This window comes from Schistocerca americana, chromosome 2 (genome assembly GCF_021461395.2).
Source record: "Schistocerca americana isolate TAMUIC-IGC-003095 chromosome 2, iqSchAmer2.1, whole genome shotgun sequence".
NCBI classification, from domain to species: domain Eukaryota; kingdom Metazoa; phylum Arthropoda; class Insecta; order Orthoptera; family Acrididae; genus Schistocerca; species Schistocerca americana.
In genome coordinates, this window is record NC_060120.1 from 522,916,579 (window position 1) to 522,988,667 (window position 72,089).

Below are 72,089 nucleotides of genomic sequence, written 5' to 3' on the forward strand. Positions count from 1 at the left end.
ATCGGTGCGATACAGAAAATACGTCGCCATTCCCTTTATCCAGTTTACGGCGTTTGCCCTAGCGGTGGCAACGTATATTTTGTCCGGGAACAGTAGGTGGTCAGATTTGATTGTAGTATGCGCCGTAGGCAATAAAAGGACCAGCATTTTCCTCGTTGGAAGGCAACAGTTGATTGCCTTGCCACAAAGCAAACGATGCTCATCGGAGTCGACGATTGCGCAGTGGGGGCATATCGGCGTACCGACCAGGTGAAGAGAGTGCAGTCGTTGACGCTTTGGGAATCTACCGTTCACCACTGCTGCCACAACGCACGTACCTCTGTGGGGCAGAGGGAACATTAACAGCTCTCCATACTCTCTGCCACTGTATCGCCAGGTACGTCTGTTCGAGCACACTGCGAGATTATTTCTGAAGGAAGCTTCGATATACGTCTTTCGTTGTGGGCAGTCTGGCGAAATGTACTGGACGTAACTGTAATCGACAAAGAAGTCTCAAAGGTGTGCGAGCGGTGCTGAGGTGTGGCCGACGTTGGGTGGTGGATGCCGTAAATTGTGGGCCACCTCGCTGATCACAGCGCCCATTAAGGTGACGTGCTCGGTTCTCCAATAGCGTTTCCTCGTACTAAGAAATAACGCACGCGCCCAGTTTACGAGTCCGATGCCTCCTCCTCTCGGTGGCAGTGACAATCGTGGTGGATTTTAAAGAAGAGGTCACCACTCACGAAATTTCTGAGCGCCCACTGTAGTCTTGATGCGATCGTGGTGAGCAACGGCACTATGTATGCCAAGTGACTTATTTTTGGTGCCAAATGGACGTTGACATATAATGTACCCGCTGAAACATATCTGTGACGCACAGTGCATTTTGTCGTCCTAACGTGCGAATCTGTTGCAGTAGCCGTCGATAATGATCCGCTGCTGTACCTCGTATGTTTCTATGGAACCTTGGGTACCTTGGTGATGGACACTGTTGCACATGGTGGCAGCCCTCTGCCCACTTCCATACATCGGGTCCTTTGAAGGTTAATGACGCTACTCGCTAATGTTCCATACCGCTGAAGCCATCACAATGTCGCCTGGGTTCACCTCCTGACTTGACCAAAAGAACGATGCCGTCGGCCTATGCGCAGTCTTGGAAAGATGCTGTCCATAGCTGGGCGTCTTCAAGGCGCCGTCGGAGAGAGCGCTGGATCGTGAAAGGTTCTGAGCTAGGGTCGTTCACCAAGACTCTCGAATGTGCGCCATGAATCAGCCTCAAGATCTTGTCCACAAACACACGCAGATTCCCATCTATTCCACGACAGCGCGTAGGAACACGTGGTCCACTCGGTCGAAAGCGTGATCGAAATCCACTGCCACTAAGGCGTCTCGTAATCTAAACGTGGACAATGCTATGACAATCATGTATGCTCCTAGTGCTGAGTGTGCATTTGCTCTTCCAATCTAGACTCATTTGAGCTAAATTTATTTTGTCCTTTATCACCACTTGAAGGCGGGCACTAAGGAGGCGTGGAAAAATTTAATAGTCTCCGTTCACCAACGTGAAAGGCCGGTAGTCTTGTGGTCTAGGACCACCACTGGGTTTTGGAATGTGTATCATGATACCCACTGTGAACTCGGTAGGGACTCGTAAGGTAGGTGTGAAGAGTTCGTTGTACATCTGTACCCACGTCGGTCCCATCAGAGGAGCAAAGGCGCTGTAGAACTCAAGAGGGAACCAATCCGGTCCAGGAAATTTGCTTAACGCACCACATTTTAGGGCAGCTTCTACCTCTGTGCTGATTTCAGCAATAAGGTAGTCTGTCCATTTCAGTGGGATGTTCCGCCGGTGGCATTTCGCGAAGCACGTCTGCAAATCCTGCTCTTTCCATCTGGCCCTCCGCATAGAAACTGCGATAGTGGTGATTAAGTTTGTACAGAGACGTACACGCACCTGGTCAATTTTTTTTGTTCCCACGTCTTAATACTATTACGAGCAAACGTACATTTGGTATGAAGTTCACTACATGCTGCAATACGCAAGTGACTTTCATTGCACGAGAACCGCATATAGCAGATGCACAAACGCCACCTACATCCAGTGTATAAGAAAAGATTACACAGCGAATATCTGATTCAGAAAACGGATTTCAATGTTCGTTGTTTGCGAGTAGGTCCTGCTACACCTCATGTACAAAGCAGACACATCTCCAACATGTTTCAGAAGTCGCTCGTGGGAGGGCGCTGGTCGGTTGTAGCTGCTCGCCGCGTGTTGGGGTGGCACGCCTGCTGTGTGAACGTACGAGGGCGTCCTGAAAAGTAATGCTCCAGAATTTATTATTCTGTTCCCAGTATCGGTCGAGGTATCTCACATGACACGCATATTACTTGGTCGACTTTCCCGCTTCGCTGACGCTAGCTGCAACAGTCTTCCACCAGAGGGTCCCGTATTATAGAGTGTAACAAGGCAATGTGTAACTTAACCGTGTCGGCGCCTGAGAAAGAGCGTGCTATAAACGAGATTGTAACAGCAGAAAGCGTGACTCCAATTTAAATCCGCAGGAGAATGAAAGCTGTGTGTGTGGTGAAGATGGTATTGACATCAGGTATGCTCGACGTGGGGCTGTTGGCGATCGTAATTATGGAAACGGTGGTGCTAACGTCAACGTGTGTGACACAGCACGGAGCGGACGAGCGCGTGCGGCAGCCGACGAGACTCGTCGACATCGGACTGATGAACTCATCAGGGAAAAGCGTTGGGTAACACAGACACAGCTTTCAGGAACTGGGGCTGTCACTGCAAAACAGCGATACGGAAAGCTGTGTGTACGATGTGTTCCAGACCTGATACAGAGAAATGCGTCAACAATTTCTTTTGCGTTATCAACGTGAGAGTGGTGGGTTTCTTGACAACGTCGTGACATGAGATGAAAGCAAGGACTTCACTCTCATAGTGATGAATCGGTTCAAGCAGGGTGGGGTTGTGGTTTTGTTAACAGAGACGGCACCAATAAACTCGTCTCTAGTTGGGAGAGATGTATTCGTCGTGAGGGTGACAGTGTTGAGAAATAACTCTGGCACCTCAAACAAAGAGAATATCAACAGAGTTTCTCTCCAAACGATAACCGACGTCAAAAATATTCAAGATAGTGCCATCAGCACGCAAAATCATGCTCACAGTATTCTGGGATGTTCGAGGTGTGGTTCACTAGGAATTCGTGCCTAAAGGCTCCAAAATGAACTCTTTAAGGTGCAGCGAGGATCTAAGAAAACCGAAATCACAGGTTCCTCTTCAGCATGACAGAGTCAGAAGACACATGAACGCTGTGACAACTGCCACTATCCGACGTCTTGGTTCCACTGTCATCGATCATCCTTCACACAGTCCCGACTTGGCGCCATCAGGTTTTCATCTGTTTCTAAAATATAAAGTGCACTTGTGGTGTCACCGCCAGACACCACACTTGCTAGGTGGTACCCTTTAAATCGGCCGCGGTCCGTTAGTATACGTCGGACCCGCGTGTCGCCACTATCAGTGATTGCAGACCGAGCGCCACCACACGGCAGGTCTAGTCTAGAGAGACTCCCTAGCACTCGCCCCAGTTGTACAGCCGACGTTACTAGCGATGGTTCACTGTCTACATACGCTCTCATTGCAGAAACGACAGTTAAGCATAGCCTTCAGCTACGTCATTTGCTACGACCTAGCAAGGCGCCATATTCAGTTACTAACAGATAATATTGTGAATCATGTACCGCCAAGAGCGACGTTCATCACCGATGGATTAAAGTTAAGTATCAAACTAATTACGTCTGACATCTTCAACTTTTACTTAATGGGAAATACCAACCACCAGAATTGTTTATAGCCTATAGGCACAATGACAAAAATGTAAATAAAATAGCTGACATATGTACATATTACAGGTCACTGATAATGCCTTGCAGAAAATAAAGGCGAAACGCGTATGGCACTAAAATTGTGTTTTATTCAGTTGCTGTCAGACGGTCCATAAGTAAAAATTATCAATATTTTAAACATAGCTGCACAACAGCAACGGTTCCACGTAATAAAATTATAAACACCGGACCAGTTGCAATGGATAAAGAATTCTTTACCTAGGTTTCAACAAATTTAAATTTGTCTTCTTCAGAAGGTGGCAATTTTACATTAGTATGGACTGATGTATCATCGCCGTTTTTACAAATGTCGGCATTAATCCATTTGTCAAAATTAATATGTAGCCCTAGGAATAGGGTTTGTCACGTAAATATAAATTATTACATGGATGTTGCAGAGCTCACAACCGTAATTACGTCTGCTTTCTGAATTCTCATTCCTTGTCATGTTCCAGACCTCACGTCATTATAGTTCTTCCCTCCTTACGCCAGCCTGCGTGAGCTAAAACGCGTGCATTTCGGCCTCCATTCGTAACACGGTGTTGGCTCTTCTGCTAACACAACAACACCTACAAGGACTTCAATTTCATAGTGATGAATCGGTACAAGCAGGGTGGGGTTGTGGTTTTGTTAACAGTGACGGCACCAATAAACTGGTCTCTAGTTGGGAGAGATGTATTCGTCGCGAGGGTGACAGTGTTGAGAAATAAATATATCAACATGGAAATGCTTCAAATGGTTCTGAGCACTATGGGACTTCACGTCTGAGGTCATCAGTCCCCTAGAACGTTGAACTACTTAAATCTAACTAACCTAAGAACATCACACACATACATGCCCGAGGCAGGATTCGAACCTGCGACCGTAGCGGTCGCGCAGTTCCAGGCTGTAGCGCCTAGAACCGCTCGGCCACTTCGGTCGGTGTAAGCATGAAGATTAAAGGTGTAGAATGATAATAAAGTTTGTTCTATCTAAAAATCTGTTAGAATTTCTTCGTGTTGGCGGAACTGCTTTTAAGCGCGGTCCTGTATAATCGATGGGCTGAGGGAGGCAGCACTGCAGAAACTCAACGGGCCCAGGTATCTAGCGGCCGAGGCGGAAGACACACGGTTCGCCAGGCCTTGCAACATCGTCCATCGGCGCCACGTACCTCGCGTCAGGAATGAGGCTCGTGTGCAGCGCGGCGAAGTCCAGAAGACCGCAGAACTGTCAGCACGGAGGCTTCCCTCGATGTGGCGGCAGAGCGAGGCGTGCAGACAGTCGCGCTACCAACGACGACATAGAAAGCAAGAGTGGAGCCACGTCGTTTCTTCCATAAGGGACTCAGGTCTTCATACAGAGCAACAATGGATGTATCCGTGTATGGAGGCTCCAATGAATGCAAACGTTGCAAAGTTTTTCATCGACGGCACATGTACTCAGCATCTAGCGTGACGTTGTGAGGTATCACTGGGTACGCAATACAGTCACCAGTGGTTCTCTTATCTGATGCTGTGGATGCATGCCGTGGTACATCTACATCTACGCGGCTGCTCTGAAAATCACACTTAAGTATCTGATAGAGGGTTAATCGTACTACATTCACAATACTTCTCTTTGTTCTACGCTCGAACATCGAGCGGAAAATATGAACACCTGTATCCGTGCGAGCTCTGATTTCCCTTATTTTATTATGATGCTCGTTCCTGTCTATGTAGGCAGGCATCAACAAAATATTTTTTCCATTCGAAGGAGGAAGTTTGAAAATTCGTGAGAAGATACAGCCGCAACGAGAAACGAGAAACGCCCAAATCTTCTATCATGTCCGTGACGCTCTTTCCCCTATTTCTCAGTAATACAAAATGTACTGCTCTTCTTTGGACTTTCTCGTTGCACTCAGTTAACCTGATCCTACAGAGTGCACCAGTACTCCAAAATAGGTCGGACAAGCGTAGTGTAGAAAGTCTTTTTAATAGATCCTTTGCGTCTTCCAAGTGTTGTGCCAATAAAGCACATCCTTTAGTTCGCCTTCAGCACATTTTCTATGTGTTGTTTCCATTTTAATTACAATGTATTTAGGTGAATTTAAAGCTTTCAGATTTGATTGATTTATCGGATAATCGAAGTTTAACGGTTTCCTTTTATCTCTCATGAGGATGACCTCACCCTTTCAATGGTTTAGGGTCCATTGCTAATTTTAGCTCCATACAGACTTCAAAATTGTTTTTAAATTTTTTTTGAACTCATCATGACTGTGCTGACCGAGAAACGGCAACATCATCTGCAAACAACATAAAATGGCTGCTCAGAATGTCTCCAAAATCGGTTATGTTCAAATGTGTGTGAAATCTTATGAGACTTAACTGCTAAGGTCATCAGCCCCTAAGCTTACACACGACTTAACCTAAATTATCCTAAGGACAAACACACACACCCATGCCCGAGGGAGGATTCGAACCTACGCCGGGATCAGCCGCACAGTCAATGACTGCAGCGCCTTAGATAGCTCGGTTAATCCCGCGCGACCAAATCGGTTATGTACACGAGGTACAACAGAGGGCCTGTTACACCTGAAATCACTTTTATTTCCGTGAGTTACTACGACCCGTGAGAGCTCTGACTGAAAATCCATTCGCATAACAAACGATATTCCACAACCACGCAATTAGATTACAAGCCGCTTGTATGGTACAGTGTCAAAAGCCTTCTGGAAATCTAGAAATGGGGAATCAATTTTAAAATCTTTGTCGGTAACTCTCAACACTTTGTGTTAGTAAAGAGCTAGTTGTGTTTCACACGAACGGTACTTTCTAAATCCACGTCGACTGCGTCACAAAAGACCGTTCGCTTCTAGGTAATTATTAATGTTCGAATACAATGTAAGTTCCAAAATGCAGCTGCATGTTGACGTTGATGATATGCGCATGTACTTCAGTAGATTACTCCTATTCCCGTTCTTGAATACTTGTGTGACTTATGCAACTTGCCAGTCTCTGGGTACGGATCTTTCGTAGAGCGAGCTTTTGTGTATGTTTGTTAAGTATGGAGCTACTGCAACAGCAACTCTGAAAGAAATATAATTGGAATACTGTCTGGACCACAAGACTTGCTTTTGTTGTTCTTGTTGTGGTCTTCAGTCCAGAGACTGGTTTGACGCAGCTTTCCTTGATACTCTATCTTGTGCAAGCTTCTTCATCTCCCGGTACCTACTGCAACCTACAACCTTCTGAATCTGATTAGTGTATTCAACTGTTGGTCTCCCTCTTCGATTTTTACCCTCCACGCTGCCCTCCAATACTAAATTGGTCATCCCTTGATGCCTTAGAATATGCCCAACCAACCGATCCGTTCTTCAAGTAGTGCCTCAAATTTCTCTTCTCTCCACTTCTATTCAGTATCTCCTCATTAGTTATGTGATATACCTATCTAATCTTCAGCATTCTTCTGTAGCACCACATTCCGAAAGCTTCTATTCTCTTCTTGTCTAAAATATTTATCGTGCACGTTTCACATCCATACATGGCTACACTCCATACAATTACTTTCAGAAACGACCTACTGACACTTACATCTATACTCGATGTTAACAAATTTCTCTTATTCAGAAACGCTTTCCTTGTCATTACCAGTCTACATTTTATATCCTCTCTACTTCGACCATCATCAGTTGCATTGCTCCCCAAATAGCAAAACTCATTTACTACTTTAAGCCTCTCATTTCCTACTCTAATTCCCGCAGCATCACCCGATTTCATTCGACTACATTCCATTATCCTCGTCTTGCTTTTGTTGATGTTCATGTTATATCCTTCTTTCAAGACACTGTCCAATCTGTTCAACTGCTCTTCCAAGTCCTTTGCTGTCTCTGACAGAATCACAATGTCGCGGCGAACCTCAAAGTTTTTATTTCTTCTCCATGGATTTTAATACCTACTCCGAATTTTTCATTTGTTTCCTTTGCTGCTTGCTCAATATACAGACTGAATAACATCGTGGAGAGTCTACAAGCCTGTCTCACTCCCTTCCCAACCACTGCTTCCCTTTCATGTCACTCGACTCTCATAACTGCCATCTGGACTCTGTACAAATTTTAAATAGCCTTTCGCTCCCTGTATTTTACCCGTGTCACCTTCAGAATTTTAAATAGAGTATCCCAGTCAACATTGTCAAAAGCTTTCCCTATACAAATGCTAGAAACGTAGGTTTGCCTTTCCTGAATCTAGCTTCTAAGGTAAGTCGTGGGGCAGTATTGCCTCACGTGTACCAACATTTCTACGGAATCCAAACTGATCTTCCCCGACGTCGGCTTCTACCAGTTTTTCCATTCGTTTGTAAAGAATTCGTGTTAGTATTTTGCAGCCGCGGCTTATTAAACTGATAGTTCGGTGATCTTCACATCTGTCTACACCCACGATATTCCCCCTTCCGCAAACCCGCGCACCCAATTCAGTACACTCACTGTGGACGGAAAAAAAAATTTGATGATAATGTTGTTACAATTTCGGAAAAAAATAGTTACTGAACGGATATGTACCTAAAGAGGATATATTATATTTGACAAACGAAATACAGATTTTTATGTGTGTGTGTGTGTGTGTGCGCGCGTGTGCGTTTTGACTTTAAGACTTCTCATTGTTTTCTAACTTACGTGACCTGCAACTGATAGACACAATTTCACATTTCAAGTATTCGGTGGAGTTTTTAGGCCCCATATTTGATTCAAAGAAATCGTGCGGGCCAAAAATGACCCTATGCTACTGCCACAAATTATATCCCATATCTTTCTGTGCTTCAAGTCTAAACTCGATTGCTTCCCTCGGTGGCTCAACCAGTAATGGTAGGGTACGGGTGTGACGTCTCGGGGTTACCTAGCTGGGTGCTCGCTAGCGCCGCGAGTCATCATTTGACATAACTTCTTCGCGTGGCTCAACGACTACAATTGTGCTGAAGGAGGCACGTCGTATGTCACACAAGACGGACATCTCTGTTTAACGGCGCAGCTTGCGAGATGAGTCCTAACCATAAATTTAAACAAAGTAAGAATAAGCAGTCTACAGGCGTGGTACGTTGTCAAGAGTCAGATGAAAGCTGAGGCGACCTCTGAAAGCTTGTCATACGTGAGATCTTCAGCAGAAAATCAGTTTTTTGTCCTGATGGACTTTATCGACCCATCGGTACTTGAGAAAGTAACTTTGTTTTCGTTTCTCAATCTAGCAATTCTCAAAGTGGGTTGTTTGAGCAGAAGAGATAAAAATACCCAAATAAGAAAGGTGAGGTAGATATTGCTTCCAATCAAGTATCTCTAAGAGAATATAACATAAAACATCACTTAATACAGAAAGTTTTTACAGTAATAGAAGATTCGTTTGCTAATTTGTCAGTTTTATATGTATGTAAAGGTTTTAACAGTTTGGATGGTACACGTAAATCTGTTAAACGACGAAGAATGATACTCTTCTTGTCGACACGAAAATAGGTCACCAAGTGCCAAACACGACAGAAAGTACAGAACTTCGAGAACATCCAATACAGGTGGATTTGTACTTAGAAAATTGTTCATTCAATTACAAATATGGTAGTCTAGTGAGACACAATGAACATAGGCACAGAGAAATTGCAGAAAGAATGACTATATTGCGAATGTACGCAATGTAATGACACAAGTTGACAGAGGAAACGGTCACATTTGCGTTGACTTCGGGTATGTCGTTGGGCCATAGTCCTGTGGAGCTGCAGAGAGGAAGAAGTTTACTTCTACAGGCGAATCTATAAGCCATTCCAAGGATATAGTTGCTATTTTTTGCTTACGGGTAATCGTTGATTTCGTGCTAATCAACTAATTGCAGACACAATTTCTGACTCGATGGAAATCTCAACTGGTACTACGACCACGTTATTTTGCACTCCTTCTACCTCGATATTCTGGTTTGACATAATTAACTTGCTTTTACCAAGTTCTGCTTTCACGCTTTGCTGGCTCCCAAATACTATGTGTGGGCTGCTGCTCTTTATAAATACCTCAAATTCGGGGTAATTGTTACAATGCATGTGCGGCTGATTACTAATATGGCGTATCATCGCCTGTCTTAGGCACACAGCACACTGGAGATATGTGTCGCTGCGCTTTCTATGAGTTATTCATGAATTTAATGACAAGATGTTCTATCGTCCAAGGTGACGTCCGGAACATTAGCTTAGTATTGTCCGGTCCACCTAATTTCTCGTCTCTAGTTCTGTTGGTGACTAAATTTTGAACTTTTCCAATCTTTTGCCCTATTTCTATTTTTTTCACGAACGTACAACGAGTATTGCTGATGTACACTACTTCCTCTGTCGGCCTTCAACAAAGTACAATGAAAAGTGTGCCTTGCCTATCATTTTACAATGTTTTACTGTGTCTAGATCTAGGTACAAAGCTAGCAACATATTTACTTCAAAATAAACCACACGGTACTCGTGCTAACATCCGTCCCCCATTAAAATATCTCTTTGCTAAATGTTGAGACTATAGCACATGGAATAATTCTTGTCGCGTTATACAACATAATCCAAACAAAAGAACTCAGTTTCTAAACTTTAGAAAGTTAAAAAATTCAAAAGATTTAAGGGTATAACATGTAATTGGAAAAAGAGAATTAAATATGTGCAGGAAATTGCTTGGAATAGTTTTGGAGAAGATTTCGATGAGTTTTCAATTTCGTATAGTGCTGAATCTTGCATTGTTCACGGGGAGGTAACAATTTGCAGTTTCCCTAGATGGTTTGATTTAACTCATATTCTAACATTCACTTTGGAACACTTTACGAAATATTATACTTAACAGTCCGTGGTTATCATGTCAATCATGAATAGAAACTCTTGTTATTTAAAGTAACGTACCCTTCGATGTAGCTTCACGGAGTCCGTTCGGCTCCCCCCCGTCGGACGTTCGAGTCCTACCTCAGGTATGGGTGTGTGTGTTGTCCATAGCGTAAGTTAGTTTAAGTAGTATGTGGGCTTAGGGACCGATGACTTCAGTAATTTGTCCCATAAGACCTTACCACAAATTTCCAAATTTTATTCCATCTCATTGTAAAAAGACGTGTGTCCTTCACTTCCTTCTCATTCGGCGTCATTGTAGTAGAGCCGCGAAAACAAAAAGTGGGATGTCCTCGTAAGTTAACTGCCATGGCTCACCAACACAGCTGAGTTGACATGTCACACACGTCTTAGGGGTAGTATTTGTTAAATTTGCCGAACAAAAGAGAAAGTGCGAGAAAAAATGTGAGTTCCTACAAATAGCTAATAACCTTCTTTAAAATTAGAACAACACTATTTAGACGCATGCTCGAAATAAAGATAATTTTTCTATCAAAATAGACTCTGATAAAGAAGTGCGGCTCAAATCCTGATGCAAGGAGATCTAGCCATGTCATTGATATTTTCTACTACTTATTTTGCAATCCAAACAGCTTTTCATTTTTAAGGGGAAAGTCTTGTACTTAGAGGAAGGTATCATTTTGCTTGTGACGGGAATGAAACAGCCGCCTTTTCGACGCTTTGCGACGCATGGAAGTCGCGACGACTACTTGCTTCGGCTGAGTCCAACTACACAATCAAACACGAACCTGCAACTACCTGCTGAAACGCCGCAGAAAATGCTAGTGACGACTCTTCGGAGAACAGTTTTATGCAGACTTTAAGTGTCGTATTCAATTGAGCGCTCTAAGAGTTAATGTAGTGCGACATTCGTTTTAACGATATGTGTTAACAGGGACAGTGAAACTCGAAGAATAGCAAGTGCCTGAGCAGCGACAGCATGGCCCTGTCATGCTTGGTGGCCGCGGTGGACACGGGAATGAACGATCGTAAGGAGACTAGGTTCCTGACCATCGTGTTTGGGGTATGGCTGTGGCATCGTACTATATCTGCGTCTGCAGCAACAATTTGGCAGTTTGTATCGCAGTGGTACAACGAACTATTACAAATCAATTACTTTAGAAATAGCACCGAGATAGACACCCTGTAACGTAGATGCCATTGAACCCAAAACACTGTCATTACCGAAATCAGTGGTGTGAAGCAAGTGGTAAATGAATGCTGGATGCAGGTCTGCTACGTTTTCCGATGAAAGCTGGTTGTGCCTAGCTGACGGTGAATGCCGTTGGCAACCTGTATGCGTGCTGAACACACTGGATCTATACTGGGAGTTATGGTCAGGGGTGCGAGTTCGTATGATAGCGGAAGGACTCTCACGATTACCCCATGCATCCTCAATGAAAACTTGTGCGTGATTTGTTGATTCGAGTCGATGTGCTGCCATTAATGAACTGAATTCCATTGTGTGATTTCCAACAGAATAACGCTCACCTACATACCGCTTTTGCACCCTAGCATACTATACATACTGCACCGTTGGCCTGGTCTATCACAAGATCTGTCTCCAATCGAGCACCATCGGACGAGAACTCCAGCTTCATCCACAACCAGCATTAAGTGTCCCTGTACTGAGGGACCAAGTGGAACAGGCATGGAACTCAATCACACATACTCACATACGGCAACTTTACAACACAATTCTTGGCAGTTTGCATGGTCGCATTCAATATTCTAGAGGCTACACCGGTTATTAATGTACCAGCATTTCTTATTTGCATTGCCTTACGTCGCGCTTGTGTTAATCTGTGATCTTACAAAGACAATTGCTTACATATGTTGCCTAGTCAAATGTGGTCCCGAAATTTTATTACTCTGATGTCAGTTATTTTTGGTCCTGCGATTTCTTTCACGCAGTGTATATAATAAACTAGTCAAATAGTAGATCAATGTCTTGTATATACGTTGGAAGAGTGCGGATTCTGTTATTCACTTAAATACAAGTCTTTACCATTCCATTCATGGATGGAGCATAGGCGTATAATTGCTCGCATGTACCTGTGCCAGAAGTCATGAGCATAATTTTATGTTCGTAGTGTCTACCACGATGCATAAAGGGATGAAAGGTTTTCTCAGATTCTGTAGGGAAGTCCTGGTTTCCACGGAATATCTGGCGTCCTTGTAACAACATTTGCTACTGGAGACTTGTCTATGACGTTTAGGAATACCCTGACTATTTACACCACCGTTTCGTTTATGTAGAGCATTCGTTAGACGTCGTTGGGTAGGACGACCTATTCTGAATTCCACAGGCTTCAGCAATATTGTAGTACACACTGCACGAGATTTCTGTGAGCAATGAACAGCGTAGATAACATCGTTCCAGAAACTGTGGTTGCAGCAGATTGACATTCCTTGTACTTGGAAAGCAGTATTATCGTTCGCTCTGTCATATTATCCACGCTATTTCAACAAACGTTGTCAAAAAGACTGGTTATTAAGAGTGGTTATTACAAAACTCCGTTCACTTCTTTCTCCCTGTAGTAGAGCCGAGGAAACGAAAAGAGGGGATCCACATAAGTTAACTGACATGACTCACCAAAACAGTTGAGTTGATATCTCACATACGTCTTAGGTCAGTACTAGTTAAATGTGCAGTGAGAAGAGAATGTTCTAGTAAGAAAGTGAGTACCTACAAATAGTACATAAGGCTTTTTGTAAAAAATTAGTAGAAATAATTTAGGCAGAGGCTGAAATAAAGATTTTCTTTCTATTAACAAAGCCTCTGATAATGCAGTACGGCTCAAATCCTGATGAATGAAAATGTATAAATGCCATTGATTGTTTATACAATTCACCCTGCAGTCCAAATAGTACATCTAGGACCAAGGTGGGGTCAGATATTAAATACATCGACTGAATCGCCGAAGAAACTGGCAGAGGCATATTCAAATAGAGAGATTTGTAAACAGGCAGAATGCAGCACAACACCTATATATGAAAACAAGTGTCTGATGCAGTTGTTAGATCGGTTACTGCTCTTAAAATGGAAGGTTGTCAAGAATTAAGTGAGTTTGTACTTGGTGTTAAAGTCGGCGCACGAACGATGGGACACAGCTTCTCCAAGGTACGAAGATTCCAAGAGTGTACCGTTCATGTCAGGAATCGGCTAAAACATAAAATTTCCGACATCACGGCAGCCGTAAAAGGATCCTGCAATAACGGAACCAATGACGACTGAAGAGACTCTTTCAACGTGACATAATTGCTAAACTTCTACAAATTGCTGCAGATTTCTACGAAGAGCGAGCGAAGCATTCACGCAGCAACATCAATATGGTCTTTCGTAGCTGAAGGCCCATTCGTGTACCCCGATGGCTGCCCTACACAAAGCTTTACTCCTCATCTGGGCCGTCAACACCGAATTTGGGCTGCTGATTACTAGAAACATGTAGCCTGGATGGACAACTCTCGTTGAAGTTGTATCGGGCGTATGGACATGTACGGGTATGGAGACAACCTCCTGCATCCATATGCCCTGCATGTCTGCATGGGACTGTTCAGGCTGTATCTAATATATTTTGGGTCTCATGAACAAATAAAGCTAGTTGGGTCTCACACGATCGCTGTTTTCGGGATCCATGTTGATTCCTACAGAGTAGATTCTGGGTTTCCAGAAATGACACGATATGCGAGAAAAATCATGTTCTAAAACTCCACAACAGATAGATGTCAGAGATATAGGCCTTTAGTTTTGCGCATCTGCTCGACGACAGTTCTTGAAAACTGGAACTACCCGAGCTCTTATCCAATCATTTGGGACCTTCTGTTCCTCTAGAGACTTGCGGTACACTGCTGTTAGAAGGGAGGCAAGCTGTTTCGCGTACTCTGTGTATAATCGAACTGGTATCCCGTCAGGTCCAGTGGACTTTCCACTGTTGAGTGATTTCAGTTGTTTTCCTATTCCTTGGACACTTATTTCGATGTCAGCCTTTTTCGTTTGCGCGAGGATTTAGAGAAGGAACTGCAGTGCGGTCTTCCTCTGTGATACAGCTTTGGAAAAAGGTGTTTAGTATTTCAGCTTTACGCGTGTCATCCTCTGTTTCAATGCCATTATCGTCCCAGAGTGTCTGGATATGCTGTTTCGATCCACTTACTGATTTAACGTTAGACCGGAACTTCCAAGGATTTTATGTCAAGTCGGTACATAGAATTTTACTTTCGACTTCACTGAACGCTGAAAATGCTGAATATAGCAAATCGATGGGCAGAAAAAGTAATTGCAGTTGGTGCGAACAGAGACTCGCATTTGCATAAAGTACAAGCACCAGCAGCCAAGAGGATAGCTGTCTCTGAAGCTGGGACAATTGGTTTCTGGCAGCCGCAAGAATCGATCACGTACTTTGCCGCACTTGCTACAGAGTAATTTCATTCGCAGTTTCACTTATCCGGCCACTCGGACAAACACCTAGTTTTGTTTCCGTGTTCGCGCTTCGATCGGTCTCCAACGCAACCCATCTCCATGCAGGGCACCCAACCACGAACATCAGCCATCATCAGCACACTGTCTTGTGCTCACACTAGCGTAATAGACACAGATTCTGTCTGTAGAGTTTCAATTGACTTTTCGGCAGCCCAAAATTCGGATTGAGGTGTCTTAGAGGTAGCAACCGTAGAACTACTTTGTCTCCGTAGATAAAATCACGATACTGGATCCCAATACCTAATTGTTTATCAATATTATTTATTTGACCTGTTCGCTCTGCTACCCCTTCATGCCGGCACGGTAGCTCAGCGTGTTCGGTCAGAGAGCTGGTTGGTCTCTGTAATAAAAAACTGAGTGGAAGGGTCAACAAAACGAACTTGAACGGATGTCATGTGATGTCCGCAACTACCAAACACAACGATCAACAACGAACAAAATGAAAAGAAAAAAGAAAACAAAAACAAACAGTCCCGTTGTACTACGTACTTGCGAAAACGTCGTTTATATTAGTATACACGATTGTTCCTTATACAAATTCATGACCATTTTCATGTTTCTTTTAAAGGAAATAAATGTAAATGAAACATGGGACTCAGGGAAGGCAGGATTCTGTGTGGACGGGGACTTACTCAGTTAGCGTTGGCTGCTCAGCTTTTTTTTTTTTTTTTCTAAGAAACATCGCTGAACTCAAACGTCCTTGGTCTGATGGACAACAAAGCTGTGGCCCTCGCAACCACAGCCCCTCGATACGGCAATGCCTGCATGGCCCAAGCGGTCCTGGCATGTACTCACGCTGCTTGACCTACCTGCTGCTTCGTCCCAACCGAAGTGGTCACACCTGAGTCGGAAATCACTCACGCCCTTCCAAAGGTAGTACCACGGTACCAGATATTGATAAACGCTGCTGTTGCCACTCATGGAGTGGCAACGCTAGCAAACATAGTTGCACCAGTAAACGCAAGAAGAAAACGTGACGCCACAATCCCTATTACACGATGCCAATCTACCATAGGCACCAACGCGACCCACACATGGCTCATAATTGTAAATTGTTAGGATGGCATTTGTCAGTTAAACAGTCACACAAAACCGAATCATTTCCCTTCATCGTTTTTGGAGGGGAACTTTGAACATTAATTTGACGAATAACACATACCAAATATATGGCCAGTTTCCAAGTGTACTTATAGGTTTGTGAAGTCTGCATGGATCGATGGTAAGGTACTATTACATGTTTGTAATGATTGACTTAAATATTCAATATATATAGGATTGGCTACTACTTTCCCTCCTCCCATCCAGCCATGTTGTTGGTGGGGTGGCTTCCGATTCCAGCAGAACAGATAGCTGTAAATAGGTGCAAAAACACTGAGTCGTTATCTGTTGAAAGGTCAAACGAACCTGTAGTTCCTGAAGAGGGGAAGCAACTTCTTCTATTTTGTAGGGAAAGGGACATTTGGAAAATATTTTAAATCGAACACGTTTTCAGGGGCAAATGTGGACACCGGCCACTAGTTATTAGTTTTGAACTGTAGATTAAAGTGAAGGAAATTGCAAAAAATGAGAAATTTGTGAAGATGGCACCTCAAAATTTCTGAAAGATCCATAGGTTGTTCATAGGATCAGAGGAAGCGTCATATTCAGCATTAGGCAACGGTTGACTAGAACAGAGGAAAGGAATACAGGAGAAGCCGAATGGTTAGCCTTGAGAGATGAAACAATGAAGCTCAGGATACAATAAGTAAAAAGACAATGCAGAAATCCTTAGATAACGAAGAAGTTACTAAATGTATTTGATGAAAGGAGAAAATAAAAAAAAAATGCAGCAAGTGAAGCAGGCGAATTGGAACGCAAATGTCTAAAAAATGAGCATGACAGGAAGTGCAGAATAACTAAGCAGGAATTTCTAGAGGAAAAATGTAAGGACTTACTAGCACGTTTCACTTGGGAGTGACAGATATCGCCTACAAAAAAATTAAAGAGGCCTTTGGAGAACAGGGAAGCATCTGTATTAATATCACGATCTCATATGGAAAACCAGTCACAAACGAAGAAGGGAAACTACGGCGATGGAAGGAGTATAAAGCGGATTAATAGAAGGGGGAAAAACCAGCAGGAAAAATTATAGAATTGGAAGAGGATGTCGATGATGAATTGGGAGATACGATACTGCGACAGTAATTTGACTGAAACTTCAAAGACGTAAATTGAAACAAGGCCTCAGGAGTAGAGGCATTCTGTCAGAATAAGTGATAACCTAGGGAGAGCCAGCAATGACATGAGGCTTCCATGTGGTACGATGCATGCGACAAGTGAGTATACCCAGACTTCAAGAAAAAGACTAACACAAATTTTTTAGAGAAAAATGGAAAAGCCAGTAGAAGCGACTTCTGAGATCAGTTTGTATTCCAGAGCACCGACCCACCGATTTAGAACATAGCTTAATGCAAGGCAGCCTTACTTTTACAGCATATGTAGACTGTGAGAAAGATTTTGCCTATGTTGACTGGAATACAGCAAACAGCTGTTCGCAGCTTGTACAAAAACGAGAGAGCATGTTGAGAGCGCAGTGAGACAGGGTTGCAGCTTATCCTCGATGTTATTCAATCTGTACATTGATCAAGCAATAAAAGGAAACCAAACAAAAGAATAAGAGTAAGGAATTAAAGTTCAAGAAGAAGTAAAAAAAGCTTCGAGATTTGACGATGAGTATGTAACTCTGTCAGTCAACCAAGGACTAAGAAGAGCTGTCGAACAGAATGGACTGTCTCTTGAAAGGTGCATAGAAAAGGAACATCGACAGAAGCAAAACAAAGTAAATTGAATGAATTCGAATTAAATCAGACGATGATAAGGGAATTATATTAGAAAATGAGACAATGTGGTAGATGAGTTTTGCCATTTTAGCAGCAAAATATCTAATGATGTCCAAAATAGAGAGGATATAAAATGTGTACTGGCAACAGAAAGAAAATCTTTTCTGAAGAAGAGAAATTTGTTAACATCCGATGTAGACTTCAGCGTTAGGAAATCTTTCCTGAAAGAATTTGTATGGTGTGTGTCATGTCTCAGAATGTGTCCTATCAACTGAGCCCTTCTTCTAGCCAAATTTTGACACAAATTTCTTTTTTCCCCAATTCTGTTCATCAACTCCTCATAGTTACGTGTTCTACCTCTCAAATTTTCAGCATTCTTCTGTAGTGTCATGCTTCAAAAGCTTCAATTGTCTTATTGTCTAGAATATTTATGGTACATGTTTTACTTCAATACACAACCTGACTAGAAGAGGGAATAATTGATAGGACACATTTGGAGGCATGTAGGGATTACCAATTTAGTACTGGAGGGACTTGTGGAAGTAAAATTGTAGTTGGAGACGAATACAGTAAGCAGATTTTGATTGATGTAAGTTGCAGTAGTTATTGAGATATGAAGAGGCTGGCACAGGATTGGGTAGCATGGGTAGCTGCATCAAATCAGTCTCCGGACTGACGACTACAACAACAGCTTCCACTGAGCAACATTCTTTGTAAGCATTTGGAATACACAGTTACTGTTATTACATACTCGCGATGGTTAACCTCCTTACTGAATATACAGGTTGAAGAAAAAATGTCAGCATGTGAGTCCTCATCCAGATTCATATAAAAAGTGTGTGTATCAGAATCAGACTAGGTGCATTTACAAAACATATGTATGAAAATGGTGAGCTGGCAATACAGTCACATTGTTCAGCGCATCAGAATATTCATAGGAATGTGTATCACACCACAGAAACCGTACCAACCATCGTAGGTCACTGAATACTATGCTGGAACATCAAAACAACATCCATCACAGAGCTATGGTTAGAATCCACACCAGGCTGTTCTTCTTTTATGTTATACATCTGTTCCCTAGTTCTTGTTGTTAAAAAGCAGGACATGATTTGGCACTTGACAATAGCCTACCACTTCGTAGTGGGATCCATTGAAATGTAAGCCTATGTCCACTAACCACACAGTGGCCAACCTTACTGGTCCTGTCAAGTTCATGTAGAGCAGCTTGTCGACTACAGTACACAAACGAAGAATACGTTGTCATAATTTTTTCTTTTTGTTGGCCTCAGCAACACCTTTGGAAAACTGGTACCTTCGTCCATAACTAATGGACAGAGGTCGTCCAGGGACTAAACATATTCTACAAAAAGAGGATGCAATTCTTGAATCCATTCACCAACCACCTGGGAAAAGTACCCTTGATAATGCAAGGTATTTTCAGATGTGTCAAAGACTGGCCTCTGAAGTGTTACATGACAAACTGCTTTCATATCTCAACACATTAATTCAATACCCAGCAACCAAATGACCACTTCGACAAGTGCACTTTTCTGAATGGCATTTGCACCAAGTGGAAGATGATGGACATTTTATTAATCACGTGATATGGTCATTACTGATCGGAATACAGCCTACATGTCGCCTGTGAATGTGGCTTTCAGGCAGAAACCTATTGGCTATAGTCGTGGGAGTATTTCTTTTGGGCCCTTACCTATTGATGGACAAGTTAAATGTGCCCATCTATCGTACAACTTTTTAGAACACACTTCCTGACGAATTTGAAATTTTTCCACTTGGTGTTCGATGACAGGTACGATTTCAGCATAATGATGCACTGCTACACTTTGGAATGAATGTACATAACTACTTAAATGAAAGATTTCCAGGTGAATGTGCTGGTCAGGCAGATCCTATGTTCTAGGCTCCACATTCCCCGGATGTTAATCGAGTAGATTTTTACTAGTATGGACACTTACAGGAACACGTTTCTGGGTGTCGTAGGGTCGAACAAAGTAAGATCCACGGAGTGGTGAAGAGTACGTTATTGCGAGATGGTCGCATTGAACGTTGCTCACGCGTGTACATACTGGCACTGTGAAGATAAGCCTGGATGTCAAATGTACTGAAGAGAGTTATTGTGTCTATCAAAATGTGCAGTCTAGTGTAGCCTGCCTATATTGTTTCCTCTTCCTGATTAATACAGACGACGTTACTGTATCCGCTAATCCTTTGTATTGGCTCTATTTGTTTCATGAACGAAACAAAGCGGTCGTTTGCATTTGTAAGAAGTTGAAGCAAGAAGAATTACAATCGCAATGGTCTTGCTTACTTGGAAAAGAACTTCCGAGGGAATTAGGGTCGTTATCATGCACTGTATCGTTTTAGCATGATTCACGAAGGTTTCCATCTCTGTCAGCGATCGTGTAGGATTCCTTTTGCCCTATCAAACGTAGTTTCTACTCTGTACTTGATGCTTGTCAGAAATTATAGCATATAATTATGGTCATTTTTAACTCCTCCCATTCGGAATTCTTTTTCTAGTGGCTTGTCCACCGGAGCTTTCCTTATACAGGTATGTTTGTATCACTGCGTGCTGTTGGCGTCATGAAGAACCCAGGAAATTTACATGGAGAATATAGACAGTGTTTTAATGAACAGATATACCAATAATTTCATAGTCAACATCTATAAGCAATTCACTTTTATCTCTAATACCTTATATATTTTGATGAAATATACTAATTCCCTCATTACTCGGATACCTAAGCTTTGTCAAAAGTGGTTACTTTGTTAGAGAGACTTCCCTTAAGTAGGAATACCTATCAGCTGACTTCAATCTAAAAAAGGTGCAGCTCTAACACCCACTACAACAGGAATTTTCCCATGAGTGATCCCACCAACCCCACCTATGTTGTCACCTATAAGCTTTGCTAACCTCCCCTTCCCATACCTGTTGAGGTGCAGGCCATGTCTAGTGAAACCCGTGCTGCTGATAGACTCCACCGACACCACTGAAATGCGACCCATGATTTCTGTCATCAGCGCACCCCCAAGTCTCATGTTATTACGCCTGACGGTTGTATTAAGATGAGGCAGCTCGTGACGCAGAAACAGTTCCACAAAATGCACATTCTTGTTGCCAGTCTGAGTGGCATCTATGTCATACTCACCATCCCTATCAATACTATTACGTTAGGTTAGGTTAGGTTAGGTTAGGTTAGGTTAGGTTAGCACCCACTATCACTACCTGATCCTCTTTAGTAAAATCCCTACATAACCCCCCTATGTTAACAGTCACCTGAGCCAATCCTGCATTAGGCTTCACAGTGCTGGTGGCCTGGTACTCACGCCCCAGCACTTCCTGCAACTGCTGGCCTACACCTCTGCCATGAGAACTACCTAACAGCAGAACCTTCTTCTTCCTCTTCGACTTTGCAACTGTTCTAGCCACCGTAACTACTGAGGCCTGCTGCATACTTCCTACATCTACAGCTACTAGAGGTTCCTCTCCACTAGACTCTGGCAGTTGGTCATACCTATTGTAAACACCAATAGTAAAACTATCTGAAAATCTTCTTCTCCTAGCAGATCTCTTGCCAACAGCCAGCTCCCATTCCCCAACCCCCTTCTCCCTCCTCATCCTAACTAGCTCAACTGCACCTGAAGGGCACAGATCTTACGCTCCTGCTCCTCTATTAACTTACTCTTGCTACGTAACCTGCAGTTCCAGGAGAGGATCTCACCAGAATGCCCACTGGCTTCCCCACTGCATTCCCCCCAGTGAAAATACTGCGAACAAGTCTCACACCGCAATCCACTACTCACGAACCTACGGCAAAGCCCACACTTCTCACTCATGGTAAAATTTTTCTTTTCCTACGTTCCGCTACTACAATAAGAAGATGTTAAAAACCTGACTACAATAATTACAAACTTACTCTACAAGGGAAGTAACTACTATTATTAACAGTACTAACAAACAACAAATGTGAATATAACAAAAGACTAATACAGAAAGAGAATCAATGGTCTAATGACACACTAAGGGAGCTGAAAACAGTTCCCAAAAGGTTCTTTGAAATTATTTCACCAGAAAACACTAAAAACACTTGTTGAAGACTACTAAAGTTCCTAAATAAACCACTATACACAAACAATTAATTAGTATGAAACTTCCTGGCACATTAAAACTGTGTGCTACCAACTGAGCTACCGAAGCACGACTCACGCCCTGTACTCACAGCTTTACTTCTGCCAGTATCTCGTCTAATACCTTCCAAACTTTACAGAAGCTCTTCTGCGAACCTTGCAGAACTAGCACTCCTGAAATAAAGAATACTGTGGAGACATGGCTTTGCCACAGCCTGGGGGATGTTTCCAGAATTGGTAAAGCACTTGTCCGCGAAAGGCAAAGGTCCCGAGTTCGAGTCTCGGTCGGGCACACAGTTTAAATCTGCCAGGAAGTTACATATCAGCGCACACTCCGCTGCAGAGTGAAAATCTCATTCTGGAATTAATTAGTACTTAGCTATCGTTGCGCCGCTACAGCTGCAACTGGTCAGCGCGGAATGTAAACACTCACAAATATCAGGTCACAACACAAGAAAAGCAGAGGTGAATGAAGAAACCACTAATAAGTCACTTACATAGTAAATATTATCACATAAACCGTTAAAACATGTATCTAAAACCTAAAAATATATAAAAAACTTAGAGAGCGATCTCACACGCAGTCACTCACTTATGACGTCACACCAAAGATATTCGGTGGAACAATGATCTACGTCAGAAACATTCATAAGTCAGTGTCTGTAAATCGAAAAATCACTTCAATCAATGAAATTAACAGTTACTGTGCAAAATGGTACCGCACTTGATAAGAAATAATATATTACTGATAAAGAGGCGTGCTAAAAGGTATGCTTCTGTACTTTGTATTGTGTTCAAAATACCAGTTGCTGTATTACATGCCATGCATATTACTTGGTCGACTTTTACGTTTCTCTGACGCAAGTTGCGGTCCTCTGCTGGTGTAGGTCCCCTAAACGCAGCGTGTAGAATGGTTGTGTGCAACATTGCTATGTCGGCGATTGAGAAGCAGAGTTCTATAATCCTTCATAAAGCTGAAAACACAAATTGATAGAGTTCTTCCAAACATGGAGCACGCTTTCTTTTAGCATGAGGATATCTGTAACAGTCTGACACCTTGGGCTCAATTAATCGTTCATCCTCCATACGATCCCGGGTTGGCACCATCCGATTTTAGTTTGGTTCCAGAGCTTGAAGAACCCTTTTAGTGATTTCACATTGACAGTGACGAAGCAGTGCAGGCAGAGGTAACATTGTGGCTCTTTTAACAAAGTCAGGCATTCGACAATGGCGGTATCAAGAAACTGGTCACTCTTTCGGAGAAATTTGTTCGTCGCTATGGTGATAATGATGAGATATAAGTATGTAGACTGGAGAATGAAGAAGAAAATTGATAATAAACTTTATTCTGTTTAAAAAGCTTTTAGATTTTTCACGTGTATAATTCGTAGGCATTGGTTTTTAGCACGCCTTGGTTTTTATGTTTCAGTCTAGAAGAGCCAGAGACTGAGACGGTACACGATCACTTTTTTTACAGCGATAATGCAAACTTGTATCATGGCGTTGTATTTCACAGATTTGTCTGCGTAACAGCTTGAAATAAAATTGTTTTGCTCACCCCCTTGGGCCTCCATATAGCACATCCAGAGAAGACACCATGTATTCTGTGCTGCAAGTATTTCACGCTTTATCGAGGAAAGACAAGGCCAAGCCACTGTGTCAGTCTCTGCTGTGTCCACCAGTGACATCGTTCCAGTCAACGTGTTAGGGCGGGTATTGGGTAATGGGATGGTACGAGGTTAGCATGAATGGATGAACTGCGTTTTGTATGATTAATGTAGAGTCGTAATTTGCCAATAATAATGTGAAGCTGCAGATAAGGAAATGTATTCAAAGACTGAATTGTAACAGGTGATGGCTTGAAAATACAGTTTTATTGCGTCATTATAAAACTATTACAAGGCCAACAGAAAGATAAAAAACAGGAAAGACCATGTTTTTAAACACAAGTTTTTGCTGTGAGTTTCTCGCCTAAATGTAATGCTGGTGTGATTTATTGCATGTCGTGAAGCAATATGGTGTGATTTATTGCATGTCGTGAAGTAATCAGAAACTGTGATGAAAGAGGATTAGTCGATTCCTCCAGTTCTTGTTGCTAGAAAAAGTGGTAAGTTCTGTCGCTCTTGGGATTTCTTGCTTTCTCTGAATATTGTAGATTCTTCAGTGAGCAGGCCAGCCATCTGGTCTTCAGTCACTCGCAGACGAGTCAGTCTCTTCAAGATGAGCCAGCAGGCTTGCAATACTCCTAGTTGTTGGGACAATCTGACAGGGTTGGTTTGCATAGACTCTTTGGTTTCACCACGTAAACTACAACAAACAGAAGGAAATATGTTTTATTAAAGTTAGAAACTATTAATAGAATTAAATACTATTTGATATTTACTACTGATAACAATGTGATAGGTTATCACTTTTTTTACATGGCACGAATTTCATTTTCAGCACTGTGGAAAGATTATGTTACGGTCGCATAACAGTGAGAATGTGAGAGATCTGTGGTAATAGATGCCCTAGAGAGAGTGTCGTTTCCACATGTACCAGTGATAGTTCGTGGGGATGTTGTATTGATTTAGCACCTCCTCGGAACAGTAACTACCTTCTTTTGTTCATGCGTTTTAAATAGATAGCCCTGTGTAAGCGGCTTCCTATTCATACTGGCATTATAGTAGACGGCTCTTTGGCACATGGACCACGCTAGTAAATATCAAGCTTGGTGCATTTAGAGAGAGTTAGGATGTCACTCGAACGAAACTCTGCAAGGAGGGTAAGGCTGCCCACGTGCGCGGGAGTCAATACGCCAGAAATCTATACTGTGATACGATAAATCTTCACCACCTCAGGGCCTCAGTTTCCCATACAGTGGCCGGCTGTGGTGGCCGAGCGGTTCTAGGCGCTACAGTCTAGAACCGCGTGACCGCTACGGTCGCAGGTTCGAATCCTGCCTCGGGCATGGATGTGTGTGATGTCCTTAGGTTAGTTAGGTTTAAGTAGTTCTAAGTTCTAGAGGACTGATGACCTCGGACGTTAAGTCCCATAGTGCTGAAAGCCATTTTCCCATACAGGAAACAGATTTGAAGAACCCATAATTTGGGAGTTGGGCAGTGGTGAGCGCCGCCCGTCCCCTATAGCAGTAACTCCTTGCCCCACGTGAACGATCTGATGTGGTCTTAAACCGCCCTGGAATGATCCAACGTGAAGCAGTGCGAAGCGGTTACTCTGTTCTACGCGCTCAGTGCAGCCACGATATTCTCCCGTCTGCACACTCGCCCACCCAGTCCTGTACATTCACTGTGGTCGAACGAAAAAAATTTGATGAGAAAGTTATTAATATTTCTGAAAAAAATTAGTTACTGAATGTATATGTACTTAAGGAGCATATATTATATTTGACATATGAAATACAGCGGTGTGTGTGTTTCTGTTTGTGTGTGTGTGTGTGTGTGTGTGTGTGTGTGTGTGTGTATGTGTGTGTGTGTGTGTGTGTGTGTGTGTGTGTGTGCACGTCTTGACTTTAAGACTCCTGATCGTTTTCGACCTTACGTAACCTGCAAATGATGGACACAGTTTTACATTTCAAATATTCGGTGGAGTTTTTGGGCCCTGTATTTGATTCAAAGTAATCGTGCGGGCCAAACGTGGGCCTCTGTGACTGCCATAGTTGATATCCCATGTATTTCTGTGCTGCAAGTCTAAACTCGATTGCTTCCCTCGGTGGCTCAGCCAGTAATGACAGGGCACCGGTGTGACGGTCTCGGCGATACCTAGCTGGGTGCTCGCTAGCGTCGCGAGTCATCAATTGCCGTAACTTCTGAGCGTGCCTCAGCGACTACAGTTGTGATGAAATATGCACGTTGTATGTCACACAAGGCGGAGATCTCGCCTTAACTGCACGGCTTGCGAGATGGGTCCTAACCATAAATTTAAACAAAGTAAGAATAAGCAGTCTACAGGCGTGGTACGTTCCCATGAGTCAGACATGGCTGACATCGAAATAAGTGTCCAAGGAATAGAAAAGCAACTGGAATCACTCAACAGAGGAAAGTCCACTTCACCTGACGGGATACCAATTCGATTCTACACAGAGTACGCGAAAGAACTTGCCCCCCTTCTAACAGCCATGCACCGCAAGTCTCTAGAGGAACGGAAGGTTCCAAATGATTGGAAAAGAGCACAGGTAGTCCCAGTCTTCAAGAAGGGTCGTCGAGCAGATGCGCAAACTATAGACCTATATCTCTGACGTCGATCTGATGTAGAATTTTAGATGTTTTTTGCTCGAGTATCATGTCGTTTTTGGAAACCCAGAATCTACTATGTAGGAATCAACATGGGTTCCGGAAACAGCGATCGTGTGAGACCCAACTCGCTTTATTTGCTCATGAGACCCAGAAAATATTAGATACAGGCTCCCAGGTAGATGCTATTTTTCTTGACTTCCGGAAGGCGTTCGATACAGTTCCGCACTGTCGCCTGATAAACAAAGTAAGAGCCTACGGAATATCAGACCAGCTGTGTGGCTGGATTGAAGAGTTTTTAGCAAACGGAACACAGCATGTTGTTATCAATGGAGAGACGTCTACAGACGTTAAAGTAACCTCTGGCGTGCCACAGGGGAGTGTTATGGGACCATTGCTTTTCACAACATATATGAATGACCTAGTAGATAGTGTCGGAAGTCCCATGCAGCTTTTCGCGGATGATGCTGTAGTATACAGAGAAGTTGCAGCATTAGAAAATTGTAGCGAAATGCAGGAAGATCTGCAGCGGATAGGCACTTCGTGTAGGGAGTGGCAACTGACCCTTAACATAGACAAATGTAATGTATTGCGAATACATAGAAAGAAGGATCCTTTATTGTATGATTATATGATAGCGGAACGAACACTGGTAGCAGTTACTTCTTTAAAATATCTGGGAGTATGCGTGGGGAACGATTTGAAGTGGAATGATCATATAAAATTAATTGTTGGTAAGGCGGGTACCAGGTTGAGATTCATTGGGAGAGTCCTTAGAAAATGTAGTCCATCAACAAAGGAGGTGGCTTTCAAAACACTCGTTCGACCTATACTTGAGTATTCCTCATCAGTGTGAGATCCGTACCAGATCGGGTTGACGGAGGAGATAGAGAAGATCCAAAGAAGAGCGGCGCGTTTCGTCACAGGGTTATTTGGTAACCGTGATAGCGTTACGGAGATGTTTAACAAACTCAAGTGGCAGACTCTGCAAGAGAGGCGCTCTGCATCGCGGTGTAGCTTCCTGTCCGGGTTTCGAGAGGGTGCGTTTCTGGATGAGGTATCGAATATATTGCTTCCCCCTACTTATACCTCCCGAGGAGATCACGAATGTAAAATTAGAGAGATTAGAGCGCGCACGGAGGCTTTCAGACGGTCGTTCTTCCCGCGAACCATACGCGACTGGAACAAGAAAGGGAGGTAATGACAGTGGCACGTAAAGTGCCCTCCGCCACACACCGTTGGGTGGCTTGCGGAGTATAATTGTAGATGTAGATGTAGATGAAAGCTGAGGCGAGGCAGTCGACCTCTAGAAAACTTGTCATAGGCGAGATCTTCAGCAGAAAGTCGGTATTTTGTCCTGATGGGCTGTATCGATCCATCGGTACTTGAGAAAATAACTTTGTTTTCCGTTTCTCAAGCTAGCAATTCTTAAAGTGGCTTGTTTGAGCAGAAGAGATAAAAATATCCAAATACGAAAGGTGATATAGATAGTGCTCCCAGTCGAGTATCTGGGAGAATATAACATAAAACATCAATAATACAGAAAATTTTTACAGTATTTGAAGACTGGTTTGCTAATTTGTGAGTGTTATGTGTACTTAAAGGTTTCAACAGTTTGGATGGTACACGTAAATCTGTTAATCGACAAAGAAAATTCTCGTCGACACTAAAATAGTTCACCAAGTGCCAAACACGACAAAGTACAGAACTTCGAGAACATCCACTACAGGTGGATCTGTACTTAAAAAATTGTTCATTCAATTACAAATGTGGTGGCATAGTGAGACACAATGACCATAGGCACAGAGAAATTGCAGAAAGAATGACTATTCTGCGAATGTACGCAATGTAAAGACGTAAGTTGACAGACTAAACAGTCACGTATGCGTTGACTTGGGGTACATAATCCGGGCATAGACTTGTGAAGCTGCAGAGAGGAAGAAGATGAGTTTTAAGTTGAATAAGGAAAGGAATACAGCCATCCATTCATATTCATGAATGAGAAATACGGAGAGTTTTCACTTTCTCGCATTGCCCTTCCTGAACAGAAGTTATTTTCTCTGTAGCTTCGGACACGTGCCTTTGGATCATATTCTTCAAATATAGGCTGTAACCAGAGGAAGTTTTTGATATCGCCATTAACAGCATAATGTCCACAATTATAATTTCAGGATTGCACCCATGGTCTACGTGTAGCGTCTTTCATTAATAGTCCAACATTTGTTGTTCCATGTTAGAATCGTCCTCACTGCTTAAATTTAAAATTACAGTAGCGGCCGAAGACTTCCGGCGTAAAGTCACCCTCACCCTGCCAACGGCTTTGTCAAAGAGAGCGGAAGTGCCAACAGAGCTTCAGATCTCTCTCTTTCCCCTGGAGTGGCAAACTGCCCCTACAAGGCGGAAGACTCATCAACGTTGAGTGGCATGATGATGGAGAAGACAATGGTAACCACTGCATTAAGAACAGATAATGCGTATCTGCAAGACATGTGGCCTGTAACTGAGAACGTGCCCTCATGACCTCTCCATTGGGAAAAGATTCCTAACAAGTACCGCGCTCAGATCTCTGGGAGGGGACTCCGAAACGAGCGGAGACCTTGACAAGTGATTGAAAAACGAAAGAAGGAATAACGTTCCACGAATCTGGACGTGGAATGGCAGAAGATTCAACGTGGTAGGGAAGCTAGAAACTCTGAAAACGGAAATGCTAAGGCGCGTTAATGGACAGTGGGCGTCACGGATGTGAAATTGGAAGAGGACATACGCTTTCTGATCAGATGAGTGTACAGTAATATGAAAAGATGCAGAAAATTGTATTACTGGATTAGAATTTATTATGAATGGGATGGTAGGACAATGAGTGAGTTACTGCGAACATTTCACTGATAGGGTTTCTCTCATCAGATTCGACAGAAAACCAACGCTGACAACAATAGTTTCGATATGCATGCTTCGTCGCAAGCAGATGAAGAGGTAGAGAAAGTATATCAGGTTTTAACTGGTAATTCAGTATGTAAAGGTATATGAAAATCTTGCAGTCATGGGGGATTGGAAAGTGGTTGTGCAGGAAGGCATACAGGATAGGTTTACGGTTAAAAATGAGCTTCGTAGTAGGAACGAGACCGGAGAAAGATTAATATATTCTGCAATAGGTTTAATAACGTAAAGACTGTACAAGAATCACACAAGGAGAGGTTCAACTTTGAGAAGGCTGCGAGATACATGAAAATTTCAGTTAAATTAGGACATGATCAGGCAGATATTTGGAATTCAAATATTGGATTGTAAAGCGTAATAATGACGATGAGTTGGCTAAATTTGAAGAGACAGGTCAGGAAGAATCAGTGCACAAGTAAGTGACATACAGAAGTAGTAAGGAGTGAAGGGACACCTCTGAAGTTGTTTGAGGCTATAGATACAGCCATAATGAATAACTCACTAGGTAGTTCAGCTGAAGAGTAATGGACATCTCTGAAAGGGGCAGTCGCAAAATCTGAAGAGAGAAACTTAGGTAAAAGGAAGATAACTGCGAAGAAACAGTGGATAACAAAAGAAATACTTCCGCTGATCGACGAAAGAAAGAATTAAAAATCCGTTCAGTGAAATTGAGAAATACAAGTCACTTAGGAATGAGCCAAATAGAGTATGCAGGCAAGCTAAGGCAAAACGCCTCCACGAAAAAGGTGAAGAAATCAAAAAAAGTAAAGTTTGCCGGAACGATTGACTGAACTTTGACGGAAGGATTGACTCAACCTATAGAAAAGCAAAAACAACTTTCAGTGAAATAAAAGAAGCGCGGCAACAATACGAGTACAACAGGAATTCTACTGTTAAATGAAGAGGAGACAGAGGATAGATGGAAAGAGTACGCAGAGGGCATCTATGAGCAGGACGACTCACGTGATGACAGAACAGGAAAAGGAACAGAAGTCGATAGGGAAGGCTTAGGGGATAGAATATTAGAAATTATAATGGCCTTGGAAGACGTAAATCAGATGGGGCAGAAGGGATAGATAAAATTATATCAGAATCTAGTTGATGTGTACGAGTATTATAAGGAGACTGGTGATATACCATCAGACTTTCCGAAAAAAAAACTTCCGAACAGTTCCCAAGATTGTTAGAGTCGACAAGTGCTGCAATTGTCACTCAATCAGCATATAAGCTCATGCACTCAAGTAGCTGACAGGAATAATATACAGAAGAGTGTAAAAGTAGACTGAAGATATGTTAGATTACGTCAGTGTGCATTTAGGAAAGTAAATATGACAGTTCTGAGATTGTGGTTGACAACAGAGGCAAGCTCGAAGAAAAATTAAGACATGTTCGTAGGGTTTGTCAACGTGGTAAAAGCGTTCGACATGTTAAACGCTGTAAGATGCATCAAATCCTGAGAAAGAAAGGGGTAAGCTACAAGGAAATATGGTAATATACAAGTACAAGAACAGTAAGAATGGAAGACGAGGAACAAAACTCTGTGATTGAAGAGGATGTAAGAGGAAGGATTAAACTTTCACCCCATCTGTTCAAGATGCAAAACGGAAATAGAAGGAAGGCTCATGTGTGGGAGTAAAATTTATGGTGACAGGATATAAATAATAAGATTACCTGACGACATTGCTATCCTCATTTAAAATGATGAAGAACAGGAACTGTTGACTGGAACCAACGATCTAATGAATGCAGAATATGGATTGACAGTAAGTCGCAGAGAGGCGAAAGTAAAAAGAAGTAGCAGAAAAGATAACAGTCGGAAACTTAACTGGCAATCACGATCGAGATGGCGTGAAGGAATTTTGCTAAACAGTCAGCAAAAAACACATGACGGACTAGAGAATGAGGACATAAGAAGGAGACTAGCGCTGATAAAAGGGTATTCTTGGCCAAAAATCTGCCAGTTTCAGGTGTTAGTTTAGGGAAGAAATTTCTGAGAAAGTACGTTTGGAGCACAGCATTCTGTAGCAGTGAGAGCTGGACTGTGAGAAAACCGGAACAGAAGGGAATATAAGCATTTATGATGTGGTGCTACTGAAGAATGTTGAAAATTAGGTGGTCTGATAAAGTAAGACATGAGGGGGTTCTCCCCAGAATATGCGAATAAAGGAATGTATGGGAAACACTGAAAAGAAAAACAACGGTATGATAGAACATCTGCTAAGACATCAGAGAATAACTCTTATGTTACTGGAGGGAGCTGTAGAAGGTTAAAAAGTGTAGGTGTAGACAAAGTTTGGGATACGTTCAGCAAATAACTGAGGACATAGGTTGAAAGTGCTACTCAGTGATGAAAAGTTGGACAAAGGAGAGAAAATGGTGGTGGACCACAACGAACCAGTCAGAAGACTGACGAGTCAAAAGAAATCCAGTTTAGTGCTCCCTGTTCGTGGCTTATTTCTCAATTTTCTGTTCGTCATGAGGTCTCAGCTCGACACTATGTCTAAATGTTTGTAGAGAAACAATTTTATGGGCTATAATTCTTCATATTGTCTTTTTAACTGAACTGAAACATTTTTACTCTAGATTACTGTAGCAAATCAGTTACATTACTGAGTCAGCATTTGGTGATAAATGGAGACGTCTGGAACATGTCAGGGAAGTGAAAGCAAAGTGCCAGGAAGCACATAAAATCATAAAGTGCCTTAGTGCCTACAGTTCTCAAGTTCTGCAGCTTTACATTGAATTTCTTCGTTTCTGTCTTGGATACGACTGCCCTGTATATGGACTAGCAGGGCAGACATACATCAAGTTAGACGTTGTCCACAATGAGATATGAGATCGTCATTATGTATCTAAAGAACCAGCTTGATTTCTAACATACGCGACAAGGCTGAGGAACCATGCTCTCCACAAGTCCGCATTTTCTCATAGCGAGACATGCCGTGTAGATAACGGAAACATTACCATTGGATAAAGGAGTTAATTCACATTTTGATCGTCTGTGCAGAAACTGGCAGCACAAAAAAGTATTCGCGGTGCCTGAGTAAGAGGAGGCGTGTTCATTCGGCTCTTTTAAATACAAAGCTTTATTTGCCTTATTATAGTGTAGTCTACAGCGTTCACAATACACCTCTTCTGGGAGTGGCATACTGACTAACAACCTCCAATTTGAGCCCTTTAAATATGCCATCATCGTATTCCTCATCATGTCAGGTTGTGAACCGACCGGTACTCTGTCCGGACGTGATTGGATATCAGCAGTATTTTACAATCGGATGGCATATACTAATCGAAATCTTCGGTGTCTGTGTTAGCCTGCTGATCAGTTACAGACTCTGAGAAGTATATAAACAATGTTTCCGTAACTCCAATCCATTGCTCAGGTTACTATGTGTGAAAAGAACAAAATAACCAAAATGTTAATACTTTGGAGAGAGAGTCATAGGTATTTAATGGTGAGCCCTCTCATCTTCATCTGCTCTTGAAGATTCCGATTTTACTAGAGTTTTAGGAATTATTCTCTGTATCTTGTGCCACTATTGCTCCGTACAATCCCTGTCGAAGTTAACTGACTGTGGTGATCTGAGGTGACCTGCTGTTTATTAGTCGACAGCAATATTATTGTTCCTGGGAGTGAAGGCGCTTCGGTCTGCTAATCGTGAGATTTTATCGTAATATTTCACGAGGACACTATGAACCACTTGACAGTATACGCACAGCTGTGCTGAAATGCGTTTTCCTTAGCCATCCCTGTACTTGTTTACTGTAAGGTCACCGCCTCTTTCCGGTGGCGGCCACGGAAAGCCAAGTGCAATAATATCGTGGTTATGTTGCAACAAATTCACTACATATGTAAACTTCTTCGCTTGATTTGTATACATGTCCATCCTCATATTCATTACACTACGAGCACATCAGGAACGGTAAGACAGTGGTAGAGCTCAATATGTGCTCATATCTGTTTGTCTACATCTGCCACTTGTTAGTTCAATAATATCTGTTCTACGAAGCTTTTACACAAATGATTACTAAGCAAGATTGTTGGTATTCTTATGACTGCTTAGGTCTCTAAATACTCGTCACAACTTCGAAGGACACGTACACATGAATTAATTTTTCATTTTAAGTTACTTCTACAGGCGAGTCTATAAGCCATTAGAAGGATATACTTGCGCTTTTTGGCTTACGCATAACCTTTACTTTCGTGCTAATCAACGCATTACAGACACAATTTCTAACTCGATGGAAATCTCAACTAGTACTACGACTACGCTATTTTCCACTCCTTCTACCTCGATATTCTGGTCTGACATAATTAACTCTCTTTTACCAAGTTCTGCTTTCACGCTTCACTGGCTCCCAAATACAATGTGTTGGTTGCTGCTCTTTATAAATGCCTCAAATACGGGGTAATTTTTTACAATGCTTGTGCGGTTGATTACTAATATGGCGTATCATCGCCTGTCTTAGGCACACAGGTTGGTGGCTAAATTTTGAACTTTTCCAATCTTGTATCCTATTTCTATTTTTTTCATGAACGTATAACAAGTATTGTTGATGTACACTAGTTCCTCTGTTGGCCTTCAACAAAGTACAATGAAAAGTATGCCTTGCCTATCATTTTACAATGCTTTACTGTATCTAGATCTAGGTAGAAAGCTAGCAACGTATTTACTTCAAAATAAACCACGCGGTACTCGTGCTAACATGCGTCGCCCATTAAAATATCTCTTTGCTAAATGTTGAGACTATAGCCTATGGAGAACTTCATGTCACGTTATACAACATAATCCAAACAAAAGAACTCAGTTTCTAAACTTTAGAAAGTTAAAAAATTCAGAAGATTTAAGAGTACAACATGTAAATGGAAAAAGAGAATTAAATATGTGCAGGAAATTGCTTGGAATAGTTTTGGTGAAGATTTCGATGAGTTTGCAATTTCGTTAAGTGCAGAAGCTTGCATTATTCACGGGGAGGTAACAATATGCTGCTTCCCTAGATGGTTTGATGTAACTCATATTCTCACATTCACTTTGGAACAATTCACGAAATATTATACTAAACAGTCCGTGGTAATCTTGTCAAGCATGAACAGAAAAACTTGTTATTTAAAGTAACGTACCCTTCGGTAGCAGGTTGTAGCAAGAATACAGCTTCAGTGAATTAGCATACAAGTAGAACTTGTTGTCTGCCTGGACACAAATGGTATCCTCGTCTTCTTCCGCGTACGACGGCGCCGCCAGTCTTCTCACAGCCGGGAACGTGGCGGACGGCTCTTCCGCACCCTGGATGGTGGCATTGGTCGACTCTTCTGGTTGTCCGTGCACCACCGCAACTGCGACCAATGCTGTAGAAAACGATGAACAGTATTACAGCTCGTAACTTTGTCCACTGCCTGTTAGTGTAACTTCACCATCTAGCGCTCTGATACTACTGCCTGGTACTGCGACTCAGGCAGGTGCTAGCCTTACAATACCGAGATGCAATGCAACTCTGGTGACTCACGCCACAACTCAGCCACTTGCTAATGTATCTTCTCTGGATGTAAATGGTTCTCTATTGTCTCGTAGTCTCTAAGTTGTACATGAAATCCAATGTAGCTGATATTGGGGAAGCTATAGTAGGAGAATACCTCATATTTGTGACATTTATGTAGAATGTTTTAAGACGTACTGTACCAAAACAGGAGAATGTTTTCGGTACCTAAATGCAAATATAACTCAAGATATCGCTCTTAATGGAACAAAATCGATAACTGGAAAGATAATTTGAAAGGTACGACGTGGAAATGTCACATGGCCACTACAGGTCAGAATATACACGGTGTAAAAGAAAAAGTATTGCATATTTTGAGAGGTTGTAGTTCGGATAAAACTATGAGAGAAATCCAGTTCAAATAGAATCTAAAACGCTTACCTTAAGAGCTTTGAGCAGTTGTTGAAACTGTAAACCGTATTCACAGTTCTGGGTAAGTGCACTTACATAATTTCTAACAGATCCAGTATGTATTGTGAACAGCTAATGAAAACCATTTACGTTGTAGTTTTTTTCTGCAATTTCCAGCATAATGGAAGCCTGTTATTACAGACGGTGAACAGCAAACACCATTTCGAGTACGGCCTTTAGCGGCGACTCACAAAATCAGGTCGTATGTAATACCCGATGTCTCATGTATTTTTCAGCTACCGCCTAAGTTTATAATCATTTCTTGTATCTGTATGTATTTATGAATTTTGTCATTAATTAGATTTTATCAAAAGGTAATATATGCTGAGTGAATAAATAAGGGATAAAAAATATTAATTGCATTAAATACGCTGGCAGTGTCAAGGGAATTATGTTGAACTATTACAAAGAATATACTTCATGGAAAGATAACGACGTTGGCGCGAGAGCATGCAGTCCTAGAACTAAGGGCAGAGATGAGTTGCGAAGCATCTCTTGTGTGGTACAGACGTGTGTGTTGGCTCGCAAATGCCAAACGGAAATTGTTGAGGAAATTATGTTATAATACGTATGTGGCAAGGCGAAATATAAGTAAGCCAGCACATATATGTACACAGAACACGATCACAAGAAAATGATGGAATTAATGAAGACTGCTGTGTGCATATATTTTATTCAAGCTGCTCTCTCATCAAGAAGAGTCTACCGCCAGTAACGAATTTCGTAATAACCATTACATCGTGCCAGAAGCAACTCATCGCAAAGTAATATCTAGCAAGTATTTTGATTGCTCTGTGACAGGCATGCCAGTGTAATAGTAAATTTTTGGGACATTGTTCAATACAAACTTTACAGACTCAGGTCGTTAACCAGGAACAGCGTTCTGCCCTCAAACCATGGCTTCCCAGAAAGTAGTAAGTAAAAGAAGTAGTTAAAAGAGATTCGATTCAGTTAAAGTTACAACTGATTTTCAATAACACAATCATTGTAATAAAAAATAATTGTATCTACATTTGTTCATACAGTGGTGCACAAGTATGGTAAGGGAGAAAAGCATTTTAATCTACAAGTGATTCATATGCAACTTGTATTTTATTGACAAAAGTAAGCTGGTTATGTCACAGTCAAAGAAATTTTACAATTTTATGTTATGTTCTGTAAATGACATTACGTGCATACGTCAACGTAACATTAGGATTCGCATATAATAGTTGCCGTAAATGACGGTTTCTGCGGCATCATTTGCAAAACAACCGGCAATGAATATTTCCCTGTCCTAGGCAAGATTAAACATATTTTCAAACAGACAGCATTTTCATGAGTTACGTAATATAGCGTAATTTATATGGAGTGTTGCTAGTCATTGCAAAATTGTAATTAACATTATTGCAGGCTAGATTGACGCCTTCAGTGTTCATGTCACACGTGTTCTCTACATTTAAGGTCACGAGAATGCATTTTATTTATTTGCCGCATTACTTTTCTTGCCCAATTTTTGGGTGATTGGCTGTTTACCAAATTTATGTGACCATTCTATTCTGCAATCGAAATTCGTTCAGACAACACTGGCATACCAAATTGCGGCTAACTACAGTAAAACTTTATTTATTCCAGGTCTTTTACATTTATATCGTTGCTGTACCCAGTAAACACTCGTGTGGTACACTCGTGTGGTAACGATCTGGTCGTAACTCTCTATACTGTATCGGTAAGCAGTGATATTCTGATTAGAAGCCTTGTTTCCATATACTATGGAAAAGTAGGTACATAAGTCACATAGAATATTTTTTTAGTCAAGGCACAATATGAGGATTATATGCTGCTATACAACAACAAAATAATGTGGTCTCATTTTTCTACTTATTAGTTTACTGCATTCTGTGGATGATTCGAGATAGCAACCAGCTTAAGTAGACTTGATGTGTTTCACAGTAGTGAAGAAGAACGAGTGATGATGCCTGTTAAGGTAGGCATCTCAAAGACCATGTGCAAAGGATTTTTTCTTGTTTTCGTGCTCAAATCATCTCTCAAAACAAGAACTACTTTCTTTTAACATGCTGTATCTAAGTGATGTAGTGGTAATGATGGTAGCTCCATGAGATTTTGCGCAGTGACGCTGTAATCTCTAGCGATGCTGCAACGTCAGAAGACTGTAGGGCATTTGAAATCTGCAGGGGATCGACAGTTGGTGGAGGTGTTGGAAGTTGACCTTGACGTAACTGAGTATAATCCATTGCGCATAAAAACTTGAAGATATCCCCTACTGTTCAATTACACTATTAGCGACTCATCACTGGAACCAGAACATACGTGGCAGTATCTTTCCGAAGCGGCCTGAAATGGAAATGACCCCAGGAAACCGGTTGCAGTGAAAGCGGTTGCTGTCTGAGATCTTAGGAAACCTCTCACGGCAATAAAATTCTTCCACGAAAGAATTTCCTTAGCGATACTCACTCAACAGTTTCGCGAGTTCTGCTCGTCCGTCTGGCGTCGAAAGCAAAGACAAAGAAAACAGAGAAGACATAAGGAAGAGGGGGGCGTTTAGTTAGCAATTGCGAGAGCTTAAGAAGATACTGGAAAAACTTCACCTCCTTATCGTCAATCTGATAATTAGCAACTAAAACAAGATTACTACGATTATAACTAACTCAGTGATATAACAGGATGGGTTTCGTTTCCCTCACTGCCTTTACGTTACTCTTTTTAAGACTATATGGTATTTCGTCCATGAAGTGAATTTTTCTTTATGTGGAACGGACTTTCTCAAGAGTTATCGTTGGTGTAGACGAGTAACTGCTCAGTATACAGTCGTTCGTTAATTCCTGTATTCAAAGCTCAGTCATTCCATTGGTTTGGTATCCTTCATCTCTCCTTAGCTTGTGTTGTCCTTTTCGCCAGCAATCCTGTAAAATGCGGGATAGTCTGTTTCACGTTATTTTTATCTTCACGTGGCAATACTGGTCCACCCGTCTATTGCTCGTTACAATTCCTAGTTAGCTAGTCATGTGTATATAAGTACTAAGCTGTGACGCTTAACATTCGTAATCACTTGAGTCATACTCTCAGACGACTGAAATTGTTTGTATAGACAACACGAACACTTTCGTCGAGTATCTATGCGCTAACACTGATCGAGACCACAAGCAAATGGAAAAATCTTCCTAGAACCATCTCAATACTCAAAACTGTTTCCCATTTGTATCACGTCGTTAATTGCGGCAGTGAAAAATTCCCCGCCGGCAATAGAAATAGATTTTCACACGAATTACTACCTCAGGAATTATATAAAGAAAAGGTAAAAAAGAAAGTTAATCGTGAACTAAAATTTATAAATTCTACCAATACTTACCAACAACAAACAACAGAGCAGCCTTCATTGTACTCGCTAAGAAATACTACTGCTCTCGGTCTTACATTTTCATTTATATATGTTTAAACACAAGATGACATCATTGAATGTTACCGTAACTTTCCTTTCTGTGATTGCAGCAACAAGTAGCAGATTGACTTTCCTTGTCCTTGTCAAGCTGCATTATCGTTCGCTGTGTCATATTTATTGCCAACGCTATTGCAACAACCTTGTTGAGAGGACGGGTTATCATACTGCACCGTTCACTTCCTTCTCATTCGATGTAGCATCACGGGGTAGGCGCGCGGTCTGGGTCACCTTGTCAGGGTCCGTGCGGCTGCCCCCGTCGGAGGTTCGAGTCCTTCCTCGCGCAAGAGTGTGTATGTTGTCCATAGCGTAAGTTAGTTTAAGTAGTGTGTAGGCTTAGGGACCGGTGACCGCAGTAGGTCCTATAAGACGTTACCACAAATTTCCAAATTTTATTCGATCTCATTGTAAAAAGACGAGTGCACTTCACTTCCTTCTCATTCGGCGCCGTTGTAGTAGAGCCGAGAAAACAAAAGGCGGATATCCTGGTAAGTTAACTGCCACGGCTCACCAACACAGCTGAGTTGTCATGTCACACACGTCTTAGGGGTAGTATTTGTTAAATTTGCCGAACAAAAGAGAAAGTGCGAGTAAAAATGTGAGTTCCTTGAAATAGCTAATAACCTTCTTTAAAATTAGAACAACAATATTTAGACGCAGGCTCGAAATAAAGATAATTTTTATATCAAAAAAGCCTCTGATAAAGAAGTACGGCTCAAATCCTGATGCAAGGAGATCTAGTCATGCCATTGATAATTTCTACTACTCATTTTGCAATCCAAACAGCTTTTCATATTTAAGGGGAAAGTCTTGTACTTAGTGGAAGGTATCATTTTGTTTGTGACGTAAATGAAACAGACGCTTTATCGAAGCTATGCGAAGTATGCAAGTCGCGACGACTACTTGCTTGGGCTGAGTCCAACTACACAATCAGACACGAAACTGCAAATACCTGCTGAAAAGCCGGAGAAAATGCTCCTGACGACTCTTCGGAGATTAGTTTCATGCATGTTTAACGTGTCCTATTCAATAGAGCGCTGCCATATTTAATCTAGTGCAACATTTGTTTTAACGATATGTGTCAACAGGGACAGTGAAACTCGAAGAATAGCGAGTGCCTGAGCACCGACAACATGGCCCTGTCATGATTGCTGGCCGCGGTGGTCACGGGAATGAACGCTCGTAAGGAGACAAGGTTCCTGACCATCGTGTTTGGCGTATGACTGGGGCATCGTGCTATATGTGCGTCTGCAGCAGCAATTTGATAGTTTGTATCGCAGTGTTACAACGATCTATTACAAATCAATTACTTAAAGAACAGCTCCGAGATAGACGCCCCCTAACGTCGATTCCATTGATTCCAAAACACTGTCATTACCGAAATCAGAGGTGTGAAGCGAGAGGAAATTGAACGCAGGATGCTAGTCTGTTACGTTTTCTGATGAAAGCTGGTTGTGTCTAGCTGACGGTGAATGCCGTTGCCAACCTGTATGCGTACTAAACACGCTGGGTCGATACTGTAAGTTATGGTCAGGAGTGTGAGTTCGTATGAAATCAGGAGCACTCTCACGATTCGCCCACGCATCCTGAATGGAAACTTGTACTTGATTTGTTGATTCGACCCGTTGTGCTACCATTAATGAACAGAATTCCATTGTGTGATTTCCAACAGAATAACGCCTGCCTACATACCGCTTTTGCACCCTAGCATACTATACATACTGTCGCCTTGGACTGGTCTATCAACAATCTGTCTCCAATCGAGCAACATCGGACGACAACTCCAGCTTCATCCACAGCCAGCACTAGCTGTCCCTGAGCTGACGGACCAAGTGGAACAGGCGTTGAACTCCATAGCACATACTCACATACGGCACCTGTACAACACAATTCTCGGCAGTTTGCATGGTCGCATTCAACATTCTAGAGGCTACAACGGTTATTAATGTACCAGCATTTCTTATTTGCAGTGCCTTACGTCGCGCTTGTGTTAATCTGTGATCTTACAAAGACAATTGCTTACATATGTTGCCTAGTCAAATGTAGTCCCGAAATTTTATGAGTCTAAGGTTAATTATTTTTGGTGATGCGATTCCTTTCCCTTAGTGTATATTAGAAGCTAGTCCAACAGTAGATCACTGTCTTTTATATACGTTGGAAGAGCGCGGATTTTGTTATTCACTTAAATACAAGTATTAACCATTCCATTCATGGATGCAGCATAGGCGATGATCGCTCGTATGTACCTGCGCCAGAAGTCATGAGCTTAATTTTATGTTCATAGTGTCTACCACGATGCATAAAGGGATCAAAGGTTTTCTCAGATTCTGTAGGAATGTCTAGGCTTCGACGGAATATCTGGCATCCTTGTAACAACATCTGCGATTGGAGACTCGACCATGACGTTTAGGATTTCCCTGACAAGTTGCACCACCGTTTCGTTTATGTAGTGTATTCGTTAGACATCGTTGGGTAGGACGACCTGTTTTCAATTCCACAGGCTTCAGCAATATTATAGGATACACTGCATGAGATTTCTGTGAGCAATGAACAGCGTAGATAACATCGTTCCAGGAACTGTGGTTGCAGCAGATTGACTTTCCTTGTTTTTGGTAAGCTGGATTATCGTTCACTCTGTCATATTTATTATCAACGCTATTTCAACAAACGTTGTCAAAAAGACTGGTTTTTATATTGCACCGTTCACTTCTTTCTCACTGTAGTAGTGCCGAGGAAACGAAAAGAGGGGTGTCCAGATAAGTTAACTGACATGACTTACCAAAGCAGCTGAGGTCAGTACTTGTTAAATGTGCAGTGAGAAGAGAAAGCTCTAGTAAGAAAGTGAGTACCTAAAAATAGTACATAGCGGTTTCTGTAAAAAATTAGTAGCACATAATTTAGGCAGAGGCTTGGAATAAAGATTCTCTTTCTATTAACAAAGCCTTTGATAATGCAGTACTGCTCAAATCCTGATGAATGGAAATGTATAGATGCCACTGATCGTTTATACTATTCACTCTGCAGTCCAAACAACTTTCCAGTTCGAAGGGGAGAGAACTGTTTCTAGATGATAGTACATCTAGGACCTAGGTGAGGTGCGATATTAAATATATCGACTGAATCGCCGAAGAAACTGGCATTGTTGTTGTTGTCTTCAGTCATGAGTCTGGTTTGACGCAGCTCTCCGTGCTACTCTATCCTGTGCAAGCCTCTTCATCTCCCAGTACCTGCTGCAGCCTACATCCTTCTGAATCTGCTTAGTGTATTTATCTCTTGGTCTCCCTCTACGATTTTTACCCTCCACGCTGCCCTCCATTACTAAATTGGTGATCCCTTGATGCCCCAGAACATGTCCTACCAACCGATCCCTTCTTCTAATCAAGTTGTGCCACAAACTCCTCCTCAATTCTATTCAGTACCTCCTCATTAGTTATGTGATCTACCCATTTAATCTTCAGCATTCTTCTGCATCACCACATTTCGAAAGCTTCTATTCTCCTCTTGTCTAAACTATTTGTCGTCCATATTTCACTTCCATACATGGCTACACTCCATACAAATACTTTCAGAAAGCTCTAGTAAGAAAGTGAGTACCTACAAATAGTACATAGCGGTTTTTGTAAAATATTAGTAGCACATAATTTAGGCAGATGCTCGGAATAAAGATTCTCTTTCTATTAACAAAGCCTCTGATAATGCAGTACTGCTCAAATCCTGATGAATGGAAATGTATAGATGCCACTGATCGTTTATACTATTCACTCTGCAGTCCAGACAACTTTCCAGTTCGAAGGGGAGAGACCTGTTCCTAGATGATAGTACATCTAGGACCTAGGTGAGGTGCGATATTAAATACATCGACTGAATCGCCGAAGAAACTGGCATTGTTGTTGTTGTCTTCAGTCCTGAGTCTGGTTTGATGCAGCTCTCCATGCTACTGTATCCTGTGCTACTTCCTGACACTTAAGTCAATACTCGATGTTAACAAATTACTCTTCTTCAGACACGTTTTCCTTGCCATTGCCAGTCTACATTTTACATCCTCTCTACTTCGACCATCATCAGTTATTTTGCTCCCCAAATAGCAAAACTCCTTTACTACTTTAAGTGTCTCATTTCCTAATCTAATTCCCGCCGCATACCCGACTTAATTCAACTCCATTCCATTATCCTCGTTTTGCTTTTGTTGATATTCATCTTACACCCTCCTTTCAAGAAACTGGCATAGGCATATTCAATTAGAGATATTTGTAAACAGGCAGAATGCAGCACAACGCCTATATATAAAAACAAGTGTCTGATGCAGTTGTTAGATCGGTTACTCCTCTTAAAATGGAATGTTGTCAAGAATTGAGTGAGTTTGTACTTGGTGTTATAGTCGGCGCACGAACTCTGGGACACAGCTTCTCCAAGGTACGAACATTTCACGAGTGTACCGTGCATATCAGGAATCGGGTAAAACATCAAATCTCCCACTCGCGGCAGCCGTAAAAGGATCCTGCAATAACGGAACCAATGACGACTGAAGAGACTCTTTCAACGTGATAGAATTGCAAAACTTCCGCAAAATGCTGCAGATTTCGATGAAGAGCGAGAGAACCATTCACGCAGTAACATCAATATGTGCTTTCGTAGCCGAAGACCCATTCGTGTACGGTGATGGCTGCACGACACAAGGCTTTACGCTTCACCTGGGACAGTCAACACCGAATCTGGTCTGCTGATTACTGGAAACATGTAGCCTGGACGGACGACTCTCGTTTAGAATTGTATCGAGCGGATGGACGTATACGGGTATGGAGACAACCTCCTGCATCCATAGACCTTGCATGTCAGCATGGGACTGTTCAGGATAATGGAGGCTCTGTAATGTAGTGGAGCATGTGCAGTTGGAGTGATATGGGACCCCTGATACGTCTAGATACGACTCTGACAGTTAACACGTACGTAAGCATGTCTCATCACCTGCATCCATTAATGTCCATTGTGTATTCCGACGGACTTACGTAATTCCAGCAGGACGATGCGATTCGACACACGTCCAGAATGGCTACAGAGTGAATATAGGAACACTCTTCTGAATTTATACCCTTCCGGTGGCCACCAACCTCCCTGGAACTGAACGTTATTGAGCATACCTAGGATGCCCTGCAACGTGCTGTTGAGAAGGGGTCTCCAGGCCCTCGTACTCTTACGGATTTATGGACAGTTCTGCAGGATTCATGGTGTTACTTCCCTCCAGCACTACCCAGACATTAGTCCAGCCAATGCCACGTCGTTTTGTTGCACTTTATATATCTGGAGTGCTCTGTTGGATGGAAAAGTGAAATTCGCTTTAAACACTCATTTTGTTTGTAACGGGAATGAAACAACCGCTTTCTGTCGACACTAGGAGTAGCATGAAAATCGTGACGAGTACTACTGTTTTGTAGTCCACCTACACAATCAAAAACGAAACTACAAATATCAGCTGAAACGCCGGAGAAAACGCTCCTGACGACTCTTTGGAGATGAGTTACGTATACATTTTACGTGCCCAATTCGATAGAGCACTCCCAGATTGAATCTAGTGCGGCATTCCGTTTAACGATATGTGTTAACAGGGACCGTGAAATTCTAAGTACAGAAAGTGCTTGAGCAGCGACAGGGTGGCCGAAGCATGACTGCTGGCCTCGGTGGTCACGGGAATGTACGGTCGCAAAGAGATGGTTTCCAGGGTACATGGAATTATCGAGAGGGGGGACTATCCTGTTCGACGTATGGCTGTGGCATCGCACTGTATCTGCGTCTGAAGCAGAAATTTGAGCGGCAGTTTTCACCACAGTGATACAACGAACCGTTACAAATAAGTTACTTCAACAATAGCTCCGATCTAGACGCCATCTAGCTTAATTCCACTCACCCCAAACCACTGTCGTTTCGTATTGTGGTGTGAAGCAAGAGCTAATTGGAGATAAGGAAGCTTTTCTGTTATGTTTTATGACGAAAGCTGGTTGTGCATCGCTGACAGTGGTGGCGTTTGAGGGAATGCAATCAACCTGTATGAGTACTAAACACACTGGACCTATACCGGGAGTTATGGTCACAGGTGCGATTTCGTGTGACGGCGGGAGCATTATCGCGGTTATCCCACGCACACTAACTGAAAATTTGTACGTTGATCTGTTGTTTCACCCTGCTGTGCTGCCATTAATAAACAGCAACCCAGTGGGTGATTTCCAACAGAATAACACTCGCGTACTCACCGCTATAGCAATCCAATATGTCGACATGTTGCCTTTGCCTGTTCTATCACCAGATCTGTCTCCAATCGAGCACCATCGGACGACAACTTCAGCTTCTTCCACAGCATTAACTGTCCCTGTACTGTCGGACCAAGTGCAGCAGGCATGGGACTCCATCCCACAAATTGACATCCGGCACCTGTACAACACAGAGCATGCATGTTTGCATGTTAGCATTCAACATTCTGGGTGTTACAGATTTCATTAATGTGCCAGTATTTCAAATTTGCAATGGTTTGTGTCGCTTTTACGTTAATATGTGATCTTACGAAGACAGTCACTTGCATACGTAGTATAGTCAAATGTATTCCTGAAAGTTCATTCTACGTTGTTTTTTTTGGTGTTGCGATTTTTTTCCTTATTGTGTATTAGGTGCTAGCGGATCAGTACTTTGTATATAGCCTGGAAGAGCGGGGATTTTGGTACTCGCTTATGTACAGGTCTTTTCCATTTCATTCGTGGATGGAGTGTAGGCGGATGATTGCTCGTATGTATCTGTGCCAGCAGGAATGAGCTTAATATTATATTCAAAGTGTCTACAAGGATACATACCGGGATGAAAGGTATTCACAGATTCTGTGCTGCTCATAGGACCGACTAGATTTCTACGGAATATCTGGCGTCATTGTCAAAACACTTGCCAGTAGAGACTCGTCTACAAACTTTAGGTATTATCTATTTACAATACCCTTTCGTTTACGTAGTCTATGCGTTAGACATCGTCTGGTAGCACCACCTATTTTGAATTCCAGAGGCTTGTGCAAAATACAGGGTGATTCAAAAAGAATACCACAACTTTAGGAATTTAAAACTCTGGAACGACAAATGGCAGAGCTAAGCACTATCTGTCGGCGAATTAAGGGAGCTATAAAGTTTCATTTAGTTGTACATTTTATCGCTTGAGGCGCTGTTGACTAGGCGTCAGCGTCAGTTGATGCTAAGATGGCGACCGCTCAACAGAAAGCTTTTTGTGTTATTGAGTACGGCAGAAGTGAATCGACGACAGTTGTTCAGCGTGCATTACGAACGAAGTATGGTGTTAAACCTCCTGATAGGTGGTGTATTAAACGTTGGCATAAACAGTTTATACAGAATGGGTGTTTGTGCAAAGGGAAAAGTTCTGGACGGCCGAGAACGAGTGATGAAAATGTAGCACGCATCCAGCAAGCATTTGTTCGCAGCCCAGGAAAATCGACTTGCAGAGCTAGCAGAGAGCTGCAAATTCCACAATCAACTGTATGGAGAGTCCTACGAAAAAGGTTAGTTATGAAACCTTATCGTCTGAAATTGGTTCAAGCACTGTCTGCAGCTGATAAGATTAAAAGAATCGATTTCTGTGATTTTATCCTTGCTCAAATGGAAACAGATGAATCTTTCGTTTCAAAGATTGTGTTTAGTGATGAAGCAACTTTCCACACTAACGGGAAAGTCAACCGTCACAATGTCTGTATATGGGGCACTGAGAATCCGCGGGAAACAACTCAGTATGAACGTGACTCGCCTAAGGTGAACGTTTTCTGTGCCATTTCAGCCAATAACGTTTTTGGTCCCTTTTTCTTCGAAGGTGCTACTGTAACTGGTCTACAGTATCTGGAGATGTTAGAGAATTGGCTGTTCCCTCAGCCCGAACAAGAAGCACAACAATTCATATTTCAGCAGGATGGAGCGCCACCACATTGGCACTTATCTGTCCGTAACTACCTCAACGTCAACTACCCGAGGCGATGGATCGGCCGCCAGGCAGCCCGTGACAGAGCACTTCATCACTGGCCTCCGAGAAGTCCTGATCTTACCCCCTGCGATTTTTTCTTATGGGGGAATGTTAAGGATATGGTGTTTCGGCCACCTCTCCCAGCCACCATTGATGATTTGAAACGAGAAATAACAGCAGCTATCCAAACTGTTACGCCTGATATGCTACAGAGAGTGTGGAACGAGTTGGAGTATCGGGTTGATATTGCTCGAGTGTCTGGAGGGGGCCATATTGAACATCTCTGAACTTGTTTTTGAGTGAGAAAAACCTTTTTAAATACTCTTTGTAATGATGTATAACTGAAGGTTATATTATGTTTCTTTCATTAAATACACATTTTTAAAGTAGTGGTATTCTTTTTGAATCACCCTGTATTAATGTACACCGTACAAGATTTCTTTGAGCAATCAATAGCGTACATCGGACCAATAATTCAAAGTACATAACTTTCCGCACCGATAAATGAGCCAATGTGATAGACCATACAGGTTCTACTGCTATTATATCATGTCACATTATAACCCATTAAGTATTTAATCTAAAATTACGTTTTGTGAATTGCGTCCCCAGATGGTTCACAAACCCTTTTGTGAATAAGTGACTGGCAAACATGGAGGCCCGAGCCCTTGCAGTATTACCGGTACTTCTAGGCATGCTTCAGCATCTGAAGTTGTGGTTGAAGGCGATGTTGTATGCCAGACACTGAGCAGACAGCTGTTTGATCGCCTGGATTGTGAAATAAATTCAAACCTCCATAAAACTCTACATTAATATGTGCTACATGCCGATGAGACAGGTGAATGTTAAAGCGAAACATTTGTTGCTGACTAACAGCCGTGGAACTTGTCGCATTTTAGTTACATAAGACTTTGGGCTCTATCAGGTGTACTCTGTATTTTCATATCCGTTCGTGAGAACTACGTGATCCTCGACTTCTCAATCAACAACACCCCCAGCAAGGAGAGCAAACACTCATATAGACTGTAAACCTACGCTACATAGTTCTCCTTATCGAGCTTCTCTTTGAGATCCTGACAGGAGACGTCCTGTAATGCAGACCAAGTTTACAGTAATAAAACGTGAAAACGTGAAAAATTATCTTTAGTTACACCGTCCTATACAAGCAAAGATTTTGAGGGTATTCCTAGAATGCTTAAATATGTTAATTGACTAAAACTGTTCTCTACAGTATAGATAGCAAACCAGCTAGTAATGAGCTTTGAAAGTACTGTTAATCTGTACTTACAATAAACACATTTTTCAAAAACTATTTTGTGTCTTGTTGACATATAAAGTTGTAGCCAAGCGCAAAATTTCTTACATAACTGCAAGCAGAATTTCAACGAAAAAGTTTGATGGTATGCTAGAGAAAACTGAAGCGTTTCAGTTATCTTTCAGTATCGTAGGGCAAGCTTCACTTGACAAAAAGAAATGAGTTTGTATCCGAAATCCTCATCAATGTTTCACTTAGCTTGCGCTTTAACGACACAACGCCATTACAAATGCGGAACATCCGGTCTCTCTGTCCATGAACCAGAAAAGACATTATCGTCCTCACCACGGTGCATTTATTGCACAGGTAAACATCTGATCTGGAGCTGGGAATGCCTTAGAGAAGAAAATCATTAAATTTAACGTAACTTGTTCTGTATCGTAGAATACGCTTAACAGAATATAACCTGCCAACTTCAGCACTTTATGTACATCGACATTCTTTAGATCAACAGTGGGGACGAATGCTTCAAATCAAGAAAAGAAGTGCTATCCTGCCACCAAAACCTATCTGTAAAAATGCAAAGGTCAGGTTGCATTTGTTAAAAATCAAATGGTTCAAATGTCTGTGAGCACTATGGGACTTAACTTCTCAGGTCATCAGTCCCCTAGAACTTCTCCTTAAACCTAACTAACCTAAGGACATCACACACATCCATGCCCGATGCAGGATTCGAACCTGCGACCGTAGCGGTCGCGCGGTTCCAGACTGTAGCGCCTAGAACGGCTCGACCACTCTGGCCGGCTGTTAAAAATCCATATGCAATTCTACACTAAGTTAGGGAACTAGCAAGACTCGTCAGTCCTTGGCTATGGCTCTATCAAACCCTTCTCTCTCCCGCCAAGTGCACCTCCCCCCTTCCCTACACCCCGATGTCATCGCCACCATAGCGATCGGCAGCAGTCAGATTTAAATCTGGGTCTGAATAAAGTGAAAGTCAGCTGATCTGATCCATCAACGATCTCCGAACCCTTTCTGCAGGCTCACTACAGTGACTAAGTGGAAGAAGGATGAGATCTGGATGACTACAGGTGTGAGATAGAAAAATTAAAAGTCTTATTACATACAAAGTCTGCATATGTCTACCAGGTAGACACTTCAAGCCCTTGGCAACCTAATGCTAACAAGGGAACCTCCCCATCGCACCCCCCTCAGATTTAGTTATAAGTTGGCACAGGGATAGGCCTTGAAAAACTGAACACAGATCAATCGAGAAAACAGGAAGAAGTTGTGTGGAGCTATGAAAAAAATAAGCAAAATATACAAACTGAGTAGTCCATGTGCAAGGTAGGCAACATCGCGGAGATTATTAGCTCACGAGCGCCGTGGTCCCGTGGTTAGCGTGAGCAGCTGTGAAACGATAGGGCCTTGGTTCAAATCTTCCCTCGGGTGAAAATTTTAATTTTTTATTTTCAGATAATTATCAAAGTTCAGCCACTCACACATATCAACTTCGCTCTCCAAAATTCCAGGACATGTTCAGATTTGCTTGGACATATACAGAATTTGATGGTCTACGCACGGAAACATTTGAAAACGTAAAAAACATATGTTTTGACAGAGCACAGAGAAAACTGTGCGACTCTGAAACTGTTGCATTCATTTGATGCAGTTTATGTGACAAACTCCTATGTTTTCTTCACTTTTTTTGAAGTGACATCGACAAGAAAACCTAAATCGGGCAAGGTAGAAAAATCTTTTTACCCATTCGCCAAGTGTACAAGTTAGGTGGGTCGACAACATATTCCTGTCATGTGACGCACATGCCGACACCAGTGTCGTATAGAATATATCAGACGTGTTTTCCTGTGGAGGAATCGGTTGACCTATGACCTTGCGAACAAACGTTTTCGGTTCCTATTGGAGAGGCACGTCCTTTCGTCTACTAATCGCACGGTTTTACGGTGCGGTCGCAAAACACAGACACTAAACTTATTACAGTGAACAGAGACGTCAATGAATGAACGGACAGATCGTAACATTGCGAAAATTAAGAAAGTAAAATTTTTAATCGAGGGAGGACACGAACCAAGGACCTTTCATTACGCAGTTGCTCACTCTAACCACGAGACCACAGAGCTCCTGAGATCAGACCCTCCTTTATGTTGCCTATGTTACACATGGACTACTCAGTTTGTATATTTTGCTTATTTTTTCATAGTTCCACACAACTTCTTCCTGTTTTCTCGATTGATCTGTGTTCAGTTTTTCAAGGCCTATCCACTGTGTCAATTTATAACTAAATCTGAGGGGGGTGCGATGGGAAGGTTCCCTTGTAAGCATGACGCTATGGTGGTACGTCAAAGAGTGGAGTTGCTGTGCTGTGTAGTGAATTATCCGTTTCCTCATATCACCCTTGACATTTGACTACAAAGTGTAGCTGTAGGGGCCCATGTATTCCAAATGAAAAAATAAGTATTCTGTATCTACTTTGGCTAACGGCCTTCCCGCAGTGGTAACACCGGTTCGCGATAAATGACCGAAGTTAGGCGCTGTCGTGCTGGGTTAGCACTTGGATGGGTGACCATCCAGTCTGCCGAGCTCTGTTGGCAAGTGGGGTGCACTCAGCTCTTGTGAGGCAAACTGAGGAGCTACTTGATGGAGAAGTAGCGGCTCCGGTTTCGGAAACTGACATATGGCTGGGAGAGCAGTGTGCTGGCCACATGGCCCTCCGTATCCTCATCCAGTGACGCATGTGGGATGACACGGCGCCCGGTCGGTATCCCCTTGGGCCTTCATGGCCTGTTCGGACGGGGTTTAGTTTCAGTTTTAATATCTACTTTCGCCACCATAAACAACTCTTGGAAACATCAGTGCACACACATCGTGTTCACCTCCGGCACCTGTCTCCAACGTCAATGAAAACTGTTTACGAGAAAGGAATTAATTCGTCTGAGTAAGAGTACACGTTCATAGCCAGCAAGGCAGCTGATAATCACGCAGCAGTCGATACGTCGCAGATGTGGTAGCGCAATCCAGATGACTTCCTTAGTCACACGATCACCATTGGTCCAGGGACAAGGCAGCAATGCAAGGTGCGGATTCACCCAAAGCTGAAAAAAGTGATATCCAGCCATCATCTGGCAAGGTGTTGCCGAGCCTGTTTTGGAACTAACACGCTGTGAATTATGTAATCTATCACCTTTCTTCCCCCTAAATGGGTTTTGTTACTTTAGATTTGTCCATGAGACTACAATGTTGTCGATGGAAGGACACAGCTCATTGTCAATAAGAAAAGAGAAAGTGTAATCATAAAAGCTACAAGGAAGACGTCCTACTTATTTCTTCGCTTCACTTTACCGTCTTTCTCATTTGATTGTGATAAAATTATTCAGTAAAAAACATGAAAAGATACAAATCTTATAGCAACTGCTGTATAATGAACTGTTTCCTTTTCTTCATTCTGGTGGTACTCCCGAGTAAAGTAAAACTTTGCGCATGTCTCGAGAAGTCAATAGAGAATAATTAAGTTGTAGCCTGCAGTTTACATTTGGTTCGTTTCGTGGAATTCATTACTGCATACGAACTATAGCTAACACCTCGAAATTGTTTTTAATGGTGGAAAGGACAGCCATACCTTTTTCCATAATCGAGACAACAAATTGAAGGTTTGTACGACAAGGTTGGTAGCTACGCTCCACACGCAACGCTATTGCCGCTTGCTGTGGCCTACTGTGTGGAGAACAGAGTTGCCTAGTGTTTCTCTTTCGTGTGTTGCCAGTACAAGTTTACTTAAATGAAAATTAAGCGGGAGTCATGAGCCGATAACATTAATTTGATTTTTTTCATTCTACACTTTTTGATTTCAGGAGTAAAAGAATCTGAAAGCTAAATTTTGAGCAACTGGACGAAGCCGAGGCAGACACGCCCGGATTTTTCTTATGTTCATGGGCTTCTTCCACTTCTACAAACTCCTTTCTGCACAGAGCTCACCACCCACTTTTGCTGTATCAACGATGACTGATCTCACTTAAGATTCAGCAATGTTTCTTCCGACTACTTCTCAAGCGCATTGTATCCTTTACTTACGTATATAACACAACGAATGAAATGTCATAATAGGTAGTCTTACAAAATTAAGTTGTTCATAGCGGCATATTTAATGTGATTGACACATTTTGCCAACTAACTTGACTGTAATGAATAACTTTTCGGTTAGAGGAAGAAGAAGTCGAAAATTTTGTTTTACCAAATCAGTGTAATTAAGAAGGTCTTTAGACACTGTCTTTATTTTTGATTTCGTTTTCTCACACAGGTAGCATGGTGTAATTAAAATATAACATGTAGCATATGCACAATAACAAAACGATTACAGTTCATATTTTATGACAAACTTAGGAGATGTTATCGAGTGGTTCAGCTGATGAAGACGACGCCATGATGATCCAAGGACCGGATGTAGGCAACCGTTGTCGGTTGCTCCAGGACCTATCGTGAAAGACAGCATCTGGACAGTGAGGCTGATGCCCGAAACAGTGAGTAGGATGAGTTTGGTTGCATCTCAAACTGGCGTCACTTAGTCGTCCATTGCAATATGGTTTCTTGCAACTGTTGTGCAAATAAATCAGAAAACATTATTTAACACCTTACACAGATTGTGCTGGAAGAAGTGCCATTGGTAACACACAAGTATGTTTTCAAATAAATATAGCAATAACAAACAACGACTTAAGTGAAAGAATTGGATCCATGAGCATCTTGGGCAGACACCTTCATAGCACTGCATAGCGTACAGCACTCTACAATTTCAACAGTCATTTATCGCTTTGATCAAAAAATATTTTCAGGCAGTTGTCAATTGGATCGATATACTTGCTGTAATGCATGATGCACACTTTGCTATCTTACAATACATTTATTCACTACCATCTTCCAAGCTGGAACACCTTCACATTGGGAAAATATCTACTGTAACATCACTGGTTAAACAGCAAGCATGTCATCTGAAGTTGTTACAATAGATATTTTACCACTGTAGGGATGATACATGATCAGAGCTGGCAAATGTGTAACATGCTTTTCTCTATGTTCATCGCTATGAATCAGCAGTGAAGGTCAACAGTAATATCGTGAAATTAATGTTAACAACATACATCGAGACAGTGTCTCTCTTTTTTCAAAATGGTTCAAATGGCTCTGAGCACTATGCGACTTAACTTCTGAGGTCATCAGTCGCCTAGAACTTAGAACTAATTAAACCTAACTAACCTAAGGACAGCACACATATCCATGCCCGAGGCAGGATTCGAACCTGCGACTGTAGCGGTCGCTCGGTTCCAGACTGTAGCGCCTAGAACCGAATGGCCACTCTGGCCGGCTCTCTTTTTTCATCTAAATTTCCAGTATGGTTCAGACAATAACGACCACGCACACAGTACATCACATCGACAACTAAGTAGCAGGTGCCATTGGCAGTAGTAGTGGAATGAAGCTAAACCTGGGCCATTTTGTCTGTGCAGATTCCATACATTCAGAATCAAGTATACAATCCAGGGTGAATTATCCTCCACCCCTTCCTCTTAACCTATTATTATGCTAATTGATTTATGAACCCCTAGAGTTGATTTATGGCCCCTCAGGGAGAATTTATCCTCCTGAGGAACCCCCACCAAAGCCCCTCTCTCTTCTCCTCTCACAGCCTCTGAGAATAGAGACACTTTTTTTTATCAACCTTACCCTTACCCAGTTCAGTTCAATGTCACTTTCCCACTGTTCTCCCACCATCCCCCTGGCAAACCACCAGACATACCAGACAACTCCACATTCCCCTCTTCTCCCCTATCAGGATGTTGGTGGGAAAAAGACTCACTCTATTCTGAGAGAGGGACATAAAGTGACTTTATTTATATACTTTATTTTTGAGGGTGTAGGATTCCCATCCACAATCCACTCCACCTTCGCCACACCCACGTTTCCCAATAACATGTGTATGTGTTGCCTCAGATTTGAAGAGTGACTGCTCTGGTCCACAAATAGCCCACCCCACCTCTGCCACCATTGTGAATGGGCAGGAAGAAGTTGGAGTGGAAGGTACTGTCTTTACTTTTGGTGGGAAATGTGTTCAGTTAACGAGGTGGTGGAGTAGGACTTAGAGGATTCCCTGTAAGCATATGCTTCAGGACTGCTTCCTTAGCCTCCTACGAAAGGGATGGAAAGAACTGAAAAAAGATGAGCATGGGTGGAACACTTTTTAGCAGGATGGAGGTGCTGCTCATGTTATTTGAAATGGCCAGTCTGTCCACAGTGCATGAGACAGCGTTGTTCTATTCCACAATCACAGATTGAAGGAAGCAGAGGTGCTCACCTCGGTGTATGGGCTCGACTTTTGCTTCCCTTTCTACAAATACATTCACTTTTTCTGTGAGGTCTAGTCCTCATTACCACCCGAAATTGATAGAGAAATGTCCTAAAGGCACTGTCAGAATAACTGCCTCCTACCGATCTGGAAATGTATACCTGCAGGGGATGTTGTATACAGGCACATGCATAAGTGGTCAGAACGGACAGGACAGTCAACAGTCACAGAATTGTAGGAACAGTTGCCTGCTACCGATCTGCAACTGTATAACTACTAAGAAACTTGCGTACTCACACACAAAGAAAGAAAATATGTTATGTGGACATGTGTCCGGAAACGCTTACTTTCCATGTTAGAGCTCATTTTATTACTTCTCTTCATATCACATTAATCATGGAATGGAAACACATGGCAACAGAACGTACCAGCGTGACTTCAAACACTTTGTTACAGGAAATGTCCTCCGTTAGCGAGGATACATGCATCCACCCTCCGTCGCATGGAATCCCTGATGCGCTGATGCAGCCCTGGAGAATGGCGTATTGTATCACAGTCGTCCACAAAACGAGCACGAAGAGTCTCTTCATTTGGTACTGGGGTTGCGTAGACAAGAGCTTTAAAATGCCCCCATCAATGAAAGTCAAGACGGTTGAGGTCAGGAGAGCGTGGAGGCCATGGAATTGGTCCGCCTCTACCAATCCATCGGTCACCGAATCTGCTGTTGAGAAGCGTACGAACACTTCGACTGAAATGTGCAGGAGCTCCATCGTGCATGAACCAGATGTTGTGTCGTACTTGTAAAGGCACATGTTCTAGCAGCACAGGTAGAGTATCCCGTATGAAATCATGATAACGTGTTGCATTGAGAGTAGGTGGAAGAACATGGGGCCCAATCAAGGCATCACCAACAATGCCTGCCCAAACGTTCACAGAAAATCTGTGTTGATGACGTGATTGCACAATTGCGTGCGGATTCTCGTCAGCCCACACAGGTTGATTGTGAAAATTTACAATTTGATCACGTTGGAATGAAGCCTCATCCGTAAAGAGAACATTTGCACTGAAATGAGGATTGACACATTGTTGGATGAACCATTCGCAGAAGTGTACCCGTGGAGGCTAATCAGCTGCTGATACTGCCTGCACACGCTGTGCATGGTACGGAAACAACTGGTTGTCCCGTAGCACTCTCCATACAGTGACGTGGTCAACGTTACCTTGTACAGCAACAACTGCTCGGACGCTGACATTAGGGTTATCGCCAACTGCACGAATAATTGCCTCGTCCATTGCAGGTGTCCTCACCGTTCTAGGTCTTCCCCAGTCGCGAGTCATAGGCTGGAATGTTCCGTGCTCCCTAAGACGCCGATCAATTGCTTCGAACGTCGTCCTGTCGGGACACCTTCGATCTGGAAATCTGTCTCGATACAAACGTACCGCGCCACGGCTATTGCCCCGTGCTAATCCATACTTCAAATGGGCATCTGCCAACTCCGCATTTGTAAACATTGCACTGACTGCAAAACCACGTTCGTGATGAACACTAACCTGTTGATGCTACGTACTGATGTGCTTGATGCTAGTACTGTAGAGCAATGAGTTGCATGTCAACACAAGCACCGAAGTCAACATTACCTTCCTTCAATTGGGCCAACTGGCGGTGAATCGAGGAAGTACAGTACATACTGACGAAACTAAAATGAGCTCTAACATGGAAATTAAGCGTTTCCGGACACATGTCCACATAACATCTTTTCTTTATTTGTGTGTGAGGAATGTTTCCTGAAAGTTTGGCCGTACCTTTTTGTAACACCCTGTATAAATGTGTGTGTGTGTGTGGGTATGGATATAAATTGAGCCTGCCTTATAAGATGTAAGTTCATATATTTATAAATAGACAAACCTCATGGAAAGATGTTCTTTTATTAATTTTTAGGAAAGCCTAAGAAAGAATCTGCTTCTGATTGTCTCTCTGTAAAAGCTTTCGTATTTGACCCTAATTTTCACGTTGCAGTCATTTCATGAGACGTATGTCAGAGGTTGTAATGTCTTTGTCCACAACACTTGGGAGAAGCGGTACAGAGCTAACCTCTCAACTCTCCTTTAGTCAGAGTATCGCTTACTTACTATATTCTAAGGTATCTTCCAGTTCTAAAGTTATAGCATTTGAATCAAACCTGACTGTCACGAGTAAAGGAATCCCCCCAGCAAGTCACTGACAAGTCTCTCGAAATTGCATCACGATTCTACTGCACTGTTACCTCTTTTCAATGTTAATGTCGGATAGCTGCTGTGTCAGGTCATTGACCTGGCCTTGCAGAGTGATGACGTTGTCTGCAAGCTTGTTTCCTTCAGTTCCAACCTCAGCCGACTTCTTTGAGACTTCCGTTGTAACTGCCTGGCAACTTTCGACTCGTACTGTGAAGTCTTTGTACATCTTACCTTTGTTCTATATCACGTTGTTTCTGTAATTTATAAGCTTCCATTTCCAGTTTCTCCTGTTTTGTTTCTTGAAGAGAAATTCTCATCATTTCAGCCATCGAAAATTCTCCCGCTTGCTGTGATGATGATTGCTGTGCCGAAACGTCACTATCCTCGTCTGCCGTTCTCTCCATTTGCGAATCGGGTCTGCCTGTTCCCGTTCTCGAACGTAGTGGGTATGACTTGATAATTGTGTCATCACCGTCAGCCACACTGTTTGTCGGCTTGCCTCTGTCATCTGCCGTGTTTATTTTCAAGTTTGTGAGGTAACTGCTCAAAGAAATCATTCGCGGCACGCCAATAGTCAACTCCCAGATGCACACACTCCGACGCTTCCTGATAGTCAAACGTCACACTGCGGCAGCAGACAATTGCAGAGCTATACCGGCTAGAAGACAAGATGGCACCTAGTTTGGAAAATAAGTGACAATCACCTACTAGACACTGGATCCTGCTATTATGGCATCCATCTTGTCTTTTTAACCGTAGCAACAATGAAGATGCTAATAATGCTAACAAACAAACCTTGCATTAAGAGATGATCAGAAGTGAATTATAACTACGTAGATAAGCAACTCTGCAATGAAATTAACAGCGATAGGATAAAATGAAGCAGTAAGGAAAGAAATTCCGTAAATCAGTTTTTCTAATACAAGACGCGAGATTGTACGCGTAATATAAACAGTACTTACATCTGTCGTTTTGCCCACTGCTGTTATTTTTCGAAATTTTTAATAGTTCCACGGTTCTGTTCAGTACTTCCTATATGGCTTCCCGATGTCCACCGGATGATGTCATGAAACAATAACAGAACAGATTTTTTTTTTATCGAGTCCCTGGTCAGGCACTACGTCTAGTATGATAAAAATAAATTAATTAATTAAATTAAATGTATTTAAATTTTTTCAGTTTTAATCTAATACTTATATAGGTTTTGTATTTCATACTAGAATGTTGTGTTCCCAGTTTGGCACAGCTTTGCCACAGGAAACACGAAACAGGTAGAAGACGTCCGTCTTCTGGTCGGCTCCTGATCGTTGTCAGAAGGAGGCTAGTTTTTGATTACGCAAATGCTTCTATTATTTGGAAAAGAACAACCGGGATTCCTTTATGTAATCAGTATGAATGTTAGAATTACCTAAGGGACCTTTAACAATGAACAATAAAAAAATTGCATTTGCAGTTGAAATCATTAATAAATGGTTGGGCTATGAGTTGTATAGAAAACAAGGAGCGGCCTTCTGTCTACGACCAGGATGCCGCAGTATTCTCTGCTATGGGAAAGACTGTTTGACATTTATAAAAATAATATGACATGGAGGTAAAAAAGAAAGGAATAGAATAAGAAATCTGGTAAACACTAAATTTATTCAAATAATTGCCACAAGCAACTAGGGCTTATTTATAAACTGTATAACTAACATAAGCAGTTTTCTGACTGTGCTGGTCCGATAAGATTTCAGCCTGTCCTGTGATCGCTTCTTGGCTGGCGTCTTTATCACAAATTACACTCTATACTTTTCTCCTTCCTTCGAGACAATTCTTGCACCGTTCAACACCTTCATAACAATAACTTGCCGATTTACAGTATCGAACATAAATAACTTGAATTTTATTAATTGATAACTGTTGTCTGCAGGCTGGAAAGACCGCTCACTTTTATCGTTTAAAGACGACCTTCTTTATGCTTTCACATTACAAGAAGAAGTACAGCAAAATCTGAAGATCTACAAAGGTTTTTAGCGTCATATTTTTTATTTAGATCGAAGCGGAACGCTCAGTTCAGCTTCTGTTAAAATGTTCCTTCGACTGCGCTATCGATGTATTAGCGTTCAGGCTAGATGCGCATCTCAGTTACGTAAATTATATAAAACAAATGTCTTTCAAAGAATAGGTCTCATCCCATAAGTTGATCATTTAATACACAGCTAGATGAATGCCTTCCCAAAGGTACTCACAGCTTTCAAACGACGGAAAGCCCAATAATATTACAATGTAGATGCGGTGTTGTGCATTTTCTTTCCCAGTGGGAGGAATGTCGTAGTGGCCCCTTATTATTTAGAGGGCCTGCACAACCGACATGCGAGATTGGTTGCCGACCCCCCTTTCAGTGGTGCGGAGAGAAACATCGCCAGCGGACAGAAACAAGAACCGACTTTCCAAATGAAAATGGAACTACTTCGCCAGACAACATGTGACTCTGTCCCACCAATAGGAACTCATGGCTCGTGTAGCACTCTGCCGACCTGGCTTTATAAGCATGCCTAGACCGTCATGCAGGTGGCCAGATATGGGATCTGCATCTTTCCACCATCCTTCACATCTACAAATCCTTGATCCGACCCATCCTTTGTTATGCCAGCGTTATCTGGATTTCCGCCCCTCCCAGGTTGTGTAAGGCCCTCCAAATCCTTGAGCGCCATGCACTCCGCCTCGCCTTCCGCTTCCGCCTTCCGTCCCCCACATGCATCCTCTATGATCTCATTCCCTTTCCCCACCAACTCCTTTTCCTTGAACACAATTGCACCCTGTATATTATCTGCCGCCTCCATACCCCTCACCTCCTGGTGTCTCCCTTCTTCTCCAGCCCCATCCCATTACTGTGCCTTTACCATTGTGTCCCACCCTCCACCTTCTTTCCCAACGCAACTTCCAGCACTACCCCACCTGGATGATGAGCTTCGTCCTGACGTTTACCCTTCCTACCAACTCTAACCCCACCCACCTCCTGCCTCCTCCTCAGGGCCCCCTCTCCTCCCCCTTCCTTCTCCTAAGTGGCTTTCTGCCTCCTACACCCACTTCCGCTCCTGTGCTCCCCTTCAGTGTCTCCCTCCTACTTTGTCTTCCTTCTTCATCTCGCACCCTGCCCGTCTCCTGCCTCTTGGTGTGCCCCCTGTCCCCCCTTTTCCTCTTCCTCCCGCCCTCCCGCCCCTCTCTCCTATTTGTTTCCTCCTCTCCGACCTCCAGTCCTTCTGCAGGTCCCTACCAGCGGTTTTTGTTCTTTGTGTGTGTTCCGTCGATTCCAGTGGTTTTGTGTGTTAAGTGTCTCGCTCTGTGTGATTATTATGCTGCGACCGACTTTTAACTTGTGTTTGACTCTAGTGATTTTAAGTGCGCCACGAATCTGTGTTCTTTTAACTTTATGTCGATTTTTTAACTATCCCTCCTGTGCATGCTACCGCATTGGTGTTTATTTTAACTTTCATCGTCTCAATTTGCTGTATTTCTTCTGTATCCCTTTTATCATACCGTTTTTGGTAAGTTTCCCCTTTCACATATGCTGTACAGTCGTTTGGCTGAAGAGTGGTGGACTGTGCAGCTGCTAGCTATCCTCTGCCCATGGGGAAGGGGAATAAAATTACCATAAAAAGTCAGGCAGGCAGTGTATACCAATCACTAGGAACAGCTCTCGCCAGTACTTACGTCGGCCCTAGGATTGTATTCGCTTGCTGTAGCATTGTAGTAGCACATGGTATTTTGTTTTTGGTAGAGTAGATGTTGGTCAGGAGTTTCTTCCATTGTCTTGTTTCCTTATCTGGTTTTCCACCAAAAGATCTGTGGGGTTTTTTGGTTCTTCTTGCCTTTAAAACTTGGTGTATGCCAAAAGGCGTTTTTCTTTAATTATAGAAAAGTGTGTTCAAACTGACTGTTTGTTCTTTCCTGATGACCACAGGACACAACACCAATCATCGCCCTTACAAACGAAAACTTAGAAAAATAATCGACCATCAATTGCCAGATAAAGTAATCCATTCAACTGCATCGACTTATGCTTCCGAAAATTTTTAGCACCCAAGGCAAGTGGTCAGCAGAATCGGAAAGTGACATTATAATCAGTTCCGCTTACTGATTTGTATAACTGTAGCAGCCAGTTCTCGGTAGCACAGTATTTTTCAGTGTTTGATCTGAGCCAAGTGTATCATCAAGTACCGATTGCAGAAAAGCCCAGCTCCTTGACTGTTTCCTGTAGGAACTGTAAATTGAGAACAATAGGGTCCCTTCTGGATTCTCCACGGGGCCCATAAGCTTGTCCCAACTTTTAGATTCTATTTTGAGTGATTAAAAATTCAGGAGTGTGCAGTGTTATTTAGATATTATTTACAGCAAAACGTTCGAAAACCACCTGGACCATCTGGGGCAGATATTATGTTGCTTGTCTGCAGCAAGATTAGACATTAAACCATTAAAAGTTAACCTGACGAGGAAAAATACCCCTTTCCTAGATCATTCAGTTTCGGCAGGTGGTGTCAATATAGAGCAAGATTGTACAAAAGCCATCCATCGATTTCCATTGAAGAAGAATAGGAAAGAAATTGAGAGGTTTATCGGCATGGTCAAATTTTTCCGAAATTCGTAGAGAACTTTGCCGAGTGAGGAGCTCCCTTCAGATGAGGAGAAAGGGAGAGATTGTTAAAGGGGATGAATCTCAGCAGGCACTGCTGAGTTTATTAGTTTGCAAATGAGAGGATGTAATAACCATAACTGTATATTCCAAACGACTACAAACAAGACTAATGCTCAAGATGGGAGTAGCCAGCTGTTCACAATGTGTAATGTAGTCAGAATTCACGAACATGTACAGAGTATCTCCTCCCTTGATCCATCAAAACTTCACAATTGTATGTTACCCAAAAGCCAGTGCGTAAGGGTGCGTTACATACCACATGCAGATTGAATATAAACTCACTTGAGGGTGATAAGCATATCATAGTGATTCTGCCCCCTAACTTAGTTATTAGTTAAGTGTTCCAGGATAGGAAACATGCGGTTAATTTCCTTACTGGCGACCTTTGTCTCAGGTATCGTAAAAAAAAAACTAATCATACTGATATGATTAAGTTTCTTTTCCTCTCCCTCATCATTCACCTGAAATTTTTTTAGATCCGCTGTAAATTTAAGTTGATAGTATTTATGTGTTAATCTTTAAGTTTTCCTTATCTTTTATTTAGCTAAATTAGAAGCGGCAGGATCGAGGAAGATATCTGTCACTGCAGCCGGGACAATTCGTTCCTGGCCACCACAGGAGTTGGTCGCGTACTTTGCCGCCCTTGCTGCAGACTAATTTCTTTCACAGTTTCACTTATCCGGGCACCAGGACAAGCACTTAGTTTTCTTCCGTGTTCGCGCTTCGATCGGTCTCCAAGGCGAGCTCATCTCCATGCAGTGCAGCCGACTACGAATATCAGCCATCGTCAGCACACTGCCTTGCGCCGCACTAAGGTAATTGAAGGAGCTTCTGCCTTTGGAATTCAGTTGATGTTTCAGCAGCCCAGATTTCGAAGTGAGGTTTCTAAGAACCACTTCGTTTCTAGAACCACTTTGTATCTTTAGGTAAAATCATAGTACTGCACCCGAGTACCTACTTGTTTATCGATATTACATACATCAAAAAAGTTTTGCATCTCCCCGGTTCCCTGAACTCCTAAAGATAGACATTGACTGTGGATATTGTATCACAGATACAGCCCCTTTGACTGTTCAGAGATATCACTAAACCCACCCAGAGATGTAAACAACCATGCATTAGCAGCGCCTATTAGACAGAAGGGGCCCGACAGCTCATCGGCTTCAGTCATTCCACCAGGGAAGAGATACACGGCTCGTGTTGTCTGTAATTCAACAATGCGTAGACGGTCAATACTGTGGTTCTATCACGTCCGCATTGTTACTTTGTGCCAGGAAGGGCTCTCAACTAGAGAAGTGTCTAGGCGTCTCGGAGTGAACCAAAGCGACGTTGTTCGGACATCGAGGAGATACAGAGAGAAAGGAACTGACGATGACTTGCCTCGCTGAGGCCGTTCAAGGGCTACTATTGCAGTGGATGACCGCTACCTACGGATTATGGCTCGGAGGAACCCTGACAGCAACGCCACCACGTTGAATAATACTTTTCGTGCAGCCACAGGCCGTCGTGTTACGACTCAAACTGTGCGCAAGAGCTGCATGATGCGCAACTTCACTCCCGATGTCCATGACGAGGTCTATCTTTGCAACCACAACACCGTGCAGCGCGGTACAGATGGGCCCACCAAGCTGCCGAATGGACCGCTCAGCTTTGGCATCACATTCTCTTCACCGATGAGTGTCCCATATGCCTTCAACCAGACAATCGTCAGAGACGTGTTTGGAGGCAACCAGGTCAGACTGAACGGCTTAGACTCACTGTCTAGCGAGTGCAGCAAGGTGGAGGTTCTCTGCTGTTTTGGGGTGGCGTTATGTGGAGCCGACGTGCACCGCTGGTGGTCATGAAAGGTGCCATAAGGTCTTTACGATACGTGAATGCCTTCTTCTGACCGATAGCACAACCATATCGGCAACATATTGGTGAGGCATTGGTCTTCATGGACGACATTTCGCGCTCCCATCGCGCACATCTTGTGAATGACTTTCCTCAGATTAACGACATCGCTCGACTAGAGCGGCCAGATGTTCTCCCGACATGAACCCTATCAACATGCCTGCGATATATTGGAAAGGGCGGTTTATGGACGACGTGACCCATCAACCGTTCTGAGGGATCTATGCCAAATCGCCGTTGAGGAATGGGACAATCTGGACCAACAGTGCCTTGATATACTAGTGGATAATATGCCATGACGAAGACAGGCATGCAACAATGCATGAGAGCGTTCTGCTGGGTAATAGAGGTACTGGTATGTACAGCAATCTGGACCCCCACCTCTGGAGGTCTCGCTGTATGCTGGTACAACATGCAATGTGTGGTTTTCATGAGCAATAAAAAGAGCGAAAATGATTTTATGTTGTTTTATATTCCAATTTTCTGTACAGGTTCCGGAAATCTTAGAACCGAGGTGAAGCAAAACTTTTTTGATGTATGTATTTGACCTGTTCGCTCTGCTCCCCATTATTATTACTGAGAAGCGCAATAGATTCCACGCAGTGTCATTTGTATTGGGTTATTGCTAAAAACTCTGTCAAGTGAGGTCTATTTACATGTTTCATTTACGTTAGTATACATCATTGTTCCTTGTGGAATTAAACAGTCACACAAAACAGAATTGTTTCCCTTCATCATTTTTGGAGAACAACTTTGAACATTAATTTGACGAATCACTTATATAAGAAGCTATCCAGCCCACATAGCAAATATACTGCTAGTTTCCAGGTATACTTATATGATTGTGAAGTCTGCATGGAACGATAGTTAGATATTATTCATGCTTGTAATGGTTGACTTAAATATTAAATGTATATAAGATTGGCTACAACCATTTCTCTCCCCTCCCCCCACCATGGAACTTGGGTTGGTGGAGTGGCTTCCGTGCCTTAGCAATAGAGATGGCTGAACGATAGGTGCAAAAACATTGGACCAGTATTTGTTGAAAGATCAGACAAACCTGTGGTTCCTGAAGAGGTTCAAAATGGCTCTGAGCACTATGCGACTTAACTTCCGAGGTCATCAGTCGCCTAGAACTTAGAACTAACTAAACCTAACTAACCTAAGGACACCACACACATCCATGCGCGAGGCAGGATTCGATCCTGCGACCGTAGCGGTCGCTCGGCTCCAGACTGTAGCGCCTAGAACCGCCCGACCACTCCGGCCGGCTCCTGAAGAGGGGAAGATGAGTTTTTGCAGAGGAAAATGACTCCAGGCACATATTATAAAATATAAGACGTTTCCAGGGACAAGTAAGGACTAAGACCACTGTTTATTGTTTATGAACTGTAGATTAAAACTTAATAAATTGCAAGAAAGGTAGGAAAGGATATGACACCTGGAAATTTGTGAAAGAACCATAGGGAGCATTAGAGGGAGCATTGTAGGGTTCATTAGGCAACAATTGGTTAGAGCAGAGGACAATCATAGAGGAGAAGACAAATGGGTAGCTTTGAGAGGTGAAATAGTGAAGGCAGCTCAAGATACAATAAGTAAAAATACAAAGCCTAGTAGAAATCCTTGGATAACGCAGAAGTTACTGAATTTCTTTGATGAGAGGAAAAAATAAAAACTTCAGCAAATGAAGCTGGTCAAGGAGAATACAAACACCTAAAAAATGCGCAAGACAGGAAGTGCAGATTATCTAAGCAGGAATGGCCACAGGACAAATCTAAGGATTCAGAAGCACATGGCACTATTGACAGATAGATACCACCTACAGGAACATTAAAGAGGCCTTTGGAGAACAGGAAAGCATCTCTATGAATATCAAGAGCTCAGATTGAAAACTAGTGTTAAGTAAAGAAGGGAAACTGTATGGTGGAAGGAACATAAAGAGGATATATAGAAAGGAGGAAAACTAGCAGGAAATATTATAGAAATGGAAGCGGATGTGAATGAAGATGATAAGATACTCGAGAATAATTTGACCGAGCTTTGAAATACTTAAGCTGAAACAAGGCCCCTGGAGTAAATATATTCTGTAAGGACTACTGATAACATTGGAAAAAACCAACCATGAGACAAGTCTTCCACCTGGTATGATGCTTGGGACAGGTGAATATCCTCAGACTCCAAGAGAACGACTAATGCAAATTCTTTACAGAAAATTGCAAAAAGGCATCCCTACTTTTATAGCATAGGTAGACAATGAGAAAGCTTTTGACCATGTTCACTGTAAAACAGCAAAAAGCTGTTCAAACTGGTACAAAAACCAGAGAGCATGTGAGACGGGAGTGGAACAGTGTTGCAGCTTATCTGAGGTATTGTTCTATCTGTACACTGAAGAAGCAGTAACGGAAAGCAAACAAAAGGATTAGAGGAGGAAATTAAAGTTCAGGAAGAAGGCGATGAGTTTGACGATCAGGTTTGACGATGAGTCTGTAATTCCGTCAGAGTCAGCTAAGGAATAAGAAGAGCAGTTGAACAGAACGGACAGGGTCTTGGAAGGTGTATATAAGATGAACATCAACAATGGTAAAACAAGGGTAGTTAAATTGGGTGATGATAAGGGAATATTATTAGAAAATGAGACAATGTGGTAGATGTGTTTTGCTATTTCAGCACCAAAATAACTGATGATGTCGAAAGTAGAGAGGATACAGCAGGAAAAGCATTTCTCAAGGAGAGAAATTTGTTAATGTCGAATGTAGATTTAAGTGTTAGGAAGTCTTTTGTGAAAGTAATTCTGTGGAGTGTTTCATGTCCTAGAATGTAGCCTATCAACTGATCCCTTCTTCTAGTCAGGTTGTGCCACAAATTTCGTTTCTCCCCAGTTCTATTCCTCACTTCCTCATAGTTACATGTTCTACTTACCAAATATTCATCATTCTTCTGTAGTACCATATTTAAAAATCTTAAATTGCCTTTTGTCTAGACTATTTATTGCCCATGTTTTAATTCATTTCAGAACCTGATTAGAAGAAGGAATAAGTTAGTAGGACAAATTCGGAGACATTGAGTTATCACCAATTTAGTGCCAAAGAAACGTATGGGGGTAAGATCGTAGATGGACACCTACAGATGAATGCAGTAAGCAGATTTAGAATAATATAACTTGGAGTAGCTATTCGCAGATGAAGAGACTGGCACACGATGGGGTAGAGAGGAGAGCTGCACAAAACCAGTCTTTGGACTGACGACCATAACAACTAATACTCCCACTGAGCAATACTCTTTTTTGTACCCATTTCGAATTTACAGTTACTCTTCTTACATACTCACTATATTTAACTTCCTTACTCTATACACAGGATGAAGAAAAAACTTCGGCATGTAAGTTCTCATCCAGATTCAGATCAGATCGGGTGCATCTACAAAAAAACATATGTATGACAATGGTTTACTGTCAATACAATCATATCGCTCAGCACATTGCAATCTACATAGTGTAACGTTCCCTGGCAGCACACACACTATTAATAGACTAAAATTTAATTGTACTATATACGCCGCTATGAAGCAATTTGTATATACTGCAATTATTTAACAAAAAATAATTTTTAATTTTGTGTAAAGGACATTCGTTATTATTGTAATATTTTCTGTAGTAATATTCTCGATGTATTTATGATTGTAATATTTCTATACTCATAATGTAATTACGAAATTTGTCAATATCTGCGATAACAAAAATGTAAAATACAGCCGCAGATTGCAAAGAGACATTAACGGTTGATGGTGAAATAAATAGGAACACATAGTGTGCATTCTTTGTCTTCTTCCTCGAGAGCTGAGAGAGAGAGGAACCTGTGACGTAGCATTTTATGAATGGGTAGACTTCATTTGTCTGTATCTAGATTTAGCCGCCATTAGAGGAGAAATTACAAACTAATGTAAGTTGAATTATTGTTGTGGTCTAAACACATTATAATTTATCAAAAGTGTGTATTACTAATGTAAATTAGCTTGCCCATGTCATCTATAATATTTCTTTAAAGAATTTTCAGCATTTTTAGCAACTATCGCTGGTGCCGCAAACAATTTACAGCGGCGGCACATTTAAAAAATTGTTCCGCTAAGAAAAATTTAACCAAACCCGTAAATTGGGAGCAGATAAAAATTAGCAGTGAATTAAGAAAATGTTTTTTCTTTTACAGCGATCCTGAGACTGACGGAATTTATTACTAGTTTCACATTTGTGCATTCATAGGTGGATAGTTACCGTTGAAATTTAACAATTCGTTGGTTCTTTGAAATAACTTAAATGTATAGTGAAGTGTGTTTTATCAATGATAATTAAACGTCGGCTTGGCAATATTTAACCATTTACTGCTAATAGAGACAGTCTTGTGTTCCATAGCTAACGCCGGGAAAGAATTCAGTAAATATTAAAAAAAAAAAAAACCACTGCATTTAGAAAATGTGTGCCAAGGCCGAATTATGTAAAAGATATAATTCTCAACTAAATATTCTTAATCAGTTAATATGAATTTATCAGCATGAGTGGGTTGACTAAGTTCACGTAATTTTAAATGTACTTAATTCTGTCTAAATGAATTTTTATTACCTCACGTAAATAAGAGGTTCTACAACAAAGTTCGTACTGAAAGAAAGATAAAGAGAAATAAAAAAAAACAATTTAAAAAAAGGTATCTATTTATTTTTTTAAATTTAATTTAATTTCATTAAATTGGCGCCCAACGTGGGGCTCGAATATGCAGTGGCCACAAAATACCCATGAGATAACTAGGGAATTTTTGTAGTCGAACTTTGTTGAAGAACAATTAATAATTTTTCATGCATTGTATGTATTGCCTAACTAATATTGTGTGGTAATAGCTGTATATGATTTTTTGCATGACAACACTATATACGCAGAGGCAGGCTGAAGAAGAGAGCTCATTATATCGAAATATTAATTACCTACGACAATACCAGGGGGCAGCTGCACCCAAGATAGATCACCAAAAGGTAAAGCTACAGTGTAGTTGTCCTGTAGGTAGCAGAGTAGCGTCGATGCAGTGTTCTCGGATCATTAGTGGTGTGCTTGTTGTTAGTGTTCTTTTTTAAAAATAACAGGACATTTGAGTAGCTAGTCATCGAAGTATATAATAAGTGTGTTTCAACAAATGACCATTTCTTGTGTGATTATGTCAGTGAAACCTGAGTGTTAGGATATTTAGTTCAGATTTTGTTTCTTTTGTTGAATATGGTTAGATTGCGTAGTCAGAAAGATATAAACATGGATAATGAACAACAGTTAGCAAGCAGTGATACCGTGTTAGAAACTGGGGCACAAAGTAATATTAGTGGCGTAATTCAGGAAGTACAATGTGAGAATCTGGGGGCAGAAGGGCAAGAAATGTGGCCACTGCCAGCCAGTGATTCAGTTGAAAGTAGAAATACTGTACCACCCACAAGCACTAGACACGGACCAGAGAGTGGTGAGGTGTCAGAAGTGCAATCATTAAGAGTTATGTTCGAGCGCATGCTCAGTATCCAAGCTACGTTTGTGCATGAACAAGCAAAGCGTGACCAGAGATTGGTAGCTGAATTTGCACGTATGCAAGCAGAACGTGAAAGAGAACGTGATGCTAAACAAGCAGAGCGTGATCGACGCCAGCATGAGAGAGACTTGCAGTTAATGTAATCTTTGGAAGCTATGCAAAGTGAGATTGTTAGTTTGAGACAAACCTATGAAACCATACCCAAAGCGGTGCAAGAACTGAGCGAAAGAGTAGATAATATCCAGGTGGCTAATGCCAGTATCGTGGGTGAAATCAGTGTACTGGCTAACAGGATGGAACAAGAAAATGACACAAGTCAAGTAATTGAGCAGAAAATGTCCGAACAAGTGCACAAAATTGAAAACCAATTTATAAAAAAATAGACGAGAAGGTGCACGCCGCGGCGATTGAGGCCAAAGACGTGGGAACCAATACGGAAGTGCAGGACCTAAAAAGGGCGGTGCACGCTGACATTCCGCTGTGGCAGCGGAATGTCAACCGTCGTCTTCAGGAGCTGGAAAGCAGCTTACTGCACAGCGACGCACAGGCGTGTGTCACGCCAGCCAGGTCCAACAATGATAGGCATATAAGTACAGCAGTGAAAAATTGCGACTGCGAGACATAACAGGCAACCAATGTTAGCGAAACAGATAAATGTCACTCCAAAATAGTGATTGAAGAATGCCTGATTAGAAGCCGACAGTTTCAGATCTTTGCAATGGAGAAGAAATCTGTTCAACCTGTAGTATTTATCAAGGGATTTAGAAACATTTTGCCTAGCGTTTGGAGTCATACACAGAAAATACAGTTCGTTATGTCTTACATACAAGGAGAAGCTGCATTATGGGCAACCGAAGCAGCTGATAGTTGCGACACATATGAGCAATTTGAAAAGGCATTCTTGGCCAAATATTGGTCAACATGTATTAAGGAGAGATTACGGAAAGAGGTATATAATCCAGAGCCGTATTCTCCACGATTAGGCAATTTGCGAAAATATTTTGAGAAATACATTAATAAGGCCCGTTACTGGGACGAGCAGATTTAATCCCGGGATTTGATCAGACTTTTGAAATCACACTTGCCGATACACATAAAGGAAAAACTTATACACGTACCGGAGAACGACATGGAACATTTCTTGTCTGTTCTGGACTCAATTGACCTGATTCAGGAGGATGTTAAAGCAGCCTCTGAACAGGCTAGAAGTAACGGAAACGGTTACAGAAATGGTCGAAATAACATGCCTCCACCAAATAATAGAAACGGCGGAGGTAACAATAGGAGACAAGATTATGTACAAAACGGGAATAGAGGTAGAGACCGGAACGGCAATAGTCCGCCGGTGAATAATGACCGGAAAAGGAGGTCCGAGGACCGATATGAAACAGGCCCACCAAGCAATAGTAGATGGAAAAATGCCAGGGGGCCGTGGAACACTAATACCTATAACGATGCAAACCGAACTTGGCCACAGAACCAGAGGCCCAGTCCGGGCCGGCAAAACAGTGAAAGATATGACAATAACCGACCGCCACCACAAAATGCGCCAATTGCGCAACCGTGGCGGCCGACGCAACACAACTTACACATGGTGGTGGTCAGCGACACAGAGCAGCCACACCCATCCACCTGTAATAAACCAACAAACCAGATTCAGCCGAGATACGCTCTCCATCGTCGTCTGAGGTTTGGAGTGAGAGCAGCCCGACACATAACAAAACATCGAGAATCTGTATCCTCAGGTATAATGACGGGGTACATATGGGACATGAATTAATAACGGAACCACCCACGTGCATAAAGGAGCACAAAGACAAAGTACAATCGATAATAGAGATCAAAATTAACAATATTGATGTCCAAACAATCGTAGATACAGGTGCTACTGTCAGTGTCATGAGTATGGACTTATTCAGAGTACTGGGGAAAGGAAAGCGTATGCTGACTTTTCCTGTGAACAATTGCAAAGTCACTGGAGCCATCAGTGCACAACAACAAATAATTAAACTCCAAGTGCGGGTAGAGATGTATATAGGGGGAGAAGCCATAGCGTGCTCATTCCTGGTAGTAAAGGGTTTAAAGGTAGCCTGCATTTTGGGGGTAGATTTTTTGAGAGAAAGGGACGCAGTAATCGACCTTTCTCGGCGAAAATTAAGTTTGATGAACGCGGGTAGGAGGATAGAATTGTCCATGCTCAGATCTGAAGAGGTACCTGCGCCTAATTGTAATGCTATTAACATAAAATGTAGGAATCAGTCGATACTACATTTAGACAATCATTCTCTAGGACAAAATCTCTATTATCCTGACGTACAAAGTGATCTATTAAAAGCAAATGTGGACACACTTGTGAACAAAGTATCACAGTCCGAAAATCTGAACTCGATGCAACAGCAGGATTTGGTACAGTTATTATCTAACTATGCAAATGTATTTTCAGAACAAACAGGAGTTGTTAAGGGATATCAATACAATATCGAGGTGAAGCCTCACGAAACCTACTATTGAGCCTCATACTCCATTCCTTAGTCCAAGGAGGAAATAGTATCTGTCTCTTAGCAGATCCCCACTCAGGAAGAGTACGGGGACTGTATCCGCGTGAGGATGTGAAAATATTCCTACCGTAAATGACTAATAGTCCTATGTGTTATGTGTAAAAAAGGTACACCATTCTTTTGGAAATGAATGAACATTAATGATGCGTGATCTGTAGAGATAATGTACTAGTGTAGAAGTATTTGATTATGAGAATATGATTGACTTTCTCTTTTGTTTATGAATATTTGTGTTATGTCTTCTTGTAATTAGTGTTATCTTAAACATGCTCTAAATGTCTGCACAGATAACCTGATTAGTGCAATTATTTGTAGTGTTAAATTGTGACAGAGATCAGTCAGGAGGAGGAACATTTTAGTTGTGATTAGTTCGTGTACTGCATAATATTCTATATTTGTGTCAAACTTAATCTTTTCTATTATATATATATATATATATATATATATATATATATATATATATATATATATATATACATAGGGTGTCCCAGCTATCTTGTCCACCCAAAATATCTCTGGAACAATAACAGCTATTGGAAAACGACTTTCACTGGTATCAATGTAGGGCTGAGGCCCATGAATGTACATATTTGGAAACATTATAAAACGAAAGCATATGTGTTTCTAAACACATACTTATGTTTTTTTAAATGGACCTCCTATATTTTTTCTTCAGCAATCCATAGCATGACAAAGCACATACACAATGGCGTTGATTGCATCGCAATATTCCCATTATATCCCGAGATATTGAGACGTGAAGTTGACGCTTGAAACACCCGACATGCGCTGCTAGCGCACGTGCTGAGGCTCAGGCGTGAACCCCATGCTGCCCGTAATTGCGATGTGATTGACATGCGTAATCACACTTCCA

The 72,089-nt window shown here is 42.0% G+C and overlaps 1 protein-coding gene across 1 annotated transcript; it reads right to left on the bottom strand.

The window, feature by feature from the left end:
• Positions 1-24,022: 24,022 nt before the first annotated feature.
• On the bottom strand, positions 24,023-38,788 carry LOC124595897. Its single transcript, XM_047134805.1, has 3 exons — positions 38,632-38,788; positions 34,459-34,683; positions 24,023-24,474 (listed from the first exon to the last, which is right to left on the bottom strand). The coding sequence occupies exons 1-3, from the start codon at positions 38,657-38,659 to the stop codon at positions 24,413-24,415; spliced, it is 315 nt and encodes a 104-aa protein (XP_046990761.1). The 5' UTR covers positions 38,660-38,788; the 3' UTR covers positions 24,023-24,412.
• Positions 38,789-72,089: the final 33,301 nt, after the last annotated feature.

What these genes read in the sequence shown, in the direction of transcription:
- LOC124595897 (XM_047134805.1), bottom strand. Translation starts at nt 38,659, where the DNA reads ATGAAGGCTGCTCTGTTGTTTGTTGTTG. An exon ending in TGCTCTGTTGTTTGTTGTTG is followed by an intron (nt 34,684 to 38,631) that starts GTAAGTATTGGT and finishes CGTTTTCTACAG; the next exon opens with CATTGGTCGCAGTTGCGGTG. An exon ending in CTACAACCTGCTACCGAAGG is followed by an intron (nt 24,475 to 34,458) that starts GTACGTTACTTT and finishes TGTTTGTTGTAG; the next exon opens with TTTACGTGGTGAAACCAAAG.